Here is a 72,089-nt window from a genome sequence, read left to right on the forward strand (position 1 = left end):
GTTGTAAACACAGCGGCCGTGTGAACTCGAGTGCCGCTGACACGGCCCTCCCGAAAATAGCGCCTGTCCTCAGGCGAATGTGTCGTTCGGTGGCGATGGTTCCGTAACGTTCCGTAACCTCTTTGATCTCTCTCCTTGAACTTGAGATAGTGGTGTACCATTCTTCGTAGGGTCTTCGGCTGGTGCGGTTGGTCGACAACTATCGTCGGAGCGCCGTATTCGCTTTCGCTCGGCCTTATGATGCCTTTGTTGAGGTAATCATTCACCTGCTCTCGTATGAACTTGCGATCAGCTGGTGAGCACTTGATCCTGTCGGCTGCGCCAACATCAGCGGTGACCATCGTGCTGCTATTGAGGGTCGTGAGCAGGCTTTCGACGATGGTCGCTTCCGAGTCTGATGACGATGTACGGCGTGGCGTCGCTCCGTCTCATGGCGTCGTTTCTCCTTCCCCATGCAGTTCGGTCGATTCGCATCCTGTCGGCTGCGCCATGTCAGCGGAGACCAAATGATGGATTTAAGGCAAGGTTCGAGTTAAAGAGGAAAACTGTATTCAACTGAAGTTACAAGCAAATCGGCGGGGTCACATGTGAAAGAAGAAAACGGGATTTGGTGCTGAAGCTCGTTCAGTTGCGTCCGACGCCGCTCGTATCTCGGCTCTCTCCTTCTTCGGCGATGCGTTGCTACGCGTTCCCGGCTCGCAATATTACTTTTGTTCCTTTTGAACGTTCGTCGATAAAAGCCTCATGGCAACAGCGCTGGGCGGACGTGCTAAAGGCTCGAAGTTTGCGTTTACGTAGTGTAGTGTTTCTTGTGTGGGAGGGGGGGGGGGGGCGAGATGCTGCCGGTGAATTCGAGCGGCAGCCAGCACTTCCCTGACCTTAAGCCCATCGTCTTTGTTTGTCCGCCAAGCACGCATGTTGTAAACACAGCGGCCTTGTGAACTCGAGTGCCGCTGACAAAGGCAGTCATGCCTTGCGTACGATCTCATAACTGTGGCGTCGAAGGCATGCCGTTATATAAGATTGTACTTTGCATCTGACTACAACTCTTGGGAAGCCAGTTGTGACAGGAACGCGCGCTTCTGCCATTCGGCTAAACATACTGGCTTGGCCGTACATTTCTTATTTTCGCAGGTCTTATTCGGCCGCTTGTCCAAGCTGTCAAACACCAATTTCATAATTCTACATTTCCGATCTCCAAAATGAGAAGGTATATAGCTAGGCGACGTAATGAAACTTTTTGTAGCATTTACATAAAAGTACGACACTAACACACGAAATTATTTGAAACCATCTGATAGAAGGCGGTGTATAGGGAAGGGAGGACGTGACAGTAGAGGAGTTGGTGGAGGAACTTGCGCTGGCTGTAACGTGGAAAGCTCGCTTGCTCCGAATATTACTGCGGCGAACGACAGATGCACGACATCCGCGAATATTCCAGTTTCTCGCCGCAACTCGTCTCTCCACGCTGACAGCGGTATACGTTTTTCTTTCGCTTCGCCTCTTACATTCGTTTCCGCGTCGCGCGCAGCGGCCGCTGCAAGGTAAAGTCTACGCAGCTCCAGGTCATCTGCAGTCCCTCGGTCACGCCTGGCCGCCGGCGCCCCATCATCCGTTGGCCCACCGACCGAGGCGTTCGGTGACGGCGATCATCATCTTCGTCACCCGTTCGTTCGTTGTGAGCTGACCAACGAACGCGCGCGATGCGAAGATCGGCGCCCGAGAAAACGGGCTCTTTCTACACACGACTGCTCGCGCGCTTCGCTGCAGCTTGCCGAATCCCTAGGCCCGCGCGATAACACGGCGAGCATGGGTGGCGAGGAAAGCGGAAAGAAAACGCACGCGCAGCCAGAACCGTTGCCTGCGTGACCAAGCGGCGACACGAATCGCATTGGCGGTCGTGACCGATCTTGCGGCACGCACGCTGTGCCTTCAACTATACTCGGCGACAACTTATCTTGGCATTGGAGCGAAGGCTACGGAGGCGGGGCATCCGCACATTTGTGTTACTACGCAAGTAGTTCGGCATCTTACAGCCGATTTCAGTTCCAGTTTCGGTTTCGCTTGCTCGCATCGTTAGAGCGTTGAGCACCACGTATACATGCAGAATGGGAACATCAGTGTGCGTAGATGCATTACAGTACTGTACTGTATATTGTCACAGCGTTGTTACGTTGACGAAGGCAGCAGTAGGCGTGTCGAAGATGAAACTCTTTATTTGGCCAAACTTGTGGGCGGGAAACGAGTCAGTCAGAGCGTCGTCCGTCAATAATTCTGACAAGTCGTAAAGCTTGTCGGCTTTTATACATGTTCTATCGAACATTCCAGTGCTATCGCTGGTGATCGACCACCTAATCTCTGACTATTCGCGTACCGCGCGCAATCTTAACAGAAAGATCTAAAACAATCGTGGCGCTTCTGGAACATCGCATCGTGGTCTGCGCGGAGCATTCCAAACAGTCTTTGCGGGTGAAGCCCGAAGACAACAAAATAAGACACATGGGAATATGATGAACGCCACCAAGCGCACACCGCAACCTGAATACGGCGTTTGCTAGATTGTAACGCGATCACGATTGTAACGCGAGGGGCGACTTTAGTAGCAAAAATTTGGAGAAAAAGCTCCCATTGTATTCGAATAAATCGGAATGCAAGTACCATGATGGCGCTGAATTTGGTTTAGATTTAAAGTGAGCTCACGCTTAATTAAAAAGAGACTGACGCAGATTATTTTATCAAGCTTCGCTGGTCACACAGCTTCACAGAGCGTAGTTTCTCGGCCGTAGGTATTTCATTGCGCATGAAGTAGCTGTGCACTTTGCGCCGCAATGCTGCCAACGCGAACGTGTAATAGCGCAGCAGCCGCGTCTTGCCGGTGATGCACTTCTCAGTTTGGCCCGAGAAATTCAATTTCTTGCGCTTCGGGGAGGCAAGTGGGGCCCGCAGAGCTTCAGCCTTGATACGTTCGCTCACTCACTCCGGTGAGCTCGGCGACAGTCCGGCACACTGCATTTGCAGACAAGTCACGCTGACGGCGCCTCACTTCAGCCATGACATTGCAGATAACTTGCGTGGTCTGGTTTGATAGCCACTTTCTGTCACATTTAGAGTACAGCTTCTTCGGAGAACGAAACGGCGAGTTTGCGGCCGCACACGGATCAGGCCAACGGTTCAGGGGGCATCGCGGACGCCATGTTTACTAAGACTCTGAGAGACCAGGCGTGAGGAAATTGTGGTGCAGGCGTGAGGAAAACGTGGTGCTGTCCAAAAAATAAAGACAGAAACAAACTTGAAGTTTACAATAACACTTTTTCACGAATGGCTTCCCATACTCGTTCTCTTTTTATAATGAACAAATCTTTATTTATTCTAGCTAGGTAACTTTTCGAATTAGAAAATAAATATAGGTACTATTCCTTGGCGCGCGCGCATGCAGGCACTTTGGCTCTGTAGCTTCCACAGTGGTGCCAAGAAAAGTTGTCGCGGAGTATATACCCACTGGCCTTCTCCTTCTCCTCTTCACTCTCTCCACACGCACATACGTCGCGAAGTTATTCGGTAGCGGAAATCTCGTTATAACCGGGGCATTATAATCCGTGCATGCATACGCGGCAGGAATCGTCCGAGGCTTATTATACGTGCTGTTTATTCCGTGGGAAACGTCTTGTGGCCCACCCTTACGCTTGCAGGCAATTCTGTATATCCTCCGGCCGTTCAATAAATCATGCGAAAGGCACGCAGGCGCGGATATTGGTGTTTGCCTGCGATTTGGATATCGTAAGAATGAAATCCGTGCTCTATAGAGGACGGTGTTTTCAACTGTCGATCGTTGACCAATACCCCAGATGCAGTGACAGAATTTAGGATGACTAACTCTACTGTGAGTCCTCGTCCCATAGTATATTAAGTATAGTATACTGTCACAACCGATCTACCACCGGATTAAACATAGGGAGCAAACGCACCACATGTCTTATTATTATTATATCTTAGATGAAGTATGTCTCGCGTTTCACCGCATAGCACGTAGCTCCACTGAATAGTTCCAGTTGTTACGGTGTGCCTACAAAATCGCGGAAATCGGCGCAGATTCAAGAACGGGTACGAGTTGTAAGATGTAATCTTGCCTTCGTCCTTGTTCTTCTGTGTGCGCTGTTTTCTTTCTGCAGTGCGCCGCCAACAAGACCAATCGTGTACTATTTGGTTCAGGTACCTGCAAATCTTTCTCGGCGTGTGCGTCACACATCCACAAGGTTGCGCGACGCAGCACGCACAGAGTGGGTGTGTCGGCGAGCGCACATTGAAATTCCAGACCACACTGTCACGAGCCGTTCGTGCTTGAGGAGCTTCTGAACGGTTTCTCGTTATGCGAATTTCATTGGAAGCGCGCTTCTTCGCGTAAAAAATGGCCTTTAGCTATAGACCGTTCACACAGAGGCGCGAACAGCGACGCGAATACAGGGCAAGGCAGAGGCGATTGCATCTCCGGCAAAGTGATATCGTCGCCGCCGCCTTGCATGCATCTGTAGCGCTTCGACCATGCACGCAGGCAGCGGTGCCGGCCGCCTTGTCACCCTCCCCCTGACCGAAGCGAATACGCGGCGGGTACGGAGGGGTGGTTCGCCGCCGCATGTGTATACCCTCATCAATAGCCCCGACAGCGCGGCAGTGCCACCCCACCCACGTACCGCTGCTAATCCCGACGTTCAGTGCGATGCCACAGAGCATCGCCGCGGTGGCTTGGAGGCCCCATTGGACGCGGTCCGCGCGTCTGTGTGTACCGCAGGGTGCGAGCATCGCGGCGAGCTCGTCGGAGAAGATTCCGCGCGGTGGGTGCGACCCACGCTGAGGGCGGAACAAAAAGACAAGCGAATTGGAAAAAAATATACGCGTAAAGTAAGTAGGCGTACGCGGCCAGCCTAGAAGATCTCTCTTTTCCTTCCTCGTCTGGGATCGACGTCGGTTCGCCGTGGAACACGACCAACACCCTGCGGGGCGTAGCTGATTGGCCGGCGCCATCTTTCAAAAACCGGGCTTCCCTTGTCGCCTTGCAGCGAGCGGCTCAACGTGTCAGGGGCATTCTTCCCCTGCCTTTTTTTCTGAGGTGTGGCTTTCCGAAGGGTCTCTCGCAAGAAAGAAGTCTTGTTTCTGTTATTATTATTTCTTTTTCTTTTTTGAAAAGGCACAGTCTGCTGTTGTCTTGGTGTTTATGACTGCGGGACGAGCAGTGCTGTTGCATGCGCGGAGAGCAGCCGTTGTACGCACCCAAGTATTGAGTTTCTCATTTAACTCGCGGAGTCGGCTTTGGAGCATAACGACACCTCTGCAAATGACACCGATGTGCAATGCAAGACGCCGCATAGCTTAGCGTAGCCAGGACTATGTGACGCACGATGCTTACACGGTTTTATCAGGAATGCGCAAGCTGGTGACAGCCACTGCTACGCCCGGATTTGTACAGTGCATTGGAAAATGGGAAGGAGGACATAAACACGAGAATAGAAAAACAACAGTGCCCATATCCATAGAGGTTATCTACAAAACGTTTCTTCTCGTATAGGCTATATCCGTTATGAAACTCGTTGCAAGCCTCTCTCAAATAACTTAGTGCGAATGTCACTGACCTCACTGCGTATCGACCGCTATAAACGCCCAGTTTTCCTGACTTTCTTCTCGCGGGGATATTGAAATATAGCTAGTTATAATAGAAACACATAACTGTGCGAGGGGCATGTAAATTTCATTTATTCATTTTTTTTTCGGACAATATAAGGCATTCCCCGCGGTCAGGACAAGAGGAGGTGGTTAGCCTCCTGACGTCGTCCTGCTCGCTCTGGGCGTAACAGCGGCATTGCATAGTTAGCTATACATGATCGAAATACGAAATGCACGAAATATACAAAATTACCAAAGCAGTAGCTAGCTTGACCACAAAACAATCCTACATTATACCATGTCGTGATAAATAAAAACAGGTATTGGCATTTGACATAGTTGCCGCATTTGGGTTTCATGTAGGCACAATAAGTGCGGAATAAAGATTATTATAATGCGCATGTATATGCATACATATGTACATGTAATGACAACCATCTACACACACGTTGTATGGGAGACTGCAGTTCACTCACTGTTGACCAAAAGTATACAATGTATCTTAAATTTTGAAGAAGGACCAAATTTTCATTTGATTATGATGAATTGATTATTCTCCTTTGATTATGTTGCCTAAAAGTAAACTATCTCACTGACTAAGCCACCATTAGAAGCGATAGCGATGCCACGGGCAAGTCAATCACGAACGTCGAAACGAATGGAAAAACAAAGGACCTTAATAAAATCTGAGACTAGGTGGGCTATTCACCAGAGGTTCCGTTACTCTAGTCTATTGAAAGGTAATTCAGTTATTGATTGATTGATCCACACCCTGTGTAGTTCAAATGCTTGAGCACAGTATAGAGTAGACAACGTAATAGTGGTATTTATTTATTTATTTATTTATTTATTTATTTATTTATTTATTTATTTATTTATTTATTTTCAATACTGCCAGTCTCACTTTGAGACCAAGGCAGGTGGGCATACTGATAACAACGTGAGCATGAACATAATACACACATTGCAGAGTACAATTGCGTTTCATACATAAAAATGTTGTTATCTCTAATGCAACATTAGTATTCACAACTCAACAGTGAAACTTAATACAATCTAATGCAACATAAAAAAGTCATGCAGACAACAAAAGAACACATTGCGTAAACATAAAACTTTTTTTTTCATAGTTGGGGCTTATTTTCTATTGCGTAACAAAATGTTGACAGGGATTCAATGCATGCTATTGTTGGGTCAAGGCGGTTCCACTCCCTAACTGCAGTAGGAAAAAATGAGTATTTAAATGCGTTGGAGTTGCCGAAGTATTCATCTAACGTTTTATCGTGTTTATTACGTGATATTTGGGACCTAGAGAAGTTGATGTAATTTGAAGAATTTATGTTGAAGCGGTTGTGCAGAAGGTTATGCATAAATTTTAAACGAGCTTGTTTTGCTCTAACTGTCAGTGTGTCTAGACCGGATGATGCCAGATGTTCAGTGGGCGAGTCCGTTTGTATTTGTTACGAATAAACCGTATTGCTTTTCTTTGAACTTTTAGGGGCGAAGCTCCTTAAGGCGGCACCCGTTCGTCCCTCGTAGTTGTCGTAGTAGTGCGTAACCAGTCGTAACGTTAGTACCAGATCTTGACCTCCAAGGTGGTGCCGGTGGGAGATTTTTCCTGTGCGTTGTTGAACAATAAAAAATTCGCAGCGTGCGCGTTAACTAAAAGCCGAATTCTTCTGTCTCTCATTCCCCATTAGCAGCCATTGGCATGTTCCAGTAGGAAACGTTAGTAGAAGTAGAAGTGTAAGTGTTAGCTAAAAGCCGACTTCTTCTGTCTCTCATTCCCATTAGCAGCCATTGTTTACCTCCAAGGTAGTGCCTGGTGAGATTTCTCCTGTGCGTGATTAAACAATAAAAATTTTGTTCAAAACGCCGTTGATTGATGAAATAAACCAACGAAAGAAGCCAGATGTTTTGTAAAAGCAAAACCAAAGAACGCCAGATGTTTCTAAAGCAAAACGAAAAGACGCCAGCTGCTTAACGAAAGACGCCAGATGTTTTCTAAAGCAATGGTTTTCTAAACAATGAAAATTCACAGCGTACATGTAAAATTAAAGTGAGCTGCAAGTCGTCATAACTCATCGAACCTTTAGTATAAACGCGCCCGATCTCACGTCGGTGATGATGTACTGGGCAGAATTCACGGAAGATTCACGGTTTACCGATGAACCTCCGCAGCTTCGCCCACTCATCATCATTCACTCCGTCGATATGCTGTGACTTTTTTCTAGTTGATTTATGTTAGTAATATTGTGAGGGAATCAAACAGTATTAGCGTATTCTAGTACTGGCTGCACAAAGGTTGTATAGCTGAGGAGTTTGATATGGGTGGGAGCAGACTTCAGGGACCTTTTAGGAAAGAACAACTTACGGGTGGCTTTTGAGGAGATGTTGGCAATGTGAATGTTCCACCTGAGGTCGGATGTAAGAGCCAGTCCGAGGTATTTACGTTGATGAACTTTAGCTAGTTTAGTGTCACTAAGTGAGTAAGTAAATTCTGATGGGTTCTTCTTTCTTGTCACCGTCACTGACACAGATTTGCTAGTGTTGATAGACATTTGCCATTGTTCACACTAGGTATTTATCACGTTAAGTTGTCTGTTTAGGGTGAGGTGATCTTCGTAACACATTATTTCTTTATAGATAATGCAGTCATCCGCGAAAAGTTTTATGTTGCATTCAGTGTTAGTGACGATGTCATTATTATAAATTAAAAAACAGTAAGGGCCCTAAGACCGAGCCCTGTGGTACACCAGATGATATGAGAACAATATCGGATGACGTATCGAATAGTATTAGTTGTAGTGTATCTCACTGTTTACTACACGAAAACGACGGCAGTTCGCTCACGCTAACTGCTTGGTCCTGACGGATAGGCAGTTCTATTATTTTTTTCTTCTGAACACCACCGATGTGATACCGAAGAAAAATTAACAGTGATGCACAATTATTGACGATGTAAGATATGGTAGGAAATATAAAGTGTTGACGCGGTCACTTATATGTAAATAAGGGTGTGGTATCAAGTTTTCTGTGATTGTCATTATTGAATGCTTCGGTTGTTACTACAATTGTGGAGGCATCGTTTGTCGAGCTGTCAAACGTCAGAGTCACAGTAGTTTCTGTGTTAACCTTCTCTTGGGATAATTCGCTCTGACTTTTATATTTTCATCTTTTTAAATTATGACCGTGTTAAGAAAAAATAAATTAACATCGCTGCGTAGATTAGCAGTTGCTTGTCGTTGTGAGCATGTTACTGACGACGTTCGGACTCGTGCTGCTTGAACACACTGATGAAGGCAAATGCTTGCTCCCTCAGCCGATCAGAATCGCTCTGTATGGAGCATACATCACTTCCAAAGACGCAGGCTTCCACGGGATGCCTGCGTCCCTAAGCAGCAACTAACAGACTCAACGTTGCTTAACAAATAAAATAACTGCAGACGCTAAAGAAAAGCTCTGCTTAAAGGGACACTAAAGGCAAATAACAATTTATGTCAGAGTGAAAGCCCAATGTATGACAACTTCTAAAACGGCATTATTATCAACAGCAGTGCCCTACTTACCGAGAAATTAAGCTAAATGTATCACATGATGAGCGCCACGAGTGGGACATTTTTCGAAGTGATCCCGATGACGTATGGAAGTCGGCCTACAATAAATCACTAGTAATCAAACTAGCAGCAGTAAAAAAAGAACATTCCGAGCATCAAAAGACGTAATAAAATGCTGTTTGTTCGTTTCCGCTTGATTCATGGAAAACAAAACCTCCGTGGCGTTGCCATGGGGAACGGCGCGCATGGTTCAAAGGTTCCGTTTTCGCCGAACTGCGCCTCGCCTGTCTCAGTGGTAGTTTCGAAAACCGGTGTGTCTTTTCACTGGGTGCCGCGGAATGAACCCTTACGCTCAAAGTGGCTTAGTGTCATGCCATTGCGCCAGTGTGCTAAACAGTCAAAACCTCTGCGTGTGTGCTCGCTGCGCTTTCGTACTGAGGATTACAAGACCAACCGCAACTTGGTGAAGGCTTTGAATGTGCCCATCCGAGCAAGTCTTTGCCGCAGCGCCATTGTTGCTACTGTGGGTCCCGCTACTTCCGCTCGGCTGCTACTAGTGTCGGCAGTAAAAACGGGAAACGTTGGGCACGGCAGCAGTGACGTAGGAAAGTCGTATTTTCAGGCGGGAGAATTGAAGCGCGCTAACGCGATGCGGACCACTAAAAACGTGATTTTATTTCAAAATAAGCACTTCCTTGGCACAAAAGCAGCACTGCGAGGTTTCTGGACCGCTATTTCAACAATCAACGTCGACTTAATATTTGCCTTTAGTGTCCCTTTAAGCATCCTGGTAGTTTAAGATATGTCGGGCCATGAAGAATATGAGAAGTAGGTTATATATCGATGATATATCATTGATATATCATCGACACTCCTTCTGGCTGTGAGTACCGCGCTGCGGAGGATTTACGCACTCGGCAAGCAAACTGTACTCGGCAGCAAACTGCACCCCTTTTTGCTGACATATTTAACGAATGCAGCTTGAGAGAGCTATTACGCTGGCTTAAAAGATTAAACTTTGGTATCTGTACAATTTGCTTAGCCCGTCATTTACATGCGGACCAGTTATTGACATGGCTATTTTTCTTCCTATTTTTGCAGGCCTATGGCTATAGGGACCATCGGCGAGGCTGGAGCTTACCAGAATAACCAAGACGTTGGGACGTTCCGGTGAGTGCTCGGAAAATGAGTCTGCTCTTGCTATCAGAGCTTGTTATCACGGCCGTATCGTATGAGCGGTTTCTCAGTGACGCACAGTGCCCCTCATAAGAAGGCGGTAACATCTTTTTTTTATTGAATTATTGGAGCGTGTAGTGCCCCAGGACAATTATCGCTAATCAGCAGATATACCGTGCATGGTGGTTGTTGAGACATGCGCATTCCATGTGTAAGAATGCGCACCTGTCGGGTATGCGCTGTGATGCATGCGCGTGTGAAGTTCATTAATTGTATTTTTCATCAAGCCCAACATTCCGGTTGCGTGTATCTGGCGCATCGTCAGTACTACTGCACAATCAATCGAGTAGCAGAATTACATATTTCGATGGCTGGAGTGTGTGCATAAAGGTACGACATGGGCGGCAGTTCTGATGATGTTTTGCAACCCTGAAGTCCCATGCGTTATACTGGAATATACAGTGTTGGATCATAATGAAATGTCTTCATTCTTTTTTTACAGTTCACGGCGCTTTGTTTTTCATTGATAACTATGAGCGCCTGATCAACGACGACACCCCGGCATCCTACACCTTTAGCAACAATGAGGGCTTGATTCGCGTAAGGTGTCGTGAGTACGCCGCTCATAACGTATACACATAAGAAGGGAAAGTTAAGAAATTCCGAGCACGAAACTTGGCCTTGCGATACAAAATCACGACCGTTTCACAAATCACGACAGCAGGACGATTCACCACGCAATACACAGTTCGTTATTTCTATTGGGAGTAGCTAATCGAATCCCGATCGCCTCGTATACCGGAGGAAACGGGTGTTCCGGTATACATGCAGGGTATACATATATAACGCGTGCAGGCGTCCCGTTTCCGCGGCCGTCAAAGCTCTTCCAATCTGGCTCGCTCGCTCGGCAGGCATGGCAAGGTTTCCACGGGTGCGCGCACGGTGGGGTCACCCTTATACAGCTCGTGCGCATACGGCAAGCGTTCCAATTAACTCGCGCTCGCGCGCGTGTGTGTACGCGCGTATTCGGAGTGCCCCGCGCGTCTACACGCCAAACTCTCCCAACGCTCCCTTCCTGCGAGAGGCTCACTCCGTATAAGCACGCCCAGATACGAATCGCTGCTGCGCGGCAAACACACACACACACGCAGAGACGAACGCTCCCTTCCTACATAACAGCGCAGTTTCCCCCGTTCGTGAGCCGCAACTGCTGCCGACGCCCGAACGCAAGAGGTATATAAGCGGCCGGGGGTATAGAGTAGGGGAGAGGTAAAGATAGCGGGGCGGGTGGAAGTTTTAGCCTTATGAAGTAAGTCCGTAAGCCCGTGGATTGCGGAGCCTTTAGCGGCGGTTAAGGCCCTGACAGGCCGCAAATCCGCGCCCTTCGGGGAGCTCCGCTTCGCTTCCTCTCGGTCGTTGGCAGGAAAGAGAGAGATTGCGGGACCGGGCGTGGCTTCGACCTCGGGCTTCGGCGTAGCGCCGCGCCGGCGGTCTATATAGCTGCGTCGGGGAGAGGCGAGCTTTCGGTGCTTCTCTCTCACTCCCTCTCCCTCTCAGCCTTTAGCTTCCCCCGCGCCAACTACACGCGCCCCGGGCGCGTTTGTCGCCCGGCGCTCTTCCCCGACTATGGTGTATAGTAGTACACCGTCGTGTATAGTGCGGCAGCAAGGTCTTTCCTCGCTGAATCGGGCGTCGCGTGGCGGGGACACATACACACCGCCCTGGGTTCAGGAACTGGCTGCCGAGTGTGGGAGGGAGGCCAGGAGCGAAAGTCTGGTCCGCGCTTGATTACGAGTTCCAGGACGACTCCGTCCGCGAGCGCAGTGCTGCGCCCGAGCTCTTCGGAGCGTGAAGCCGGTTCCTTCCTTGGATGCCCCTCTCCCAGCGAGCGCTGGACTTCCGAAGAGCCGCGCATCGGCCCGCTGCGCTGGACAGCTGCGAGGCATGCGCTATATACTACACAGCGTGGGCTCTCTCTCTTGGAGCAAGCCGCCAAGCCTTCCACGATGACCTGCCTTTTACTGTTACGTTATTGTTGATATATGGCTGGGTCGTGAGAGGATGCGCGCCGTTTTGAGCACGCTCATTTCACATAGCACCCCTCCTCTTTTTTTTCTTCTTTTTTTTTTTCCATGGGTCGTCTAAAGGCTTTTATAGCAAAATTTTGTAGTGCTGCAATTAGGCCAACCTCTTAGCGGTTGCACATTAAGTTAGCCTTACCTGTACACGAGTAATAGCGAAATGTATAGGAGGAGCTCTGTACCACATTTTCACAAAGAGGTAGAGGCGTGCTATTTAGTTTTGGCTTAGTCTGTTGTAAACGGAAAACTGCTACAAAAAGATAGTATTTTGTAACTTTTTTTTCTTCGCGTGATACCCATACATATGTGATGTTCATACATGTACATATCTAAAGCGAAAGCTGCTTGATTATTACGTCTATTTCGACAAACAAGTAGCAACGCACACTCGTACGTGTTTTTTGTGGCAAGCTGTTACGTTTCTCATGCCGTGAGCGCCTAAAACCCTATAGCACACCAAATCTTTTCGCAGGTTGAACACTTACACGTTCATTCGATTTCTGGAAGGTTTTGCCAGAATGAGGTGACAGATAAAGCGTTGCATTGCGTAAAAGGAATCTTTTTCATTCATGATTCATGTCCCGATCCCTCGTGATTCCTTTTTTTTTTTTTTCCTCGGAGCTATACACAACCGCGTGATGTGGCAAGAACACTGTATGCCCAAATCAAACGTAAGCTAATGTATAATCCTTCTCTACGTATCTCTAAAACGAGTCCTTACACTTCGCCAACGGTTAATGTCATAAATTCGAGAAAGTAAAGCACTGCGTCTCGTTACCGTGTACACGTCAAGTCTTTCTCTCGTCCCCATTCTGGCACGTCGCTATTTGCGCTTGTATACATGCTACACCCACGATCGCATGCACAAGCCGTGCAGCGTATGTATATTTCGCATAGCACTCGCTTCACGACTGCGCCGGCGAGTCGGTCGGGGATCCCGGTGCTGACGTAATGCAGAGTCGCGCGAAACGGAATGAAGATGAATGCATAGCTTCCCCTAACTGACACGACTCACACACACCTTCCAGCCGCCTCCTCCTCTTCTCGTTCTAACTCGGGCGACGGTGACAATGAAAAACGTGCACCGCGAGTGCTCCGAGGGCGCCTCCGGCTTCGACGGAGCCAAGTGGCGGCGTCGACGACGCGAGAGCGAAAACAAGACAACAGGGACCGCGCTCTGTTTTCGGTCGGCACCGCGCGCGCGCGCTCGCGAGACAAAGCATCAGCTAGCGTTGGGGAGAGCCGCGCGCTGCAGACTGCGGAGTGTTGGATGAAGAGGGCGTCACAGCTAGGCGGTGGCAGCGGGGCCTTCTTCGCTGCTACAAACCCTGGAAGTAGCGGGCCGGGGAGGAGGAGATGCGAAGAAAAAACGAAGATAAAGAAGCCGCGCACAACAACAGCCTCCGGGAGTCGGAATAAAATATGACGCCTGCCGCGGCGTTGTTCAGGAAGAAAAATGGAAGAACGCGGCAGCGCGCTTCTTCGCGCCCGAAGCTATAGTTTGTTTCGGATGGCGCTTCGTCGCTTGCCGCCTGCCCTTTTGTTTCGTTTTCGATTTGCTTTAGACAGGGTAACACTGAAGTTAGGGGAGCGTTGGGCCCATTGGAAATAGGCCGCTGTTTTCAGAGCGCCGCACTCTCGGAGGAGAAACGCCTGTGTGGGGGTGTGTGTATAGACTATATAACGTGCATACGCTAGCGCCTCTTCGCGCGCTCCTCGAGTTTCTCCCGCCGTTCGATGGTCCGAGAAGACGCTCGTTCACTCGTCGCTGTTCGACTATCTTCCAGGAAATTCGCGGGTTTCGCGCGGTGTTTACTTAAAGCGCGCGCGCTTTCGTGGTGAAGGTTGTAAATAGACTGTTCCTCGCGAAGCACTTTTTTTTGGGCTGTGCGTTTTTCTTACCAATCGCATTGCGATATCTGAATAACTAGGGCACTCGTATTGGTAGAGTGAGGTGAACAGTTTACAATACTAGCCTGTAAATGAATTATGCGCGTTTAGAATCCCTCTGGATTGAGATAGACGAAAGGGTCGGAAAGAGTCTTTGCGCATAGCGCTCCAATTGCCTTTCCTTGGGCTGCTTGTGATATGAACAGTAGCGACTGTGTGCATCTGATCCGTCTCTCCGTTGTCCTTCTGGTCAACTCCCTTACCTTTAATGAAGGACAACAAACAGGACATTTTTTCTCGTTAATCTCCGGTCCTTTTCTTAGATCTCCCTCTCTCATTCGGCCTTCCACTGAATACCGCCTGTTACACCATATGGTGCGAACGCCGTCCGCCTTCGCACTTTACCGCTTCACTAGGCGGGCTTGCTTGAAATCTCAATTTTGCGCGGTTCGCACTCCAAAAAGTGGCCTCCCGGTGGCGAGCCAACCACAAATTATTCCTCGAATTTTCTAACCGAGCTCGCTTTCGCCATGGTTCACGAATGCGTAAACGTATTTACTTTTCGCTCACCTTTGGCCAATAAGAAACGCATATTCGCTTCTCTGCGCACTCTGAGCAAACTCGAGGATGAGGAGGAGGAACCTAGTGTATAGACAATAACAAAAAAAGAAACGGAAAATGAAAGAAAGAAAGGAAATCGCGGCCACGGTGGAAGGTAGGACGGTAAAGTGGAAAGGGGGGGGGAGGTTCTGTAGAGGTGGAGGTTGTAGACGTGAGAGCAGCACCTTCACGTGTAACCTCGCTCATGGCTGCCGTGGCGAAGTCAGCGGCGGTCGTGCCAACCTCCGTGCACCTGAGCGTCGTCCCCTTGAGCCAACCTGGCCCGCCGCTGACTCCCCGGCCTGCATGCTTTTGTTTCTTGGCTTTGGTTCTCAAGCCGCGCGCGGCCGTGCGCACCAAGGACGTCAGTGGGAGGAGCGGCGGCTGTTGCTGCTCGCGAGCCAGACACACACATGCTTTGGAAAATGCCGCGCAACGGCGGGCGGCAGCGGCGCAGCTCACGCCGTCCGCTCGCCCGTTCACCCGCTGCGTTTCGCGAAGGACAGCGGCACGACGTGATGTCGGCGCCGTTTCAACATAGTATACATCTATACTGTATCGGATGATGGAGGACAGATGTAAAATTCGTTATTCTCACCGGCAAGCTTCGAGATATAGACCAAACGGCGGGACACAACGAAGCATGTACGTTAGAATAACAGAGAGCTGAGCTAAATGGTATAGTATTCATTCTAAAAAGAAAGAAAGACACTTCTTTCTTGTGTCCGTGTTTGCACGTCCTGTCTTTTTAGAATGCATGTACGTTATTATTAAGATTAGGTTAGTTTGCATGCATAACGTTAAGTGGCGTTGAACCAATAGAAGGAAGCACACTAATCTCTGTGGCCCATATTGTTCTTCGACGTGACGTCAAAGCCCGCTCTTCAATTCAAATTCAAGATTATTTCAAATCAGCATGACATACGTTTTTACAGTACACAGGATGAAGGGGGATAGATTGGAAACTCTAACGTCACCAGCAAACTTTGATGTATAGCCAAACCGGCGCGACACGACAAACAGGTGTACCACAGATAGTGTACTCTCCGTGGTACACCTAATTTTAGCGATATGTGTCCTTACAGTTGGGTTAGTTTGCGTGCATAATTTTTAGGGGTGATAAACAAATAGAACCGAAGGACCCGCGCTTAGTAACTTAGTAAAGCCAAGCTTTGGGCTTGTTGGTTCAGCATAGTGAAAAGGAAACAACGCGATTGTTTCAGATGTCGACAATAGAAGCGCTTGTCCGTGTCGTTCCCTTTACTGTCTCCGTCGGAAAAATTCGCGCTTTTTCCTCCTGTGTGTTTTACACAGTTTCACAATTATGTTCACTAGCGCACTCCATGTAGATCGCTTCATTCGCCTGTAAGCCCGTCTATAAGCACTCGTGCAGTTATATCTTGAATAAAACCATAAATAAAGGAAATAACGGTCACGCATTCTGCGCGCACGACTATTCGTTCGTCGTTCACTGGGAGTGCATTTACAAGCTATACGGAACTTTAAGTATGCGCTAGCCTGAAATCAGGGCACTGAACCTAACGTACTATAGCATTATATCATAGCCTGTCGTGGACTTGGCCTCTTCCCTCTTTCATCAGCGTCATCCACCAATCTCATCATTTTCGAAGTACAGCTGCTATTTACCTGAGGCCGTCCATCTCTGCCTGCGTTTTCCGGGCAGTGTAACGTTTACCTACTTTTCTGAAGTTTTGTCCGTTGTGTAGTGCGTAACCTATAGAATCGCTAACACGCGTTGCTCGTGTCCAAAAATTAGAGATTAATCAACTCGAAGCTTCAACTCCGGAATGGCCTTGTAGTGCCCTGTAAGTAGTCACTTTAAATATTCGGCGTGCGACAGCTGACGTTGGATCTGGTTTTTCTCTTACTTTTTTTTATTTCCTTATTTCCCATATTTTGAGTGTACCAGTATTGCTGTATACATCATGTTGTTGCTATACAACACATGTTTACCGCATACAGCACCAGCAAGAAATAGGCGGAAAAGAAAGCGCTTTTCTCAGCATTTCCCAAAACACATGCAACATCGAGCCAGCATAAAGACGAAGATTATAGACGGCGACTACACAGTGTGCTTCACAAATAATGCGCGCGTAGTATGTTTCACAATGAGTGCAGGCAAGCGTCGCTGCATCGAAAGGCTACTTGTTACTTGTATGTACATTGGTAGGGACTTTTTTTTTTTCCTTTGGTAGTTTACACGGATTATATCGCTCACGCAAACGAAGATGTCTGATGCACCGTAACGTCATCCGTAAGTCACAATTCTCGCCAGCAGATGGCCACGAGGGCTAACCGTATAAGACAGAATATCGACCTCCATTATCATGTCCACCCTTTCGCAGCCCTGGCTCGCGCCTTTAGCAACGTATCGCCACAGGTGACTCACTCACTGCGTGCAAGCTTTTCCTCTGGCCTATGCAACAGAGCTGAGTATAGGCAAAGTACGCGTTAAAGTAGGCGGAGCAGAGCCATTTGAAAACGTACGTAGAGAATCTCCGTCCGGCCGAGTGAAAAACGGGCTTTGCCGGCGACCAAGGTGCGGTGAGGAAAAGCGTCTCCTCTTCGAAAAGCGGCAGGCAGGAAGCCGCTGCAACCGGCCTTGCTGCTTCGATGCGCTTCAGGGTTGAGCGCCAGCGCGCCCCCATGCACCAGCCGTCGCCGAGCCACAGAGGAAGTTGGCAATTCGCGCCTTGTGTTTCGCGCGCAGCGGTGCCCCTTTGTTCGCGCTTGTGTGGTCCCCCCCTCTCTCTCTCTACTGGTCTGGACGTTGCCCGGTTAGCTCGTGGATGCGCAGATGTTCTTTTTGAGACGCCTTTAAAGAGAATTGATTGTTTTCTGCTTGCTTTTCTTTTTTACGTTAGAAACATCCGCATGTAAGCACTGAAATTCGCTTTGGCATCTTCTCTACCTGCCTCTGACGCCTGCTTCACTACATGACAGACTTTCCTCTCCGATGGTTTCCTCTGAGAAAGGCGTAACAAGAGGTCAATATGTTGCTATGAATATTCCAGCGTGTTGAGGGGCCGTTCGTGTTTTTTACAAGCCACGCGATGGTTTCAGTTTGGGTATGATATGTATCATATTTGTGAAATTTGTGTCATGCCCTTGGTATATGCGAAGCGCTTGCTTCCTTGAACAGTTCTGATACGTTCCATTTTTTTCTTTCTCGTTTATTTCAGTGTTACGATTTTCTTGTTTAGTGCTTAATGCTTTAGGCGATGTATTTATTGCTACGCTTTTGTCGTAGCTGCCTCCTTTAGGAGCCGAATTTCCTACGTTGTTGCAGATAAGAAGTAACAACAAAGTCTGTCTGACAACGATTACCTTGAGACCATGGGCGCTTCACAGCACCAGAAAGCTAGGGCCCCGTATTCAGAAACAAATGTGGCACTACAGCTGTTCATACGGAGCAAGATCAGTTGTAATAACGAAGGCGGCTGACTTCGGCAAGATGGCACACCTGAACTCGTTAACCTGCTACTGTTAATTTTCATATTATACTTATTTTCTGCAACGGTTGTTCTACGTGTGTTAAAAGTGTAGATTCATAAACAGTTTGCCGAAACAATAAAATATTGGTCCATGGCTCCCCTCGTCACCGGCTTCCGCAGCTACGCGTCTACTCATAGAAAATTTATAAAATGAACTCAACCCAGCCACGGCCGCTGGACCCAAACACGTATCCCAGTAACTGCTTCTGGGCTTCACAGTCAGACCCACGTGTCCCGACACGCTAATCCTTCCATCACTCTTCATTGATTATTTTCCTTCCTTTTTCGCTTTGCCATGCATCGGTTAGCAATAACACGTTTGATTGGTTGACTTCCCTCCTCCTTTCCACATATTTTATCTTTTTACGTCTCTCTCTCTTTTTCCTTCACATCAGGATTGTCACGCTCACGTTCATTTTTACGGGTCTTGACTTTTCGTATAAATACTGCTTGCTTTTCCGGGGCGACAAGGCCTTTTCTCCGCGGCTACACGTCGACAGGGTCCTCTTTCAAAACAACCGTCATCCTGTCGCCCCTTTCTTTTTTTAAGCGCTCACACCTTGCGCAAGACTCGGTGGGCGAGCGCCAGGTGGATGTGCGTGTGCGGAACAAGGCGCTCTCTGTATACACTATATAGAGTGCAGAAGCGACTTTGATGCAAGCCTTATGACGCATATTATTGTGCTCCTTCTTGCCTGCCTGGTCATAAAACTCAGATTTCATTGCTTATGGGCACGCTGATACCGAGTTTTACGACCCGGATATAAACACATTGGGGAGGGTTATTGCGTGAGAATCCGCAATCTCGCCGGTTATTGAGCGGTTGGCATAGCGAACACGTTACCACTACGGAATAAAGCAATAGCGCGTGATGTACACGCGTTACATGCAACAGCAAATACTAAGAGGGAAAATGTATTTGATTTCTATTGTGCTGCCCTGACCCTGCGGTTTTCAAACTTTCGCGTCGGTTTCTAGTATATGTGGAAACCGGGGCTTCACACGAAGCCCCCTCGTGCCTCTTTCGCGGGATTAGATTTGCCGCATTGCATCAATGCAGTGCAGTAAAGCAGATTTTCGGGCTTATTGGATAAGAACGTTCGCGTATCCATGAGCCAGGTCTCGCGTTTGCGTGATCTATCGCCACATCATCCACATCTCGTTTTTTTCTTTTCTTTCTTTTTCTGTAGTTGTGCAGCTTGCTGTTTTGCTCTCGCTTACTTCTCGGGTGGCAAGTTCTCTTCTGCGTACTGCATGGGAAATTTATAGGGGTGTGCGAATATCAAAGTTTTCGAATACGAATCGAATACGAATATCCACCTTCGAATATCGAATCGAATATCGAATATCAAAGGAAAAATGCCTCCACAGTAACGATATTTTATTTAACATGTAGCTATTTGAAAAAAAAAAACATTAACAGCCTGACTGGCAACACAACATACACTGCTATCTCCAGAACACAATGCCCAGGCTAGCACAATGCACATCACAACACAAGCAAATATCACGGCCCAATGAAAGTAATGACTACATGTTATCATGAAGAAATATGAGTTGCTCCACATGATCAGGCAGCAGGCGCTTCCTTGTAACAGAGACAACCCCCCCCCCCTGCCATTGAAAAGGCACGCTGGCTTGGAACAGAAGTGGCTGGTATAGGAAGAGACATGGGGCAAAGCTTTGCCAGACTGGGGTATCTGAAGGTGCCTACAGTCCGCCACCAGTCACGTGGGTCACTGTCTTTCTTCAGAAGTGGTCCCGCATAGTGAACGAGTGGTAGTGCGGCACGTTACGGCCGCATAATATTGAAAATGTATGGTTACATGATCGCCAACAGCGCTGCACGTCGGAGATGCACCAGCAATAAATCATACGTATTGGGGCGCTCGTCGCAGGCAGATATCGTGCCTCTGTGTACTTACGATGTTCATCGCTCCTCTCGGCAACGTTTTTAGCGATACGAACACAGCAGAAATGTGGAAGACGTGTTATTTTATGCATGATAATCGAATCGCATATTCGAATTTTTTCGAATATTCGAAGTAATCGAATATTCGAAACTTTTCGAATACACGATTTTCGAATCGAATACGAATATTTCGAATGTAATATTCGACGAATATTCGAAACTTTCGAATATTCGCACACCCCTAGAAATTTACGTTGGGCTATATTGCGTTGTACTGCAAGACACGTGGCGTGCGGATCGCTCTAGGCTTCTTACAGTATGCAGGAATCCTTCAAAGGTGCTAGTTGCTTATATCTGCAGGTGACTTGCAGAGCCAACGTCCATAACGCCAACAATTCGCAACGCTTGATGCATAATATGACACAGAAACAACACCGTAATAAACAAACCTCACGACAAACAGATTTAGCTATTATATTACGTGTAACCGAATAAGCCTGGTTTTCTCATGAATAAACGAAAGCTGAAGCAAATCAGAAACAAGAATATACCGTCCGCTCAAATCGTCTCGAACTCATGGCTCAGGAAGCCCCGCCCGTATTGTCCTGTTCGTGTTTTTGTTGGGCTCTAATTTGCGTGTGTACTTTTTAGAGACAGTTCTACTTCCCAGCATGTACACTAACTGTGCCAGGAAAAACATCCTCAAATTGTTGAGGCGATTAGATAGAGAAGCGTACAGATCACGTATCGTGAGTTCTCTGTCATGTGAACTTGGCAGGGTGCAATCGTTGTGATAGCGCCTCATCGCATTTCGTGTTTCCGAATTAGAGCCGCGCATGTTCTAATCTCGCTTCCTTCTCTTCGCTGTTCTCTGCCTTCTTCATTATTGTCTTCTTACTCTTTCTCTCTCGCCTTCTTACCCAGTACCGTTCGAGAGTGAGACCGATACACGCCCACGATCAATAAATTTATGGCCCCGCGGTCTGGCAGTCGTGTCCCTTAACGTTCGGTTTCGTCGGACGTCGTCTCCGCGAAGCCATTCATTATTCATTCAGCGACAAAGAGCGGTGGAGAGCGAAATTGAGAGAGGAGGGAGGGTGCGTGTGCGCGGAATGGAGAGACGATGCCGAGAAAAAGAAAACTGCGCACAGCATTCTCTCTCCCATCGAAGCGAGCCGCGCGGAGCACCTACACACGTGGCCTTATGGAATAGAATATTAACCGCGGATAGCAGCAACTCTCTTGACTGTGAAGGGCGCCTCCGCTGTCGACAGCTCGCGATTGTTTCAGCGGCGCGTAACTAAGCGGCGGAAAAGAAGTGAAGCTGGTCGCCAACCTTATGGGGTGTATAATCGCCTCCGAGATGGGTGGAGAGCGAAAGTGGACGGTGCTGAGCTTATACGGAGCGTACCTGAGCGTATATACAGAGCGTGCGTGAACGAAAACAGCCTCACGCGAAAAGCGGTGTAGGAAATGCTGGCGTTTTGAGAACATTTCGTGCACGTGTTCTACATGGGTGATATCCAAGTAAGAGATGCGGTTTTGCCTCGTTTACGTGTTCTCGGATATAGTGAGATAGTTCCATGATCTACGGCCCCTTGTTATCGATATTCTTCTTTGATCTCAACTTTTCTACTCCTTCTACATTTTTGCATGGTTCAAAGTAGCTGCAGGTGGCGTCTGGTTTATCTCATAGCCTGACGTTTTTTTTTTTTTTTTTTTTCTCTCGACCTCCATCTTTCTGTCGAGCTTTATTATGTTCATGCTCGACTATTTCCTAAACTACACCTCCTTTTTTTTCAATCACAAGGTATAGAACTCTCCACTCTGCTATATTGCAGATAGCAACAGGTCGTCGACCGTTGCCCGAGTTTGCTTTTTGCCATAATTTTCTCACGTGATAAATCACGTGATCATCGGTAATAGCGGAAAATGCACACGCGCGTTGGCGGTGAATGTGCGTGTCATACAGGAAGGAAGCGCAGCTTAACTTCCGAGGAAGGGGAAAACAGAAACAGACACGTAAACATTGTATACCACAAACCACGATAATATATCCTTGTGCGCTAACGGATTAACGCATTGAACTCGAATGTTCCGTATGCGAAATTTGCAAAGAAAACTCGTCTGTTCATTTCATGAAACTCACTCCGCGCCACTTTTCGAAGCGAATAATATATTAACAATGCAGCACATACTGAAAAAGAAGATATATACATTGCAATATTTCTTGAAGTAAACTTATGCCAGGATAATTTTAATCGACAATTTCTGTCGAAGGGACAGACTTACGAAACTAGAAAAACAATGTGTGACAAAGGTTTTGCAGGGACTAACTATATAGGCATGCAAAAACAATCTTTCGTAATAGTAGAATTTTCAAATCATAATCCTACCGTCATAAATATGGTACAAGAAACGATGCACATGAAATGCTTAAAAAAATGTTACCTTCATACCTTCTATGAATACAGGAATAATTCTGTTATTTTTTTTACTTTTCCTGCTGCAGTGTGTACTGTGTTAAGGCTTTTCGTTACATTTCTGTTGTGCTCTTATATGTCTGTACTACGCTTGTATAATTGTATTAATCATGTATATGTATTACCAAATATGTGTTGTATATGTAATCGTGTGTGTGTGTATTATTCTTGCTCCATGTAACGGCCTCTGTTGTTTATGTGGGTCTAGAAAGAGGTGCGACACTCAGTCAGGCATTCGTGCGTTTTTGTCACCCTCCTAGATAGAACAAATGTACATAGTGGTATTTGTCATTGTCTGAAATAAATATGAATATGAGCATGTGCACTAACCTATATGCATTAACGTTAATAAAATAAAGGGACCTCATCTAGCAATTATACGGTACAAGTAGATTTCCTTGGCCGTTGGATCTCCTTTATTTTGATTTTTTCGCATAAGGGCTGCATGTTTTTGCCATTGGCTAACCGCCTTCATTAATGATATCCAACCACTCGATTACGCGTTGTCGGCTCTTACGAACAATGCAGCAATTTTGAAGATCTAATTTTTTAAATTAATTGGAAACCTTCGTTTCGTAAATTGCCAGGGTTTCTGATAAATACTTTTAAATATTTTTTTCTCTACAAATGTACCTTGCATTCTACTTAGTCGCCGGCACCAACCAGCCGGTCAGTAGGTATAGATGAACCTATACAAAAGCGTCCTAATGCGACCACTGTTATCGGTTACCGTTTGGCAAACTTCGGTTATCGAAATAACTTTCAATACGCCAACTCCGCTGTCACTCGCTCCACCGCGACTTTTTGCATTGTCCGCAAGTCCTGTAAGCCATATCACTTGTTTATTTATGCTCGCATAGATGCATATACTGCCATGCCTCGCGAACCACCTATTTGTAGATCTTATTTTTTTTCCGTGCGCAGAGTAATGCGACTGAAGCTCCATCGATGTGCCGGTGAACGGTGCGGCTTGTATGCTCGATTCATTTGCAAACAAGGAGCCGTGCAATGCGTCAACGCTGCCGTCCCAACGCCCTTTCCATTCCATTCTCTTTCTTTCTTTCTTTCTTATTCTTTTCCATAGGGCGCTCGATCGCTACCAATCATCACGGCTGATGCAAAGCTCACGAGGAAACGGCGCTCCAAATTATGCGACGCCAGATTTATTTCGCTTCATTGCAAGCTCCAGAGCACCGGATATATCGCTTGATTAGCTTATCAGGCTCCCTCGTGAGTGTGTCTCGTTCAAAACACCCACACACAAAAAATCAAAGAAACAAATAATAAAAAGGAAACGGGAGGTGAGCTGTGCGCAACAAACCGGGCAGGCCAGCCCTTCGAACACAAACTCCACACCCCCTTTACCCCTTCTCTCTCTCTCCCTTCGGTTAACGGATTCGTAAAAATGGGTGGCTTATATCGACTGGACCCGGACTCTATACCTACAGCAGCATGCAGGTACAGATATGAAGAGACGACGACTCACACAAACAAACACACGTATACGTACAAACGCATGCGCGATGACCGCGCAAGGACAGGCGGTTGGTCATTTTCCACGATGAGGAGAAGGAGGTAACTCCGCTTTAGACAAACTTATCGGGCCCCCACGATCTGCTTCGAGCCACATCGATCCGCGGCTAACGGGACGCACACCGCGAGTTGCTTCTGCTGCATGGAGCGGCTCGTTTCGGCTACCGCAACAGGCCCGGACCGCCTGCTCACTACGTACACGACCCTATGTGTGCTCTCTCGGGGCTGTATGTATACGACAAGCGCACGTGTACTTGCGTGCGTCTGTGTGCATCCGTAGCCAAGGAGAGCCAACGCTCGATCTCAGCCACCGCGGTCGCCCACTCATCACCCCCCCTCCCCCTTTCCTCTTTCGTTCTTATTTTGTTTATGGGGTCTAGAGGCTTCGACGAGACGCGCTCGCCCTTGTTTTGCGCAAAGAATAGCCGCGGTTTTTGGATGGGGGGAGGAGGGTCGGAAAGCCGGACACCGCCGAGAGGGATGGGCGAACCTAGTGTTCGAACCCCGTCGTGGAGTGCGTCTCTAAGAGAGACAGCGGACGGGCACACGACGACCGACTAGGTACTGCGGTGAGAGCTGACCATGCACGGGACCCGCGGTTTGGGCGGTCGCGGTGAGTTTGACCTCGCAGCGGAGCCGCTGGAGTCGCCGCTCAGCGCCTGTGTGCGTACTACATGCATAACTAAGTGCCACGTGTCGCCGTCGTCTCAGCACAGTTCTTTCTTTGCACCCCGCCTTGTGTCGCCTTGGATGTGCGCTTTGTCGTCGTTCTTGCGTTTTTTTTTTCGTTTGTTTTGCTCAATGTCCTTGCGAACGCACCCCTTTTTTGTTTGTCCCCTCCGCGAACGAGACACCGCCTTTTCTATTTTGGTCCTGTAAGGTTTCTTATTTAACAGCATCAGTTTAGAACTTCAATAAGCCAGTGAGTTGGAGGGCAACAGCAGAAAACGTGTTGCCACACTTTACGAAGATATGGTAGAAATTAAACGATAGCTTTAATTTAAGTTACGAGGAACGTGGCACTTGATTAAAACAGGCCTTTTTTATATATTTTGTTCAATTATCAGGTTTTTTCTTCATTGCTCGCATTCACCAAAGACCTTCCACACCAGGATGATTTGTAAGGGAAAGCTTGGCTATTGGGTGCAGGTTAGCGAAGGTAGCCGGCCATGTGGAAAGCGCACTCACAAATTAAAAGCTCTGCGATATATCTGAAGAAGTAGCCCTCATCCATATAAACATATTTGAATGTGTCGTGCGTTCTGTGCCGCCAATCCTCCCCAGCTCTATTTGGCAACTCCTAAACCGTTGTGTTGTTAAAAATTGTTGAAAGTAGGACTGGGACGATTTTATTGCATGTGTAAACCACTAACACGGCTCATTTTTTTCTTTATGACGGACAGGTGCACTGCTTTAGCGTCTACACTGCAAGAGTTTTGCAGCGTCACTTACGTCTTTCATTGTGCAGCAATGATGTCTTTTAAAGGAAGCTTATTACCGACTCCAGTGAACATAAAATCTTGATTTTCATCTCTCTATTTCGTAACAATTGTCTCACTGGGGGGGGGGGGGGTATTCTCATCGCGCTGAGCCATTGTTAATCTCCCTGTCCTATACTCATATTTTCTTTATCGTCAAATTATCTTTCTACGATTGCCTTTCTACGAAACCGTGTTTGCGGCGAACCGAACCTTACAGGATTGTCTCCATTTTATGCCCGGCAGTGCTCATCCCCAAACCACACATCGGAGCCATGCGCGCCGTGCTCTATAGGTGTGAGATTCGTATAAAGTCGCCTTATCATTCATACAGCAATTAATGTGGTCTATGCTAGTAAAGACGGACCAAAGAACTTCTAGTCTGAATGACAACGTCTTGTATCACTCTGACATGTAGAGAATAACACAAGGTTCACGAATCAGGAAAGAAACCTTTCCTATCTTCAGCCTTTTCTTCTTTTTTTTTTCTTCTATACTTGTATTTCACAGTATATTGATGCTCTCGCTCCTTTACTCAATACTTTCTAGAGAAAAGGGATGGCAAAGCTAGAAGCACGGGGCACGTAGAGAGAGAGAAAAGCCAGAGGAAACGCAAAGTTTATTTCGCAAGATACGTGCCACGGCATGCGTATGCGGTTCCCTCGTATTGTCCTGTTGTCTGGCGTATAAGCGGCCTCCTCTGGGACGGTACCCGTCTGTGTTTGACTTCCCACTGGCGACGTCGTTATGACGACCCACTCATATAGAAACGAGTCGATGCGGAAAAAATCGATCTTCAAATGTGTACTTATAGAAACAGTGCGGGCAGGCCGCCGTCTCCACGATGTGGCCGCGCCTCCTTCGATTATTTGCTGCGCCGCAGAGCGCAGGAAAAGCCACGGTTGACTTCCTGTCCTCCCCACCCCCCCCTCCCCCACCTCCGTTCGGTCTGTGCGTTTTAAACGATCCTTGACCACTGACCCCCCTTTCCCTTTTAACCACTACACACCCTCTCCTTGCCTCTCATGCTGTGCGCTTTCTCCTTCTGTCGCAGTTTGAACGTCGCGGATATCTCGCGTGCCGTTCCTGCAGCTGAAGATACCTTTGGTGAGAATGCTTTTCTTTTTATCCTTTAATCCTTCAAACGGCCAGTTCGCTCGCGCTTTCTTCCTTCTTAAGTGCGGAGCACTTTAGGGGCCCGGGCTGTCGTATGCTGTCGTATGCTGTCATCGCTTGGCGTAACGCAAGCAAAACCACGTATAAAAATAGAAAAAAAAAAAGAGGAAGCAAGCGAGAAATAGAAAGAAAGAGAAAGAAAGGGAGAAAATAGGAACAAATATAGAAATAAATATAAATAAAGAGAGAGAGAAAAAAAAACACACAAAACTGGAACAGAGAAAAAGAAAGAAAGAGAGGAGGAAGGAAAGAGAAAACCGAAGAGAAACAATGAAGGCTGCCCAGCTCCGCACTTCCTTCAGGCTTGGCACCACTTATACGAAACTGCCTTAATTTTTTTTATTGCGATATAAATTATATGGCATTCTCAGCGGGTTCTTGCCGTCGGCGTCGCCTCGCCGTTCTATATATGTTTATGTATATATATTTTAAGCGTGATCGAATGGTAATCTATGCGTGTGAACAGACGTATGCATATGTGGTCATTTACTTTAATTATTTCGAAGAAGCCAGAAACTTAAGTAAGGTCAACTACATATTCACTCGTATGCGGATATAATACGCCACTCATACTTTCGGCGTGTTAACGTTTCCCGGCAGCATACTGCGCATTGGTGGGGAACGGGCGACATAGTGAGTGAGTCGCCGTGAAGCTGATTGGCACGCTATTTGCGCATGGGCTTCACTGCGATAGAGAGTCAAACAGATCAAATAGAACTCGTGACTTCTATGAAGAATAATGGTGTAGGATGGTGTGTAGACGTGGGATAATCGTGGTGTTAGTCTTGTGTGTACGAGAGAATGAGTTGTGCTTGTTCACGAGCCTATACAACGCTAAACCCAACTTTTACAGAGAGCAAATGGAAATGTTGATCCGCTGTCCTCCAGATTCACTTGCTGTTAATACTAGATCGTATAACGAGCCGTGGCTCTTTGAAGCAGCGAGGCAAGTTGCGAATTCAAGGCATTACAACGTGAGCCTCAGTACAACAGGTTCACAACTCCTCTATTGCATGAAGGGTTATACATTGGTTATTATATAAAGGTGGGCCCCCGTAAGTCTCGCATGAGTTGTATAAGGGGCCCCTATGGTATATGGTGTTGCATAAACATAAGAATGCGTAAGAAATTTAAAAAAAATGCGACAGTACAAATATACTTCACGTTTAATTATTGAGTGATGCAAGCATGAATGAGTGAAGGTTAGTTTTATAAGAGACAAATTAGTGCAGTGTAGCAAGATTTGTCGGTAGTTCATTCCAAAGCTGTCATGCAGCGCGCGATAAAGAACGTAGCCCATAATTAGTTCGAGCTTGCGGCACGTAGCGTTCTTGGGTGATTGATCGTAGAGCGTGCGTAATATTCTGATATTACTTAACGGCAGTCACATACCGCTCACGTCGACGTATGCATGTAGTTCCAATTAAAAGTCGGCGCGTACATAAGGAACGGTTAACCGATTAGTGCTAACTATAACAAATGACTAAAAGCTAGCGAACTCGACTCTTAGTTTTCTTTCCACTTCTTTCGTCACCTCTCTCTTTTTTAATGTAAATATATCCTATATGGAATCTTCACGCAGTGTAGATTTAAGAAAGAAAGGAAGAAAGGAGGGAAAAAAATAGGTAGGAAGGTCTCGCAGAGCTCGGCGCTCGGTTCATGGACAGCTGTATACTAGCAAGCATGCTCCGAGAAGAAATGCGTCCTCGACGAGCGTCCCCCAGAATACGCACACACGTATACTCACGCACGTACGCACTCAGCGTCAACCAAGTTCGTATACACATACAAGTACTTGCGTAGCCGAGACGTCGAGGCCGCTTCGGGACGCGCTACAGGCTGCATTCTTGCCTCCAGGGCAGCCAGCCCGCTTCATTATGCAATCTCGTGCGAGGAGCGCACGGACGTGAGGCGTAATGGAATCGATTAATCACGGCGTGTTGCGGCGTTTCGCCCAAAGCGCGTCCGCCTCTATGTCGGGCGTCGCGCGCGCTCGCTGCACCGTTGAGCTTGCCGCTTGTGACGCAAGGTTGGTTTTAAAGCGTACTGCCTGCCCTCAGGGGCCCAGTTCGTGCGTGGGTCGCGAGTGTTTCGGCGGAGCCCCCTCCCCGTCTATAGATGCGTTCGGAGACGGCGCGTATCATCGGCCATCGTGTACTGTGACCTTCCTTCGTATACCCCCCTGCGGGTCTTGCTTCCCCGCACGACCCGTTAGCGTGAGTCGGGCGTCCGCTGGCGCAGAATTTGGGACGCGGAAGTCGCGTCCTCGACTCCGACCGGCGCCTGGAAACCTTCACACGCGACATCGATGCTCGACCGTGAGAAATCGTGCGTGCGCGCGATGTTCCTGCAGGGGAGTTGGTTCAACGCACGAACGGCTGCAGGCCGCACCTTTGAAATAGCCGAGAACCTGTCACTCTGCCACCGTCAATCTGAACGCTCTGGTTCACTCTTTAGGTGTTCTGAACTAACCCACTCATTAGTATAGGTCAATTCTGAAGAGGAAAACCACTGGGAGAGGGCATAGAGAATATACGACGATATGTCAGATTCGCACTAGTTGTAAAACATCGTGACTATAGGAATTAGCCACAACGGCAATGCCCTATAGTAATAATTGTTGGGGTTTCACGTCCCAAAAAAACAACATGATTATGACAGACGCCGTAGTGGGGGGCTCCGGAAATTTCGAACGCCCGGGGTTCTTTAACGTGCATCTAAATCTAAATGCACGGGTGTTCTTTGCATGTCACCCCACCTAAACGCGTCCGCCGTGGCCGGCAATCGAACCCACGCCCCACAGTTTAGCAGCGCGACACCCTATACGAGCTACCTCGGAGGGTAACCGCAATGCCCTGTTCAATTGCTACGGTCCTCGTCATTTTATCAGGTTGTTCGTAAACAGCCTTTTATCGTGGATGGCTATACCGACTCTTTCAACAAAGTATCTTTCTTATAAAGTCACGATGTCTTAAACATTACATGCTTACATGTTTGCACGAGCGTACGACAATCGCCCTCCTACGGTCACATTAACGTGGTTCGCGGTGAGCTATTCGACGAGCATTTAATCTATATAAGATTGAATCAGACTTAACATATACTTTCTTTTTTGCTCCGCGATAGTTCCGGCTTTCTTACGTGGACAACGTGATCACATTGGCGCGAGCGACGGAGCACCTGACCCGTTTCTCACAATGAACAATGACTTGCTGCAGCACTGCGAGGATACTGAAGCCTTTCGGGCGATCAATTCAAGTTGCCCAATGACAGCCGTTGTACCGCTGTGAGTTGCTTAGACGAGTCATGCTGGAGGTGTCGCACGGCCGCAGCGTTTTTGTTTCTCAAAGATCCCCGCTCACGCCTTCTTTTCACGAACTGGACCAGCTACAGTGAAGAAACATTTCACAGTATGCTGAGAGTGACGGTGACTCTTAGATGCACGCAAGCTTTTCCGTAAAGAGCAGGTGCCGTATTCGCAAAGCTTTTCAATTTCGTACAGGTGCACTTTGCCTAACCTTGGCCAGCTAACTTCGGTAATGACATACGCAACATCGATTTTGCGCATACCACCTATAAGCGCATCGGGACACTAAGCGTATCCTGATCCTAAAACCGAAGTGTATCCTCGTCAGGATACGGTTAAGTTTTCTCTTACGAACCGTCCCATGCGTAAGAAGCTTCTGTGAATACGGGTGAAAATTTATAATGATTTGCAAGTAAAATATTCCTAATTTAGGCGGCCAACACCAGCAGGCAGTGAAATATTTTGTGTCAATCTCTTACGTTTTCTGTCGCACGCTAAATAAAATTTCTCTCCGCACCTACTTTTTTTTTTCTTTTACCAATTATTAATGGAGCCTACAGAAGAAAAAAGACCACGTAAGTTCGGTAATAGACATGATACCATTCAGGCACATGTCATAGATTAAGACACACACCTTCTAACGGCACACGGTCACTGAAATAGAAAGTACAAATGTGATTGATATCGAACGCATCTCAGTTGAGTATATAGTGCCACAGCGTAAAATTTAGGCAATATTTGCCTTCTTCCCCCCTCTTTCAGGACTACCGCTGAGGTATATCTTTTGTGACCTATTGACCCTTCGCAATGTCTTAATTGTGGTATCATAATAACTACAGTATTCTTATTAAAACTTCGTTAAGCTGTTATTTAATATATTCGAATTATCTCAAGGCCGCACGGGTCGTGTTTGCGACTGTCTGTAGCAGGAGCTGTACTCACAAAGCACACTTGCGCTAATATTGTTGATAAGAGCCAACCTTGCAGCCACTCCAGATGCTAGATATAGAGACACGCTATTAGGGAAGGCAGCTAGCCAAGTGATAGAGAACAGCCAGTGCAGCCGGCAAAATGCAAATAGCGCATATGTACGAAAGACTTGGTGAATTCGGCCCCAAGTCGGCGCATGCGCAGCCGTAATAGCGCTGTACTTGTATGCGCTAGCTAAACACAAAAGATGAGTTACTGCCCAAACATAATTACAGAAAGAAACGCAAATACAAAAACTGCGGAAAAGATGATAGGCGAATTGTTTGTGAGAGCGAAGCACCTTCCGCGTTTGTATAGCGCGACTGTGATGTCATTCTACAAGTGACTGACTGGATGCGCCACCTTTCGGAGCTGCTCGCTTTCACTATCCGGAAAGAGGGATCGTATTGTTTTCGTATGTTGTATATCTTGATGCGCAGTGGTGCAGTGTTTTCGGACCACACGATCATGCAGTATAATTTTCGTATACCAAACCGCGGCCACACACTTCACTCAGGCACGCTGCGCAAATTCGGACTCTCCGCGGGTTGTTTATCATAAACAATCTATAGCCGTTAATATTTTATGATAAGTATTCTTTTATTATTGCTGTTGTTATCTTGTTTTAAGCATTCAAAATAACGTGTTTTTTGCTTAGGTTTATTGTTTATCTCCGTAACTCGCGCAAATTAAAAGTTTATAACCACTTATTCGCGGCGTACAAGAGCAACTTATAGAGCAAGTGCGTCGTCGTCGAGCTTATTCCCGTGGCACCACTACATCGCGGAGCACCATACGGTTGGACGGCCCCTAAGGATATCTGTACGGTAATTGGCCGCGATAACGTCCTATACATGTCCTGTACATCTAAGGGCGCAAGGCCGTGGGTTGGCTGTGTGTGTGTTGGGGATTAATTAGATGCAGCTTACGCGTATGTAATTGCTAATTATAGGTAATTTATCAGGTGTATCGAATGTCGCTTGCGCTGTTCGCCTATGGCATAGTGGCCGGGAGCCAAGAATGTCTCGGGGCGACGCTTCGCTGGCCCGAAAGCGAAAGTGGAGATGACGTTGTGGAGAAGGAAGCGACGCAGTTTCTCGTGTCGTGCAAACGCGTAAATTCTTTCCTTCCGCCAAAGCTTCGTTCGGTCTTTAACGCGATGTGTATTGTGCGCGATGTGTATATGGTGTGTAATGTGTATTGTGCCGAATCACGAGGTGAGGCTTAAAGGTTTGCCCGGAACGACGTAGAGGAAGCGCTGCCCCGAATATGACCATCAAAAGCCATAAAAAGTGTGACGGCGACGCCAGCTTCATTCGCGCAGCATATATAAGTAACCGTCAGAGAAAATGCCGCGTAGTTCCAACGAGATCACTTCGCGAACTTGTATCGCGCCGAATAAAGCGAGAATTGAAGCCATAGATTTTGACAATTGGTCAGCGCATTTCAATGCCCTTAACCTCCGCTCGCATTTAGCGACATTCGCTGACCTCATTAACAGCGCGCGAATAAATCTGCGCTGCGAATTTATGCAGATGTTATCAGATTGCGCCTGAACAATTAAAGCGCATCTACAGCGGCTGAATTAGCAAATGCATGGCGCAAGTTGCAAACATAAAATGCCTTGGAAAGATGGCGTCACGTTCAACGCACATCAATCAACCACGAAGTGTGTATAGCAACCACCGCAGGAGAAGCAAAACGGCGTTGAAGGCATGCGTTAAGTGTGGCCGAGATAGGCTTCACTTCCGTTTAACTTGGGCTTTAGTTTTCTGGTTACGTCAGGCTCAGCGCTAAACTTGCCGCATATATAGAAGATGCGTCAGCGACGTTTTACCGTCTAGTGTGAGGTCGCGGGTTCGATGTCAATCCCAACTACAGCATTCGTGTATATTTCTGTGGAGGCAATCGTAACACTGAGTAAAACTTTGCTTAAGAAGTACGGGTGACCAAATTGATCTTCGAAAGCCCTTTATGGTGCCTCTCGTGCCCGCTTTAGGCGTAAAACATATTTCTTTTTAAGGTTCCGAGCTTAATATATAAGCGCCAGAGTATACTAATTAAAATAGAACAGATAGCTCCCTAGGCCATTCACTCGAGGAAACAAACAATAACGGCATCTTCTCATACACATTTTCCGCGCAATCGTCGCTCCAGAAGCAATCGTTGACAGCTCATTCATCAAAGCGGCGCGGCGTGATTTCGAACTTCAAAAACACACCGCCCAGTGGCAGCGCGGGTCGTCCTATCTTCGTTATCGTACGGATGTGTCAGACTCGACGGTTCGCCGATCGCCTGTTTATCTTCCTCCAGCGCCAGTTCATCCACCGCCACGATAATAACGCGCTCCGACAGACAGTCGTGCGTGCGACCTATAGAGCTCTCCGCTACCTTTATTCATTCATTCAATCATTTATTTCATTTTAATCACGTTCGCGTCATCGTCTTTGATTCTTACTGCCTTTCGTTAAGCAACGTCCGCCTTCAGCGCCACTGCCCCAATCGCCCTTGCTACTTGTTTTATATTTGTATCTCTTACACTTACACACTCTCCGATGTGCCTAGCGCGGAGCTACCGCTCGAAGCCTTGTTTTCAACTTTTTTGGCGCCAGTCGTCCTCTGCTCCTCTTCATCTTCACTGGGCCTTCCGCACTCCGCGCAACATCCAAGATAGCAACGAGGAAGGACGCGAAGAAGAAGACACTCGCGCCGGCCGCGGAAGGCGGCTCGGACGCACGCATACCTCTAACGCGTGCGTGCTCATTTCCGAAGCACCTATACCTTGGCGGCGAAGCCGCACTCGCTGGTGCACACAGGCACAGCGACGATGCGCCTCGCAGATAAGCTCGTCTACCCATATTTCTTCTTTCTCCCTTTTGTTCATGCGATTCATTTCGTACACGCCTCGGCTGTCGCGGTTGTCTCTTTTTTTTGTTCTTTGTTCTCAGAACACCACGCGAGTGTGTGTGTGTAGAGAACCGACGCTCGAGTCGGGGATAGCCGTATTATGCCCTCGAGCTACTCGTGGATACAGCCGCGCAAGCGAGCTGCATGCAGGGCCTGGCACATCCCCGCCCCCTTGATTCACGCCGCGCGCGCAGCCCTGCAGCATGCATGCGGCAAGTCTATGCGCGGAAAAAACGCGAGCAAACGCGTCCGTTCTCGCGTGCACACGTGCATAGTGTTGTTTGGTTGGGGTGATAAATCGTCGGCGATGCAAAGGGGAGCAACCATTACGTCCTAATACTATCCCCCCCCTACCCCCCTCGCCGCCTTCTTTCCAAGATACTCGAAGAAGCTTAGAGCTATAGATGCTATGCTCGCCTTCTGTATGCCGCCTCTCGCAGTCCTCCTTTTGTTTTTTGGGCCCGGTCTTACTAAGACGCATTTATACTTCGTGAGAAGAGATGCGCTGCTGATTAGTTGGGTCGCTAATTTTATTACTGCGTGCCGGAAAACAAGAGAGTTAGCCCGGAGCTTGCTTGCTGTATATGGCCTCCAGCGGCGTCCTACATTGCGAGTGTGCTTAATAAGCGTGTTTTCTTTATATACTCCTATGGCGCTAGCGTGACTAGTAGTTCTCAGGGTGTTCTTCAGTGTGAGAGCGCGCTGCATGCGTGGAACACGAACGTTAACCAAGTTAGGTACGCTTCAAGCTGTCATGATGAATTATAACGCGTTAAGGCCAGGTCGATCGCAACCGGCGATTGGCGATTGCACTTGATATATGCCTCGCTCCAGAGAGTCATCTTTTTTGACGGCAAAAAAGAATAAGCATATTGAAGCTAACATACTTTCACATTATAGCTCTACAGCGTCAGTATCGCATATGAATAGTGGTTGAAATCTGTTGATCGTGTACACGCGATTAGCTCATGTGTACTTTATAGGATACACACTTGTACGACCATGCTCTAGCTCCATATAGCTCAAATTTTCAGGCTTTCAGTAATGTGCTGCATACTTATGCGATATAGACATGCCCTCGTTTATTCTCTGAACGGATCTTTGGAGGGATTCATTGCTTCACGCTAGAAAGAGAGTGAAAGTAGAGGATTGAAATTTGTTGCGGCAAAGGGGGCGGGCGATGTCTGGTGGTGCGTCTACACGCAGAGTATCCATTTCCATTAATACCTTACCACAGTTCGGTGTTCTTAGCGCAGATTGCCGAACCTTGAGCTCAATTAAGACAATTTTTAAGAGTAACTTGAAAGGCACGGCCTCATTTAATTATGCAACTTTTGTGTGCTACAACCATATGTAAATCAAACTAGGCAGAAGTTCAGGGTAAGATGGATACTTGAGGGGATCAGAAATCGTTGAACATGGAGTGACGTCGCTGGAGCAGACGTTTCGGCTGCCTTGACGAAGACAAGTCCACTTGCTGAAACGTTGGCACCAGGGGCACTCCACGTTCAACGATTTCTCATAACCACAAGTGAATTTCACGTAATATAACGATACATCCTAACCCAGATATTGTTACGTAAGTGATCTAGGCCATTCGCCAGCTGGCTTCGCTACTGACACGAGCACAAGGCATGCATTCGCAAAATCTCTTACACTAAAATTATTCGTAAGAAATAAGCCAATCTCGATGCTGGACATATTATAAGCGAAGCGCACATATCATAAGCGAAGCGGGGTGACCAATGGCAGATAGCACTTACTGTACGCAATGCTTTGCGAACGCGGCTCCTGCAGAGGCCATGCTCATAAACACTGACGCACTAATTATTTGTATAAGAAAAAAATATATATATACAATTTTGGTTGCGGTATATTATTAACAGTGACTGTTCCCAGTGGCATAGGTCACTTGCGAACGATGTGGTTCGCGAATTCGGCCCCAGGTTTGGGAGCTAACAACTCACTTTGGGATCAGCGCTGTAGAGCCGCAGAGATGTAACAACCTGGTAACGAAGACATGCGAAAGTACTGTTTGACAGTACGTGCAATAAGCATAGCTCCACAGTGGTGTTAGGTGTTATTCGAAAGCAACGTGTTTCACAAGTCATGATGCTTCATTTTGCCTTGAGGATAACGTAAGCACAGCTGCGTTAAGATGACATCGTAGCCGCATAACGACATTGTCACTGAGCTATCGCGTATATGATCCAGAGGAAAATTTTGTGAACTTTCGTTGTACATGGCGCCTCGAGATGTCGCCATCAGTGTTGCTGTTGACGCTGTTGCTATCTTCATGTCTGCTGTAGTGGATAGAAAACAATGTCCTATTTTACGCCAGTCATCATGGTCACCAGATATCAGGTTATATACTATGTGAAACCAGTGTACCATAGCTCTTCTGTCGCCTTACGGGCATAAGCAGCCTCTCTCTTTTTTTCGTGTCATTGAATGGACAAGGTTCTGATATTGAAATTAAAATAAATGGGACAATTTATTTCGCCAGTTTGCTGTGCTGCCTGTCGCGTCGTATGGCGTCTTGTCGTATACTCTCGTGCATCACAGTAATATGCGCCGCGGTTAAAATGGATCCTTCCTGGTAACATTCCCTCATGTAACCAGATCGTGCTTTACTATAGGCGCAATGAAACGGACTTCGAACTCTACTGCGAAGCAATTACTCACAACATTTACAAGTGTTTAGTAGGTCTGCATGTAGCAACAACATGCCTTCTCATCTTCCCGTGTGGTCTATTGTCTCGTCTTTTTCGATGTCACGCGTTAAGTACTGACTCCACACTGAAAGAATGCTGGTTGATTGGTTGGTTTATGGGGGCTTAACTTCTCAAAACGACCCAGGCTGAGAGACGCAGTACGGGAATGCTCCGGGTGATTTAGTCCACCTGGGATACCTTAACGTGACTGAAATAGCGCAATACACGGGCCTCTAGCATTAACCTAATCAAAATACGACAGCCACGGCCGGGATCGAACCCACATCTTTCGGGTGAGCAGCCGAGCACTGAAACCATCAGGCCACCGTTGAGGCTGATGAAAGAATGCGCACAATAAGTCAAAAGCACCAAGGTTTGGTATTTCACATTTCTTAAAGGGGTGCTGACACGAATTTTCGAAAGTGAGTTTACCATATAAATCTCTTGTACACATAGACGATTCTAAGCAAGTGTGAAGCTCAGTGAATGCTTATAAGATATCTTATTTTTACATTAATGCCACCTACTGACATCGACACTATCGTGACGTCAGGCTACAGTGTCAGCTCTGGTGACTTCATGCACCAGTATGGCTAGTTGTGATGGCGTCAGGTACCAAAACATTCAAAATGGCCGCTTGTGCGTCACCAAAAACATTCAATATGGTCGCTTGTGCGTCACCAACGGAGTCACGGAATGGAGGGGCCGTGGAAACGTCAAGATATCTTGCGCGAGCAAGTCACGAGAAGCTAATAACGTGTTGTTACGTCAGGGTAGAGTGGAAACCGAAACTAGCTTTTAAAAGACATACTGTAATTACTTTCTCAGGGTGCACTCACGCTTATCAGTACATTTTCGAGGCTCTTGAAAGCTTAATTTTCATTTGACGCACCAGCCACGGTAGTCTAGTGGTTATGGTGCTCGAATGCCGAACTGCAGGTCGCGGGATCGAATCGCGGCCGCAGCGGCCGCATCTTCGATGGAGGCGAAAAAGCTTGAGGGCCGTGATACTTAGATTTAGGTGCACGTTAAAAAACCCCAGGTGTTCGAAATTTCCGGAGCCCTCCACTACGGCGTCCCTCATAATCATATCGTGGTTTTTAGATGTAAAATCCCCACAATTATTATTACTTCATTTGACGAAAAAAAAAAAAAATGAAAATCTTCGTGTCAGTATCCCTTTAAAGAGAGATGTGGACGCCAAGCTTTCCAGGGAGTGTGTGCGTCGCTAGACAAACCCTGCGAACTTCGCGCCGGCAAGGGCTCTCAGCGAAGCAGTGTGCTTTGGGTTGCGCGCTCGTCAGGTCGGGCTGGGCGACGACCTCTCGAGACCGCAAAGGCAGGCAGGTAGCGAGAGACATCAGAAGCGCGCGTGTTCGAACGCTCGAGCATGGCCGGCTTTCGCACAAAGTATACAGGCGGTGAAGAGAGCACTGGCGCGGCAGCAGCCGCCAAAGACCGTTGCGCGCAAAGACGAATTGCCGATGGGAGACAAATGGGGAACTGCGGTCGGCGCCATTAATTAACGTCCTCGCGGGGAGGACCGCTCCCATTGCCGAGAAGCGGGGAGGGCTTGCTGGGACTGCAAGGCCCGCGCGCGGTGCGCTCCTACGAACTCAGCAGAAGCGAAGCGCCGGCCGACCTGCGCACAGCGGGTGTCCTCATAGCCAAGCCGCCTTGCTGCCCGGCTAGACAGACATTCGTTCGCGTTTCATCATATATATATGCACAGGTATCGAGGCGGGCCTGGAGTGGCACACGTGCTGTAGACCGCGTTTCCTCTATCCTATTTTGTATTTGCAGCAGACAAAGAAAAAAAAAAAAAAAATCTCTCGCATGGCACACGTAAAAATGATCGAAACGACCTTTGCCGATTGGCTGTCATCAGTTGGAAGAAAACTGAGGGCAAATTTCCTCTTAACAACCGCGCTGGCAGCTGCATTCGACTATTAGGTTTATCAACAAGAGCAATCGTCTTACCGTGGCGCTCAACGATTCTAAGCTTTAAGGAAACCTACGAGATCGGTGTGATATACGCGACCTATAACTTGATGGAGGCCTATTGCCTCCTACCTCACTTAGTTCAAAGGAATTTTACGCCTGTGCTTCCCAAATAAGGTATACATCTTATTTAACGCTACATTTGCATTTTCATTTCAGCGACTGTCGCTTTTTTTGATATATGTAAGCTGCACTCACGGGCCAGTGTACTCTCTACTATCGATCAGCACTGCGAACAGGCTGCTCGTCTCGGTCATGCGGGTGTTGTTTCAAGTTTTCCGTTAGTTATCGCAAGCTGTGAGTTGAATATCTGTATAGGTGCTAAAGCATTCTTGAGATTGTCTGCGTGATAATAAGTACACAGACAGGTTGGTTCGCCTGTGCGTCTAAATCGTTGTGCTTTGTAATGGCTCAAGTGCGAAGTGCTGAATCAATGAAAGAAGAAATCACGATCGCGTAATACTGCAGGAAAGTGACAAAAAAGAAAGCAGAAAAAAGGCAGGAGACTCGCTGATATATAGAATTATTCAGCTTCGCTTCTACGCTACACTTTGAAAATCTACACCCGGTAAACAGAAGGAGATGAAGTTTTGGAGATAAAATAAAAGTGACGCTGGTACGTGTCAAATTCGCGATTCTGGCACAACATTGTAGCAGCGGCCAACGGACTAACAGTCGGCATGAAATAACACGCGGTCGTAATAAACGAACTCAATAGACAGCAGAGGAGCAAGAAAACGCATTGCGGTGTAATTGCCACGCAAACGCGGCGCTGCTTAAGCACGCGCAAGCGATCAAGGTCAACTTACGCGGTGTACACCGAGATCGTCTGTATACTGATCGTAATTGTGCAGGGCGAAGACACAAATCAAAGGACATGGAGGCATACAACACAGGCGCTTTGTGTCTTTGTATTTTTGTCGTCGCGCTACAATAATATGATCAGCAAGCAAGCCCAACAAGTTCTCCTCCATAGGCTGTGCATGTTTGACTGTGTGTGCAACATATGAACGATACGTACACCCATCGTAATCCTTCGCGGCGGCACTGCGCGTCGCCAAGTGCATCATTTCTCAAGTTTCAATGACAAACAGATAGAGGTGGCGTTACACGGCAAAGCCGACGCTCGACACTCCTCCGCCGACCGGACAATTAGGTCCGCACCGTACAAGAAGACACGCACCGCGCTACACACGGCATCACGCTGCTTCTTCGGGCTACGGGGCCAAACGACACCCCTGCCGCCTTCAGAGTGCGTAGCATCTACGAGAAGGGGGAGGGCCGTAAGGCCCCGCGCTAGGCGCGAAGCAATGATTAATACCCCCAATTAGCGCGCTTTGCCGCGTTGCACAGCGCTACACACGGGAGCCCACCGCGCGGCCGAGAAAGACAAATGCTCCGGCGCTGAGGGGCCGCGCGCCGGTCGCTTCTCTTCTCTGTTGGGTGCGCGCTTTAATAATAGCATCGCGACGGCTGCTAGCTCCCAATTCTGTCTGCCGCCGCGCGGCCTCAACAGTCGACGCGTGCCTGATGTCGCGTACGGCGACACCCATTCGGTCTTTCTCCCACGGCAAGCGAAGAAAACGTGCGCACGCAACAACGGTGCAGCGCTGCCAAGAGATTCCGCTGTACGATACCACGCTTGCGCGCTGCGTATCCTGTGTACTTGAAGGCGGCCCGCACGTGGAAACTTATAGTAACACGGATAAACCACGTTGCCCGCTTGCAAACAAAGGTGTACGCTGTCATGCTCAAGGTAAAGCATACAAGGAATAGAATCACAACTTAACTTATCCACACATGTATCTGCATTGTACATCTCAATTCGCAAACTTTTATTTCGTAAGTACGTTTTCCCATTGGTCAGCTGCTTCGCTAATGGCATGTCCCGCATCGTGATTGGCTGAAATATTCTCTTACGGAATTTTTTATCGTAAGATGTTTTTTGTGAGTACAGGCCCTGATAATTTATTTTGCTATAAAATAGACGAATTTCAGCCAGAGCTAACGCACTTGGAGTTATAGCGTGCCCTCCTTCCTAAAACGTGAGAACTCAAAATCACTAGTTTAACTGCTACAATAGAGTTTATAAGTCGGCAGTATACCGGTGTCCAGTTGAACTCGACGGAGAAGCTGACGTTCATCTGTTGGTCTGATATAGCTAAAATATTAATGATTGAACTACAAGTCACGTGGTCTTTTGGCGGTATCGAGATACGTTTGGGAAAAGTAATCACCATTTACTGCGATACGAAGAGCGGGAAAGAAAAGAAAACACAACGGCCCCCTTTAATGAACTTCTTCGGGCCTTCAACGCCTAACTCACACATCGATGACCAGGTTACGCTAGCTGTCCATTCCTCGTTACGTATAGTATAATACCGTCGGCAACAAACCGCATTCACTTAAGTCAGTATACACTGTAAACAAAAATTAGCCGAGATGGGAGCTTTTCCAGCACATGAGCCCCCAAAACCCCCATGCCCCAATCATTTACTCCGTGGTAGCGGAGTGAAGTCGGCACATGTCGTCGAAAAACGCCCCTTGCTAAATGAGGGAGTTTATGAACGACATGACCTTGTTAAACTCCCCACGGAGTTTTAGGTCACGTGGTTAGAAACTCCCTATGGGAGGTTTAAAAAGTATTTTTGGTCGTGACGTGCGTGCCGTGGTTAAAAACTCCCTATGGGAGTTTTAAAAACCATTTTTGGTCGTGACGTGCGTGCGTGTGTGAATGTGCGTGTAGCACGCCGGTGTGAAGCTCCAGTGCCTTGTGTGGGTCGCCGTGTGAGCATTTGTCGACAGACAACGAAGTTATCAGTGCAGCGAGGACTTGCAACGGCCGGTTGGTTTGTGTAGACGTGTAGGACTATTTTCTCCACTGAACCGTTCTGGTCAGAGACAAGTTCAACTCGCGCCAGCGTCCGACTGCGAACACATCGAGCTGGCTGTCCCGTGTTTATTCCCCCGTCAAGCGGCAATGCCCATGCACACGAGTGCAAGCCTCCTACACGCCACGGATACCTCGCTTCAACGTGCCGAGTTACGAAGTGCGAAGAATAATTTCATCGGTAACAAAAGTAAGCTGTTGCGATCGTCAGCGGGTTGTTTCTGGAGTTTCACCGGCTAAAACTTCGAAGCAGTAAGAAGTAGGCTTCGCTACGTCGTCGGCATCAAGCCGGCCGGCGTGAGAGCTGCGCCGGCGACGCGCTCGCTCCGACCACCGGCACGCTTGCTTCCCGGAGTGTCACCGAACCGATGTTTCACCGGCTGCAACTTCTAAGCGGTAAGAAGGCTTCGCTACGTCGTCGGTACCAAGCCGGAGACGTAGCGAACTCGCACCGCCACACCGGTCGCCGTGGTGAGTTCTACGAGCTCGCACCGGCCACCGGTGAAGCAAAGAACATGTTTCACAGAAAACAAAAGCTGCTGGAATGAATAAGCTTAAATTGTCTCTTTTGCGCCATGCAACCACCGCTGTCAAACGTCTAGCGAGAAGGCGAGCGCCGATACGAGACAGATTGAACCAACGTGCGACCGCCGATGTACTGCGAGCAACAGGAACCGCGACTACGAGCCGTCTCGTTCTTTGTAAGTGCATCGCTCCGTAGCTTAACGCGGACAGCGGACTCGGATAGCGGCAGTGTGTGTGTAAAAAAAACGGCGACGAAAACTGTACAGCAGCAAGTATTTTGTGATCGCGAGCTGTCGTTCATCGTATAGCTGTGCCGTACTCCTGCGAGAGGCCTAGCGACGCCGTCGGCCACAACGCGGTATACCGGCGGGGCGACGCATTTCTTCGCCGGTGTTGCTCGTGAATGTGTGCCGCTGAAGCGTTCGTGCACGGCCGCTCGTGGTTCGTGTACGATTATGTGCATTTTACAGACTCACGCGCAGTACTGCTAAGGCGGATACATCCCATGCGACAGAGTACCAGCTGATAATCAAAATTCGCTAATTAAGAAGGCGTTGAATGTTAGGCGGGTTTATAGTAAAAGATAGGTGTGCCTCAGTGGTGTCTATAAGCTCATCACAAATTTACACGTACGCCATGAATGTTTGTTGCTTAATTTCGGGGAAAAGAAGTGTCCCGTCTGAGCCACATTGGAGGTCAAGATGTGGTGCCTATATATACTCGGTGACCAAAGTATGGTTGTGAAGCGCTGGTGGTGAGTTGTTGTCAGTGTGAGTGTTGTATTACTTTGCGAACGTTGTGTGCATGTTTGTGTACGTGTGATCGGTTTGCGTGTTTCGATGCTAATTTAATTAAAGAGCGAAAAGCATTTTTTTCTTTTTGATGGTTATAAAAATTTACTCCCATATTTACCTGGAAAAGCTCCCCTATGGATGTAAACAAAAACTCCCCTCTGTCCATCCAAAAACCCCGTCCTGTTGGGGAGTAAATTTTTTACTCCGTCCGGACGGTGTTTTTAAAACCCCCATCAGGGCGTGCGCTAGAGGACAAGCCATTTACTCCCATCTCGGCTTATTTTTGCTAACAGTGTACCAGCAGAGTATATATAGCGGCAATGTCGCGGGGAGAAAAAAAAAAGACTCCACCGACGTCGTTCCGCCTACGCCAGACACGCTTCGTCTGCGGTTGAGCGGAGTACTTCGCCTCTCCCGCGCCGGGTTAACTGCACTCGAATGGAAATGTAATGGCGCTATTATCAGTACCGCCGCGGGCCGGCCGAGCGAAAGTGCGAATGGGCCCGCTAGAATTGCAGGGCAAGGTCGCCTCGGCTCGCGCGTCTGTGTATATGTAAGCCGCCGTACGACCGGGGAAGCCCCCCCCGCCCCCCCCCCCCCCATCCACTCCCAGAGTCATTGCGCGGATATTACGTCGTCTATCCCCTCCATATATATATAAACACGCACGCTTTCTACACGTAGCCGCGGAGGCGATGCCTTCACGCGCAGGGGTCCGCTAGTCTTACGTCGACGACGGAGCGTACGATGTATGTTATAGCGTACCCTAAAACGTGTGTAAACATTCGCACCACCAAGGAAGACGAAAGAAGGTCTAGCTCCCTCCTTCTCTCGCACAAACGCATAAGCAAGGTCTCTCAATAGAGACCGAGCGTTAATAGTCGCGCGTGTATCCATATAGTGGGAGGGGGTGAAGAAGTGTTATGGGCGCGTTAGTGAGGCACGGAGGGGGAGCACGCACACACGCACAACGCTCGCGTAATAAACCGAACCACGCGCGGTCTGCTTAAACGGCCGCTATTTATAACTCTCAAGAGCCTCGGAGTCGCTCTCTCTTCCGCGGCGTTAACAGTTCCGCGGCAACCGCGGAGACCCCGAGCGACGACCGCTGCTTTCCCAAGCCGTGCGTGTGTGTCTGTAGAGAGAGAGAGAGAAAGAGAGAAAGTAAGCGTGGAGCCGTTTCTCCCTTTCGTGCTCGTGGAGGAGCGGTGGCCGGGGCCATTTGTATGAAAAATCGCCGTCGTTTTGTCGCTTCCCTCCTCGCCTCATTCTTTTCTCCTCGCTGGGTGTACGATTTATTTCTCTCGCCTCTGAGAATCAACCCCCCCCCCCCCCCCCCCGCCTCCTTCCCCGCATCTCTCCATCCAACGTTGGCCGCCACGCTGCTATCGCACGCTGTGTTATGCGAGTGCCCCCCCCCCCTTCCCCTCCAGTACCACACCCCTCTAAGATACCCCCTTCTCGATGGTGGAATCATTCTTCTGAAGGGAAAAAGAAAGAGAGTGCAACTAATTTCTTTTACTACGTTACTCCTGACCGCGATAAGGACCCCGCCGCTGCAGCGAGCGGAACGCAGTTTGCGGCCGCACTCGGTGTGTACTTTTGTCGGGGGAACGCAACGGGTGCAGAGAGAATGACTTCGATAAAGTGAAAAAAAGAAATCACAGCGTGGGGGGTTTTCTCGCTTCTTCTGTAGCTTTCATTTGCTCTTTTTATTTATTTATTTTATTTTAAACGATTCCTGCTTCTTTTTTTTTTATTCGCCGCCATACTTTCGCTCTAATCTTTAAAGTCTATCGTGGCCTTGGACAGCGCAGACGTGCGACTAGCGCGTTTTTAGTTACGCTTTCTTTTGATTATATAGGAGTGAAAGGGTAATGCAATAATAATTGTTGAGGTTTTACGTCCAAAAACCACAATATGATTATGAGAGACACCGTAGTGGAGGGCTCCGAAAATTTCTACCAGCTGGGGTTCTTTAACGAGCGCCTTAATCTAAGTACACGGGCCTCTAGCATAGTCGCCTCGATCGCAACGCGGCCGCTGCCGGGATTCGGTCCCGCGACCTTCGGATCAGCAGTCGAGTACCATGACCACTAGGCCACGTGGCGGGTTTAGATTGAAAGGGGGAGAGGTGCGCTTAGATTAACTCTCACATACGAGAACATTAACGGTGACATCGCTGCAGCAATGGTGGTCCTCACTTGCGGTTTAAAGGGACACTGAAGAGAAACACGATTTCTCGCGTATTAGTTAATTACAAGTTCACAATACCGAAAACAGCACTCTTACCGCGAGAAGACACTTAGTAAGCGCGAAAACACACGGAAAGATTGGGGTCGCAGCGCCACCTTGAAATTGCCGCACCAAACAACGCGACGTCATAGATTTTGACGTCGTCTACTTGGTCATACCTAGTTCCTAATCGGTAAAAATGAAGCATATGCTCCTCTGAGGGGGCATATACTTAATGTACGACTTAACGTACGAAGTTTCGTTGAGCGAATGTCGCCAAAATACGAAAAATATACTTTGAAATCCGTGACGTACGCGGGGAGTTTTAGGCGCGAAATGTAAAAATGAAACTTTGACCTTGATTTTGTCGTGTATTAATAAACACATATGATGAAATTGACGCAATTAGGGCGCTGAGAGTACAATTTATCAATCTAAACCGATTTATTGTTTCACTTTAGTGTCTCTTTGATACCAACCACGGCGTTTCTCATGCGAGACGTCTTCAGAGAAGCGTTTCTTCTCAAGTACGCGCGCGTGCCGACGTTTGTCGTCAGCGGCGAGTAATATGTACACACGAGTGTGTGGGTAGCGCGGCGGCCGCGCTGTTTCGTACAGCTCGGCGTCGTCAGCGGCCGCGCTCTGTCTCGCGTGGCGGCGGCGCGCGGGGGTCGCGCGCGGCTGCGACCATAAATTAGAGCCAACGAGCTTTCGCGTTTAACGACGGGACGCGCGTGCGTGAAACGTCCTCACGGGCGGCCGCAGACGATTTATGGGCTCGTAATTGTTACTCTGCGCCATAAAAATGCCGGAATAAGATTCCGCCCGACAGCCCGAGGTGGGAACAAAAAAAAGAACGCCAACAAGCGGTGGCGCTTTCGCCACTGTGCTTCGCCGTTGCCACTGTGAACGACGCGGTGCTTCGGTGGAGTTGGAACAGAAGCATATGTTTTTTTCTTTTTTTTTTTGGAGAGCGCGAAGTGAGAGAGGGATAGGAGAGACGATCTCGAGCGTCGCCACCATGTCGCATTTGTTGAGAGGCCGTTTCCGCCTCTCGACATGCTTTCATGAAGATGATGCATGTTTTAAAGTGTTAGTGCCACATGTACTCTATTCACCTGCGGGGAAGTTCTGCAGTGGGGTTGTTGGTTAATTAAACATACTTGTTACGTTATTATAAACAACGAAGAGCTGGACTGCATGGATGGAGCGAACAGGAAGCAATCTGTGCGTGCCTTGCTTGTGTTCGGTGTCCGGTGTGTGTTTGCGCTCTCGCACAAGTATCGTGCTTGCATAACTTCGCACAATAACTATAAAGCAGGCGTTCATAAGCTTGAACGGACATTCATACCGCGCTGTCGGCTTATAACACCGTAATGAACGGCGCGTCGGTTCGAACAACTAGTTTACCAAGGTATGCACTTATTATATATATCACTCAAAAGTAAGCATCGTGTAAACAGGTGCTTAGCAGCATTTGCGAAGTTGTTCATTCGTAAATGTGTTCGTCATTTGCTATGTATCTTTATGTATCTTTAGCCAAAACCCGTGATTAACTTACTCTCCTCTCACGCGAACATATTTATAGCTTGAGAACATTTCGTTTGGTTTGTCATGCATTCGAGAACTCTACATGGTACATGGTATCACATGCAGCGTGAAATTCTGTCCATTTCTATTCACAGTATACTCTAAGGGAAACAAAGAGTCGTTTGACTCCTTTCTGATCGAGAGTCCTTACTGGCCACGTATATGACTCGCTATAAAGAGGCACGTCGACTCTATCTGAGATCCCTGTATTCTATTCGGGGAGTCTTGTGACCCACAAGAGAGTCAACGTTCCTCTTTAAAGAGAGTCTTATACGCGGCAAGTCAGGTCTCTCCTGAAAGGAGTCACGCATTCTCTCTCTCTCTTCGAGCGCTAGCTATACCGTCTGTAGAACAAAAGCCACAATGGATCCACAAAGAAAAAAAGAACAGATTGGACGCCACTCTAATCCTTGGCTTAGGTGTCTCAAATATAGTGGCACTCGCACGTCGGAGTTCGCATGCCCTGGTGTATTCCTTGGGTTTTAGCACTCTGCTTCGTTGCGCTGCCGAAGCCGATCAAAGAGGCCACGTAGACAGAAGCGCGTGGTTGAGACCTTCCCCGTCAGGTGACGCAACGGTCCCAGCTGCTCACTAGAAAACCGCCTGCTCTTTCAATACTCATAATTAATTTTCATTAATTATAATTAATTACCTTGACAATTAATTGGCCCTTATCCAAGGTAAACCTTTGCTCCGATATTATATGTATCCAATATAACTCTTAACTTCAGGGAGAAGCATCAGTTTTTTACCAGTTTTATTTTTTACGAGACTTCTTCCGAATGTTCTTAAAACCGGAAGTAAGTGCCCGAACGGAAGTACTTTGAAGAGAAACAAGAGTGTCACACGGCGCTCGGGCCGCTAAAGAACGTGAAAGTACTCCACACTCAAGCCTCGGCTAGCGCACCACTACCCCCAGAGGTCCTCTAAAAAAAAGAAATAAAAGCCCCGGTTCCGCAACGGGACCATGAACCGGGAAAGGTCGCACGTGCTCTTGGGAAAAGGCTTTCCACGGGTCTATAGGGCATCCGCCTGCCATGTCGGGTCGCAAGGGGTTGTAACCCGTATTCCCTCACCCTATTTCCCAGTTCAGTGCTTCGCACTCCAAGTGCATATAACGCACCCTGGTATGCTCATCCTGTATATTCTCTCTTTGGATAGCACCATCGCATCGCTTGCGTATATATATTTACAGCATCTACGCCTGCCTTCAAATTCGAGCGCCAACGGGCCGACTGTGCGGAGAGCATAGTGCTACAAGACTTGTGGATTGGTTCGGCACTGTAGATCGAGCATTCCCAGCGACCGGTCCTGCAAGAGAGCGCCAGCGGGGAAAGGGGTTTTCCCCGAGTCTCGACTCGCCGCGCGCGTATATGGCGGCGATAAATCAGGCAATTCATGAAGACAAACGAGCACCGACTCCCGCTTTACAAATGTAGCCAGAAAGGAGAACGCATTGTTGAGCAAGGCGGGGTTGCTACGAGCACCCCGTACGGGATTCCTTTTTTTTTTTTTTGTTCTTGTTCCGTTTTAACTCGTGTATGTGTAGTTCCTTACTTTCTTACCTTTATAGCTTTAACGTTCCATGTTAGGCTGTACAACACGCACCATCCGTCGGTGCATTTCTGTGTGCTCTGTTGCAACTCGTTCCAGACAGAGAGATAGAAAAAGAAAAAAGAAAGTGGGGGTATGTTGGAAAGCGAAACCCAGGGACCATTTAATTTCCACTGGTGTCGCGAACGAGGCAATCGGATTGCCCCGAACCCTTTATTTCTCGCTCTCGACTTCAACCCTCTACTCCCCCCCCCCCCCTTCTACACATTTACACAGGATCTTTTCCGCGGATTCTCCGACTCGAGTAGCGAGACGCTCTGTGACTGAAGGATTGCCCTGCGTTATTCAGAACGGGGCGCTGCTGCATGGTGCAGCGCTGATGGGAGAATGAAGGAGGCTTGTGGTGTTTATGTTAAGACCAGCCACTTTGCGCGGTAATGTGTACGCGACGCGCCTCGAGCTTTGAACTTTGAAAAAAAAAATGGCTATTTCTGTTCTCTATTTCAATATTTCAGTACTGAAAGAATGGTTAGAGGAAAAGTCGACGCTGAAAACGAAAAGCCCTGTTGTGAGGATGCCCGTAGCACTGGCGGTCAGTATAAAGCATGTAGTTTGGGCAACATCTATATATATATGTATACGCTTGCCATAAGCGAGTCTAAGTTACAGTGAAGAAACGTAGTTTTGTTTACAGGAACTTCTGCGAGGACCAGCTGACTCCTCGCTTTAGCACAGGTCGATTCATACACATGCAGTTTATTGTCGCGGCTTTTGATATTAGATAGCACTCGTTTCTCACATTATTTGCACCCATGTGCGATCATTAAGACACGGCCAATCAGAAAGAGCGGCGCGAGCCCTAGAATGCCTTTGCGTCAGGCAAAATGGTGTGATTGCATGTTCTCGCTGAGTATACACAAGCTCACAATTCGGGCCAGGGCAGTGAAGAAGACATCTCTGCTCTGCAAGTACGGACCAACCAGATCAGTAACACTTCTATGATGCATGTTGTCGGTCGCTTTGTTTTGTGTTTTAATTGGGACACTTGCGATCTGTTTTTTCCTTATTATTGTTCTACATCGCTTTATTCCGCGTTCTGACTGAGTATATGCAGCGTTGATGTGATTTTAGCATTTGTACCAGTTTACGATGCAGTTCTTTCGCCACCTTGGTATTTCGCAACATATATATTCTTATACTTGACGAAAAACTAGTCCTGGTCAGGGATTTCTTTATCGGTTGTCAGATTACTCGTCAACTATAGGTGCTCTCTTTCTCAGAAGTCATTACAGATTTTCTTTGCAGTTTTGCATATGATGTGTTTCTGGACAAAGGATGTCAGCAGCACGCTAGTTTCTGCAACTTTTGCGGGACCACTGCTCAGCTCGAGATGCATATGCACAAACAAGCGTGTGGATGATAAACATTTCCCTTTCACGAACCTCGATTCTTCCACTCTGAGGGACCTTCGCTGATCTGAGGCGAGATTCAGCGAGGCTTTCTCGTTCGTAAGTGTTTCCATTACCATTGGTCATCCGGTTTCGCTGATGACATGCCCTGCGTCATGAATGGCTGATATTTTCACTACGAACAATTCTATATCGTAAGACGTTTACGCGAATACCGACCCCGACTTGCTACGCATCGCTGAAAGAATGAACCAGTAAGAAGGACGAAGGAAAAAAAGGAAAAGAAGTGGCACACACAACGACATTGTCAGTCGTCCTTTTGATTGGTTCATTCTTTTAGCGTTATGTACCAACTGACCTAGACTTCAGCCTTACCGCATTGCAACATAAGTTTCCGTTTATGGCGCGTCACGTAGGAGCAGCCAGAAACCACCTCGTAGTGCTAACGTCTCCTTATATAGTTATACGTTGAAAACACAAGAAAGCGCGCAGATAGAAATAGTGATCACGCAACCGGAATCTCCAGCGGCAACGCCGTTTGCACACGCGTGCGCCCCTCACACCCTGCGGCTGCGTTTCGGGCAGAAACGGGGCGGGCTCCAAACACAGGCACTCCGCTGTTTCAGCGCCGAGCGTGATGCCCAGTCAGAAAAACGCGCCGCTGCTCGGTCTAGTCAGCCGCCCACCAGTCAGTCCTCTGCCGCGTGGAAACCAGTTCCTCTTCTTGTGCGCGTGTGTTCGCGCGCGAAACCGGGGCCACCTTTTTTGCTCCTTTTTAAATTTTTTTAATCCTTCATGCGCCTCGTATCCTCCCCTTTTTTGACCCCTCCTTCAAGTGCCCCACCCCCCCCCCACGCATTGTACTCTCGCTTTTCTTCTGCGGCGTACGATCCTAATTCTGGAAAAACGGGGAGACCTCAAAACAAGAAAGAATAATAAGAATGTGAAGAAATGAACTAGAAGTTTAGCGAATATGAAAGCGCCGAGAGAAAAGTTCGAAGGGGGTAATGCGGTCTAGTTGGTTGGAGAGGGGGAGAGGGGGCTGAGGTGTAGTGGAGAAGAACCTAAAACGTAAAGAAGTGGCGTAGCGGCGAATTCAAAAGCGAACACTAGCGGCGAAGAGACAAAAAATAGTGAAGCAAAAAAGAAAGAGATGGGCTTGGTGCGACCCACAAAAAGCAAGCAAGAACTCGAGAGATCGCCGAGCACGAACGAAACGCGGAAAGAAGACAAAAAAAAAAAAAAGTGATGCGGCGAATTCGCGAGCGGCGGCATATACCGAAGGCGGACTGGTTTTGTCTGTCTCCCCCCCCCCCCCTATCCTTCTCGCTATCTCTCTCTTCCTTCGCTACACCCCAACTCGGTTCTTTTGTATTTTTTGCTCTGCATTTTTGGCGCTCTTTGGCGGCGACGGCGTCAGCTCAGGCGCACCCGTATGTTCCATGAACTCGGCTGCGCGAGTTTCGTTTCGCGATCACGAAAGGGGAGGGCTCCGACGGAGGGTCCCCCCCTCCACCGCCCTCCTACAGCTCGCCCGCTCGGTGGCTCACGCACGCAGGCTCGCGGCGAGCCCGATTCGAGCTCACAAAAAGAAGCGCCGCGTCGGAGCGACTCGTCTTCCTCCTTCGTACGCCTCCCCCCCCCCCCTTCCCCGTCGTAGTATACGTCTCTCCTCTTTTTTTGCCTCCACCCATGTCCCTACTATTTCCGCCCACTTTTCGCTTCGGCATTTTCTTTCTTTTCTTTCGTACAGTTGTGTTTCTTTTCCCACTCTGCCGCTTCGCTTTATTTTCTCGTTTCTTTCCACTTCGATCGCGTTTCATTTTTTTTTTTCTTTTTCCACGCTTCTCTGGTGTTGCTGCCGCTTCATGCTGGCGCTGTTTCCGTCCATACTCTTTTTGTCTGTTTGCCTCTCTCCTTCTTCTGCCTCGGGCGTTTTCCTCCTTTCCCATCCCCTCAGCCGTCGCTCGGCTGGTTTCCAAGATGGCGGCCCCATGTCAGCGAAATGATTCATGGCGGCTCCGGCTTTCCCGATAGTCGCCCGTCGACGGCAGACATCGCCTTTTCTTCGTGCGTCGCCCGTCCGGCGCAGGCGCGCGGTTCAGAACATTTTTTTTTTTCTAAGCTCCCGTTCTTCCACAAAAAGAGGCAAAGTTTGCGCTTGTGTTTCTGCAGGCTGGCTGCCTTCCATAATCATTCGTAAAGTCCCTTTTCTTCTCTCCCTCCTTTGTTCAGGAAAATCGAAGAACCTGTTCGTTGGCAACGCGCGATTGAAAAGCGAGCACGTGATGGACACAATCACGGGATGACATAACGTATGCACTTTCTGTTGTGCGCTCAGTATGCACTTTCTGTTGTGCGCTCTTCCTGAGCAAATGCCCGTTTGCGTTCTCGATCCAATGCATATTTCCTTTGGAGCTCATGTTTCGCGCATGTTTACACGGTCAGGTTTGCCGTACTTCGCATATATTGCGTGCTGCACTGTCGTCGCGTTTCCGAAGGAGCCACAGCTTACGAGTCAATGCGCAAAATTCGCGCATGTCATCCTTGAGGTACGAGCAACAACGGCTCATATTTCATGAAAATACTTTGTTCTACGCCCCAAATTACCACTGACAACACCAGGCCCCGTTGCACACCGGCTCAACGGGCTTGATGTATCGTGCTGCCGAATTCCCGGCACGCGAGCCTCCGGACAACCTTGTGTTTTGTTAATGAAAGCTCGATGGCTAGCATTTACCATTCATTCGTCTTAAGTTTTTTTTTTCTTTGTCTCTTCCTCCGTATTTCTCTGGGGCACCGTCGTTATCAGTGGGACTAGCCACTCGACGCGAGTGTTGATACGAATACTGGAAAGAGAAATGTTTTTTGTGCGAAATAAGCCACTTTATACAAGCTCACTACAATGTGTTAAGTTTCCTTATTGATGCTTCAAGTAGAATTACTTAAAGAACTCATCTTCAGCATTACGCGCGTGTGCCGGCTGTTCCCAACAAAGCACAAATGAAATTTTCCTTATTGCTTATCATTCTGCAACATTGATCATGCAAAGTTTGCAGCAAATGCGTAATAAATTTGCGAAACCGCGTCATATTCCAATTTCACAAAGAACACGCGTTTCATTCGGCGATCCCCCTCGCCCCATTATATGCCGCATCGCGAAATTAGAGATGACGCACTAACCACCGACTGTGTACTTATATACGCAGATACATTTTACTGCGCACTGTTGTGATTGGTCGTGCATGGATTGTCGTGCGGAGGTCGCCATGCAGCCGGGATACGCGACCTCTCTAAAGAAAACAGATAGTGTCTTTGGCCCGCCGTGTCCCGGGCAATCAAGAGCTGTCGACAAGTCGTTCAGTGTCGCGCTGTCGCAGTGTGGATGCGAGTCACGTTTCCTTGAGGGCTGCGGGCCGGCGCTCCTGAGAATCCCCGCCGCTGTGCAATCTTGCTTGACATTTCCTGGAGGATGTGGGGGGCAGTTCCCTCCCTGACTTCTTTGTTTTTTCTTTATTCTTTGGAGCTTTCTGTCGCCATGTGCGTTGTAATGAGATATCGTTCCATGCTTCTGTGTGGTAACTTATCTCTTCATTTTTTTCGCTGTTCATATTTTTCTTCGTTAACTCGGACCCGTACGGAAGTTGTACAGGAGGTAAACGCATTCAGCGCCGGTGGTCTGGTTATCAGATAAGCGCGGCTGATTAGGAAGCGCCTGTCACGCTCTGCCGCCCGGAGAGGAAACCGCGCAAGGCAAGGCCTTACGCGTGACATCCCTGATACCTGCGGTCACGTCAGCCAGCTCATTTATTATAAACGGGCGATGAGGTGTTCTCTTTAGTTGTTTCTTGCAGCCTCTACTATATGCGCGTAGAGAAAGGATGCTGTTTACAGGAGTGCTTTGTTCGCGTGGGCTATAAATAAAAGGTATGTCGTCCTGTACGCGTCACAAATGAGTCCCCCCTTTAAAGAACCTCTGTTCCTGTCAGAGATAGCGCGCTAAGTTATTGCAGGTAAGCTTCGTCTTCGCTGCATGGAAAGAATGTAAGTTGCCCGACAGCAGCGACAGTCGTATACAGTGTTGTCGCTTCACCGCCAGCACGATTTATTATTAGTCTATGCAAAATATGACAGTCTCCTTTCGTAACAACCAGGTCTTATTATGTTTTTTTCTTATCAAAATTGATTGCGCCCTGAAGACGCTTCGTTCAATTGTGAAATTTTTCCGTGAAGTCAAAGTGGTGATGATTGTTACGAAAATATAAAGTAAGAGATGGTGTGTGCTCAAACACTGCTTTCAACAGCTGAACATGTAATTCAGTCTGTATTCCCGCAAGAATATTTCATAACATCCATTGTAAAAAGACAGGGCGTGCAAACACGGACACAAGAAGGAAGTCAGGACACCACAAACGCCGCTAAAGAGGAAAAAACGGCGTTTGTGGTGTCCTGACTTCCTTCTTGTGTCCGTGTTTGCACGCCCTGTCTTTTTACAATGAATACTTACCAACTAGCTCAGCTCTCTGTTATTCTAAGCTTCATAGCATCGACGTTGCTACTCTGCGGCAATTTCTCTGAGAAACATGCGATGTCATTGCTTGGATATTAATTAAGTCCATTTGAAGTTTTGTGGTATAGCGGATGGCCCGGCCTGCTGCGCATAAAGTTCTGATTGTTGGTTGTGCCTATTCGACGACATGGCATACGTAGATTGCATACTTCAGCGTTGGCATTATCACAGAATTAGTAGTCAGAAGCTTACGTTAGTCAACATGGACTGCCAGACTGCTGGTTGAGATGCTCGTGTTCTGAACTTTATACTGTCCCAGCTGTTTAAAACGCCATTATAAGTTGGGCATGTCCAACAGCAGAATATTGAGCACTACGAATACAGCAGTAAGAAAAGAACAGCAAGAAACAGCGCTTCTTCTCGTGGGTATCTTTTTTTTAATTGTGTTCGCGCAATTCAATATTCTGGCGCTTCGCAAGTTGTACCAACCCACATAAACACACGGACAAGTTCTTAAGTTGGATGAGCTAAATAAATTATGTCTTTCGGACATGCACTGGGCACCCGAAAGCATTACAAGAAAAAAAAATAATGATCCAGTTAACAGAAAACGAGAGAGGTGTAAAAAGAAGGACATACCCGCAAAGCGTCATCCTCGAAATGATCAAAGCGAGCACGCCAACTCGACAAAAAGATTAAAGTGAGCCTTAAGAGAGAGAAAGAGAGAATCGGTGGTTCATTCATGGAAAGTGAACTTTCGCACGTCTTTGTGTCATCCCCCTTTCCTCTTATTCCTCTTCTCGAAAGTACGCAACAATGGGTTGACAGGATCTTTTGGCGCGTTCAATCTTTGCAGGCCGTGTACGACGTGGTGGAAGCAGCAAGAAGAGGAGGCTACCGAGAGAGGATCCGGGCTCGAGCTCGCACACCAGCTAGCTACGCGGAGCGGTGGACGGCCGTCGCTGGCCTGGCTGATCAAGTGGACAGAGAACACGTCGGGGAGGACAAAAAAAAAAAAAAATAGCGCCTGGGTGGGGGAGGGCTCCGCGGGCCCAATTAGAGAAGACAAACTGCCGCGGCGGACTCGGACAAGAAAGCAGCCTGAGGGACTCTTGTGCTCGCCTCCGCTCATCCGCCCTGAGTGACAAAGGGCGTTGACTGTGCCCGGCTAGGCGCGGAGGCGCGCTGCTACTGATTGGACTGCTTCGCAGGCAGACACCGTGCTCTCTTTCCCTCTTTCTCCCTACGACACCCCTCGTATCCAGCGCTATTCAATACGCTTCTTCTGCACCCTTAATCAAATCGAATCAAAGTCACGAAACCGGGAGCCAGGGGGTGGTATAGCACAGGAGGATGAGTGAGGTTGGGACGGATCGAGAAATTAGGGGGGTGGGAGTGGGGAGGCCGAAGGGCGGAGGGTATGTTCCTTGGTGCAGGACAGCAGCTACAAGCGACTCCAAGGAGACGGCCTCTCATCAGGCAGCGGGGGAACAGCGCAAGTTGAGCTCTAGTGTTCTACATCTACCCTGTAGATCCGAATTTGTTTGCCACTAGACTACAAATTCGGTTCTAGAGAGGTTTGTGTGGTACATACGAAACGTCACACTGCGTAGAAGAACCCTCCCGACGATGCATCGACCATGGGCGCTTGTGTTGTGCACGTGTGCTTTGAAGAGTGTGGATGGATGTCATGCGGATGTATACGATAGGAGTTTTATAACCGTACGGGTTGCCCGCCATGTCCCCGTCTCCTGGGGAAGACTGTTTAATGAATGTGAGAGTTACGGCGGTGATGGTCTTCAAAAAAAAAAAACATTTTAATACATGCATGTTCTTTACCTTGCTTACTTGCTTTCATCGTTCACCTTGTGGGACGAGCGTTAAAAAATAAAGGACACTCTGTTTGCCCGTTGTCGAAGTAGACGTGAAGGTGTTCAACAATAAATAAGTTGTTTTTTTTTTCCTTCACTCTTCATTATATCTCAGCAAGCCGATGTGATGAACATATTTACAATAATGCCATGTTTAGAGGACCAGACTGCTATTCCTGAATTGCGCTTATGCCATAGCAAAGCGAGCCAAGAAGATTATGCGGGTAGAACATACCACCGAATAAGCATTAACGCAAGGAAGAACAGAGCAGGACAACGTCTTTGTGCACATGTTTCTTGGCTGGTACATCGCACCTCCACATGATGAACCAATTCGCCCAGCAAACAACGTCGCTAGGCCATTGAGAAGCTGCGAAACCGCAGGACTCGTGCCGGCGCTACAATATAGAGTTTCGCGATGATTTCGTCATCACGGCATGATATGACATTGTCTACTCGAGTCTCGGCTGTTGTAAAGTACCGCGTTTCCTCCCATTCAGTTCTATGCCAGTATGTTGTCGTCCAGCGTTCCCGGTTGACTGATCCCATCGGTAACGCAGATGCAGCGCTGCTCTGACCAATGGCGAAGCGCAAACGGGAATGACATCAGAAAGGACATCGCTACAAATCAACAGCCGTGGGTAGAGATAATGAGAACCAGAGTTAAATACCAGCGTGTAACTCGGTCTTAAGACTGTTGTTAGCGCATAAACAGCTCAGGTACCATCATTCGTGGCGTCGTACTGACGTGGCAAAAGCGAAATATTAGTATTCAAGGCTCTTGTCGCTAAGTATTAGCAGTGATTCCACAAACGCTTTTCAATATTTTCAGTTCAACACTACAAGCACGTAATGCTATAGAGTGGTGGCGGTGTGAACACTTAACACTTCTACAGACAAAGGTATAACGAAGCTCAGTCTCTGCTAACTCTGTAATCAGCATTCTAATAATAATGTCTGGGGTTTAACGTCCCAAAACCACGATATGATTATGAGAGACACCGTAGTGGAGGGCTCCGAAAATTTCGTCCACCCGGGGTTCTTTAACGTGCACCTAAATCTAAGTACACGGGCTTCAAACATTTTCGCCATCATCAAAAATGCAGCCGCCGTGGCCGGAATCCGATCCCGCGACCTTCGGTGTAATCAGCATTCTCATTTTTTTTGTTTCACAGTAGGAAAGTAATAACGTAGATAGGCTGCCTTGAATGCCTAAGTCGTTTAGCAGTGCAAAGCTGGATCAGCTTCGTCGCAACCGAAACGACTATAGAAGCCATTTTCGAGCTGCCCGCATCTCTAGAAGATGCACGTCATAGCAGGTGATTTAGCCACACATCGGCTTTCAAGAATAAGCAGTAAGCTCAATGTGCACGTATGACCGAGAAATAGCCAATAAGAAGCAATTTGTGCGAGAGGATGCTGTCAGGCCCCAAGAAACCTGCAGCATTAGCGGAATCATATTAGCATAATCGGTATCTTCTATCTGAAAATGCGAGGAGGCGTTCGGAGCTTTTTTTACTGGATGATTTTGTGGTAGATGCTTTATTAGTAATAGTTTCGAACACTTGGCTTACGAAATAAAAAGTTTTACGCCGCGAAGAACAGGAAAGGGAGCCGCGGCCACAACTGTAATACATACGTGAAACGGCGGAGCGGCATGTGATTATCATAATATATGCTGTATGTGCAGCCGCAGCTCATAATTTATGGTGCGAGATATACTTGCTAGTATTTGGTCCATGAGGCCCGGCTGTTCACTCCTAAGACTAACTTCCACTTACTGTCACTTGATACCTATAAGTCGCACAGGTGTTCCTTTAAATAACCAGAAAAGGCAAATTGACATTACACCGGTAGCGTTCACCGTGCACGCTATCGGTGTGCTTATCGGAGGCAGGCTCAGGAATTACATGGTTGGTTTCAAAGAAGCCCTTGATTATAGCTTTTACGTGATTGGAGGTCGGGCGGCTTAATTTCTTCACACTTGAGTACCTGCATGCATCACGCACACTTGTAGACTAACGGCGTTTGTAAGCATCTCTAGTCGCGAAGTGGCTCTATGAGCATCGCTGATGCAGATGCCTAAGACAACTCGAAGCAATCTCTGTGCAGTCGAGGAGCGGGTTTATCAAGGAAAAACGCTTATTTTGTAACAGTGATCAGCGCTAGAATGCTTGCAATTGTTTAGAGACTACAGAATTATGGTAGCTGAACAAAGGCGGCGTTGGCACGTCTATGGTTTATGCTGGCCCGATGCTGGCCCGAAAGTTGTTAAATTTTAGAAGTATATGTTGTGATTATTACTATTGTAAATATTTCTTTAAATCTTAGCTTAGTCGCAAAAGAGAGCTCCATGGGAACAGCAAATGTGATACAAAGCGGAATTAAGGTACATTGGGTGAGAAACCTTAATGTTTTTTTTTTTTTTTTTTTTTGCGGTAATACGTATTTCGCTGTGTTCTAATATAGTAAGTGGTGGAAAATGTAAGCTCAGTGGTAGCTGTAGAAACAGTCATATTCCTGAAGTAACGTAGGGTACTGGGCGAGTTTGTATATAGATTCATGTCGAAGCGAACCGCGAGGAAACACAGTAAAGAACACACAGGACTGCGCCTGTCCTGTGTGTTCTTTACTGTATCCTGTTTTCCTCGCGCTTCGCTTCGACGTGACATCAGTCATATTCCATCATCGGGAGTGGCGCATATGTGATCGAAGTTCCTTTGCGACGAGGTAAGTACCAAAGCTCTATAGGCTAGGCCGTGGCGGCTGAGTTATGCGATGGCATCGCAGCTCGGTGTAGCGCGTGGTCCCTTGGCGACTGCACAGGCACCACGATCCGAGAGTTCCTTGCGTCCTGAGCATTGTACTTGGCGAAATAAAATATGTGGTCTATTGGAAAGAAATTGGCCTCCGTGTGTCTTCGTTGATTATAGTCCTTGGGGCTATACACGAGGGGAAACAGCACACAACCGAGGTAACATAAAATAAAAAATAATAATGGCAGGCTTTATGCGAGTGCTCATATGAAAGTAAAAATACAATGTGAAGAAGAAAGAGTGGGACTGAGTGAAAAAAAAGGTAGGTAGGTTTGCTACCTCACCCAAAGGCAGAGGAGTACAAAGATGATCAGAATCATTAGCAGCTAAACAGAATAACTGTTAATTACCACTGTGCAACTTATAAAGTCATTCTGTACAAAACTGTTGACCTTAAAACTTGAAGAGGACTTGCGCAGTCCTCTAGCTGCTACGATGACGTATGAGAGTGATATCCAGGGCCGTACCCAGGAGTTTTCTTCGGGGGGTGTTTGTGTGTAGAACAGCTCAGGATGCTGTGCATCATTTCGCTCATGTGCGGTGGTGGCTTTTTCGCATCTCCACTTGCCTGCGTATTCACGTAAGTTTCTCACATTTAATGCAGATTTCCTGAGAACATTCTGTGCATCACATACCACATGTCAAGTACCATAACGTAGTTCTTACATAATTGGCTCGGCAGCGAGGCACTGGAGGCTCTGCACGCGTCCAGGAATTGACAAAGTGAACAATCATCAATTATCTGAACTGTAAGTTCAAGGCAAGTGCCCGGAAGAGTACTCTATACGCTGAGAGCAGTGTCAAAGCCAGGGTGGTTTGAGGAGTTCCAAACTCCCTACCCACCAACCCCAATAATTTCACATTTTGTATGTGATATATATAAACGCACACATACGAACACACACGAGCATACATAAAAGAGGACCTTCGAGCTTGTAACAATAGGCACCGAGGTAGTATGCGATAATTTTGAAAGCAATATTCGGTATCAGTTTTATTCGACGTGTACCTGCTTCTCCTTTAGGTTATAAAATGATTTCCTGCAGCCAATACACAGCTGTCAGAAGTGTAGGCCACTTCAGGCTGCAACACTGGTATATCGCCGGTACGCGAGCTGTGTTTCTATAAATACTGCAATGCTGGTGCTTGAGGTTGTGTTCTCTGAACACTTGTAACAGTTCGAAGAAATTAAAGTTATAGTATCGTGAATATGTCAGATGTTTCAAGTAAAGGAAACAAGAATTCGCAATACCATAACTGTCAGGGGTGCGGCCATGATATTATTTAGGGAGTGTGAGGTGAAGGGGTCTGGCCTCTCTGTATGATGAATGAAACAGCGCACGTAAACGACCAGGAATTGTAACACACGACAGCGCTGTCTTAAAACCTCTCTGTATGTTTGTGTTTGTGTCTGTATATTTGTGTTTGTAAGTCTGTGTAGGTTTGTGTGTCTACACACATGCAAACTGATAATTATCGAAGGGCGGGGGTTGAACCCGCATCCCCCTCTGGCTATGCTAGCGCTAGCTGTTATTTAAGTAAGCACGAAAGACTACTTCAGCATGAATGTAAAAACCAGAGACAACATTCCACACAGCTTTTCTTTCCTGTCGAGTGCTTTCTGGCCGTTAGCCCGTGGTCTCCGTTAACATGCTTATTACCCGGCGTTTTTCTTGCGAACCGCACCTTTTATGAATTGCTTCGCTGAAGCGGCCGCAGGCCCTGTACTTGCAAAGCAGCTCGTTAGGTGGAGCTGCTCACGCAAGAATCAGGCGCTTGCTAATCGAAAGAGCGGGCATAAATTTGACAACGACAGGCCAATAGTAAACGAAAACGCTTCGTGAATTTGACGTTTGGGCCCGTATTCTCAGATCCTTAATTCTCATGGGGCATAGCTATTAATCATCAGTGTGTACACCTTAATTATCATCCCAACGAGCACGTGGATCACCAAGCCAAGTGAACAGTCAGGCTAAGAGAGAGAGAGATAATAAAACGAGAGAAAGGCAGGGAGGTTAACCAGAATTGTAGCATCCGGTTTGCTACCCTACACTAAGGGAAGGGGGAAAGGGAAAGAAAGGTGGAAAGGACAGCGGCGAGAAGAGCAGGCGCGCGATAAGAAAAAAAAAGATATAAACAAAAGGAAGCTGTAGAGCGGCAGTACTAAAGCCTATTCAATAGGCCACTGGCACGCAAAAAGTTCAGTAAGGCCTTCAATGATTTTCGCTGTGCAGACAGTTCGGGTCGGCATTCCAGCACTGACTGTTCCGACACAGTCAGGCTAAATTTTCTGTCCTGTCATTATAGCTTGAATCTGTCTTTTTCGTGGGAGCATCGGCTGGCCAATGGTGATAACAGGCATTTAGTAGCTGTCGCTACCACCTAATGGCAGCACAGTCTCGTGAATGTATACCCGTATGAACTTCGGCTTATAAGCCTGTCTTTGTTAAGAACTAGGACATTTCCGCTGACTATAGACCATTGCATAACATATCATATTAAAATATCACCAGGGCCGTAACTAAGTGTGGGGGAGGGGGGGGTCTGACAACCCCCGGAATTTTTTCATACTTTAACTTTTCGGGTGGCACTAAAATACTTGCACCACCTCACAGCGATCACCAGTTGCCAAAGTTAGCACGTTTCAGTCGATCCATAGGCCCTATAGTTTATGGGGTGTGCGAATATTGAGATTCGAATTCCAATCGACTAATACCTATAGTCGGAAAATTTGGTTCGACTTTCGAATAGCTAGTATTCGAAGTCCCGAAGAATTCGACAGGACGAATATCTAAAACGCGAAAAAGGCCAATGGTGCAACTTGGTTATGGTTGGCTGGCAACAACTAAAGCTAACGTCGTTACAGAAGGCCTTTCGTTAAGACACCAATATCCTGGTTCAAAAGCGAGCGCATGCTTATTTTACAGGAGATTATGTCATTTCCGCACGTAAAGAAAGAAAGACACATGAGAAAACTTTCAAGCCCTTGAAAACTTCGCTTCGGAAACGAAGGCACGGACTTCTTCGTAGTTGGGTCGCGAATGCCGCAAGAGCGGTAAAACGTCCCTAGTTTGGCCCACGAAACTATCGGTGATCCGTTGGCTTCACATGTTAAAATTTGTTCACGTGGTGCAGTCGCCACTCCCGCATCGCACCACTTGTTCAGAAACTGCCACCGTTCCGGCACGCAGTTAAAACGCTGCTGTGAACGGGCGCCCGAAGATTTTTAGGCCCGGAGCACTCATGACGATGAAGCACAACATTACCGTCTTCAGATGAGCCATAAACACCGTAACATCACGGCGAGAGAACCTGAAGCCAGGTCATGCGGAACAGCTTGTGTTTCTGCATGACAATTTGTAGTCTTTCTAGGACAGACGCTGCTCGGAAGCTCCGCATGCTCGCTCGCCAATGCACCATGTCAAATTGGAATGAGCCACATTTCATGCATGCACGACTACACTCCTTTGATCCACGTTAAGCCTTCGACTGCCATCAAGACTTCGCCGAGGTGACGCTACCGTTCTGTGTAGATTATGGCTGGGCGTCGCGTTTACCCATGCGTATGCATTCCGCATAGAGATGGCCGACACCACCGCCTGTGAACACTGCGGCGACGAAGAAAAAATTCGACATGTTCTGTGCGACTGTCCGGAGTATAGTACACAGAGACAATCTCTTTGCCATGCTTTCAACAAGTTAGACGACCAGCCTCTATCAGAAGAAAGACTATACTACGCCATTGTCCGGACATAACGTCGCAGAAGAAGGCTTTACAAGCACTACTAGCTTTCCTGCGATCCACTGGCCTGTCAGAGCGCCTCTGAGCGGAACGCTCTCGTGTGTGTGTGTGGTTGTGATTGTTTTTTTTTTCCTTATTTATTTTCTCTCTCTCGCTTTCATCCCCCTATTCCCCATCCCCAGTGCAGGGTAGCATACCGGATACAAACTTCTGGTTAACCTCCCTGCCTTCCTCTGCACTTTCTCTCTCTCGGTAGCAGTCACTCACCGCGTTATGTGCTCAGGGACATGAGCAGATTTCATTTCTTTATTCTTTCTGTCAGTTTTCAATAAAACCTTTTCTATTCGATACTGGATATTTTTGGTCACTATTCGGCACTATTCGATTGGACTTCGATTCGAGACGAAATTTCGCTATTAGCACACCCCTAATATAATTTACGGTCATCATCACAATCGCGGTTAGCGAAAAGGATTTCGTATTCATCGGCTTCAACTCTTTATACTTGAAGTTTCGTGTCGTTTGGAAATTCCAGGCTGTCCCTTTCTCTTTTTTTTTTTTATGACAGTAATACAATGTATACGCGTACACAAGCAAGTTAAGCAAAGGAAAACTTCTGCACGCTGCGGAAAGGATCAAACAGTACTAAACTTAGATAGGCATGAAAAAGATGCTTGCATTCCATTATTTTTCTTGCGACCCAGTAATTACTGATTAAAACAGCATGTGTTGCTTAACGTCTACACACACGCAAAAATAAATAAATAAATAAATAAATAAATAAATAAATAACACGCCAATATTTCTTTTGAATTAAAAGTACGCCATGCCATATAAAATGCGATATTTGGCGCACAGTCCAAGCGCAAAGCATAAGTCGCTTGACCTTTCGTTCAATTTCATTGTTCTTCCGTGATTAAAGATAGTCCGTTTTTGGATATGTTGTGCTACTACAATCCGAAGCTGTACCACGGGCGTTGTCAGGAATTGAGCCTGCACAATTGAGATCATTTTTTAAAATTATTGTGGCAACATTAACCGCCGACAAGGACCAAAATCTGGCTTTGGATAATTGCAAGAAAATGTGGATGAAATTTCCTCAGAGAGGACATTTCAAAGACGAGCTGCAGGCGTTTAGGCAGTGATAATTTTTAATCCGCAATTTATAGCAGACGATGAGTGTCACATATAGGAGGTGACAAATAAAATGTGATAGAAGAAGAGGAAGACGTCAAGCGTAGCCTGACGTATAACCGCACGACGAGAAGAAGAGAAAAACGAAGTCGAACATATAAAAGAGGAAGATGACGTGGGCAGTGGGGCCCTGGGTGTTCGATCGTGAGCGCGGGAGGCGGGCACGAGCGTCGCCGGCCTGTGTTCCGGGCGCTCCGGCTCCCTTTGTTCTACGGCATCGCACCGTAGTCTCGTGCTCCATCGCTCTACGGCATCGCACCGTAGTCACCGGACATCGCAGGACACGTCCTAGGAAATGGATGGCAGGCGCGAACACCCGCAGCGGCCAGGGAGCGTCATCGGCCTGTGTCCCGAACGCTTCGTCCTACGGCACCGCTCCGTAGGCCTTGCCTGAGCCAGTCCTGTTCCCGGGAAATGCTGACCAGCGCAAGTCGACGCTGAGGTCATTGACTCCGAGCCTCCAAGCCTCAACGACAACGCCAGCTCGCGTTCCGTACAGAGAAAGACAGCGTCACCGACTTGTACGCCGACGTTGGCTCCAGGGACCAACGCAACGCATCGACTCATCTCGCATGGAACGCTGTGAGTTCATTAAGCGACGAACGCTTCATACGGTTTAGCGACTTGTATCACTTGTTTGTTGACTGTATGATAGCTTTGTTTAGTACCGGTATTTTTTTTTTTTGTTTGCAGTGGTTTGAGCTAACAATGTGTGTTTTTCTTGTGTGTAATTAAAATAGGTTTGTGTAACGCTCTCGCCTCGTCCGTTCATTCTAGCCGACTGTTGTCCGGAGATCCGTGACAATGAGTCCTGTGCTCCTGGCTACTCCTCCTCGGCATAAAATGATTTCAAGTGGCTCAGTCAAATGTCAACCCATGATTATCAGGAATGCGCAAGAAAGTCACACAAACATATGCGAGCAAAGTCAGTGTACAACAGGACTGTGTTAGTGCCTTTGACTGCGTGTTGTTGCACATATATACGTGTATGCACTCATTCATAGATTCCCTCTCTGTGCTTTCTACACTCTCTGTATTCTACGAGTTTGTTGTCTATTTGCTGATCCGTTGTTTCCAAGACAAATCAGCCGTGTTAGCGCTCGCCCTGGGCTTTGTCTGCTTCCCTCTTTCTTACGTGTTATTTTTTTACCTTCTTCGCGATAAAATTACCTCTTAAGCATCGCGCTGGTCGTTAGCCGCATTACCCTTTCTCATTTTAGAGTCATTCCCCTTCGCCAAACACGCACGCTCAGACGTTCCTCCACATGCAGTCAGCCTCTGTTATTACTTCCAGTCTTTCGGTCTGGACGAAATTACCGTAAGCCTCGAGGTTGTTTAAAGAAAGCTTACATATACTGACACGTAACGATTACCTCAGCATGGCTAGACAGGCATAATTTATTCAGAGCGCATTGCATGATGAGTAAATAGCGTACACACATCCAGAAGGGACCGCGGAATCAGTGGCACCCGTGTTACCTCAAGTGCGAAGAATTATGCAACGGCAACTTGCCTGAACATGGTTACGGCTAGTTTGCCCGCGACGCCCACACGGTAATTCCAGAACTACCCAGCTGTCATGCACGCGCGCGGGCGATATCGCTCGAGCGGCGTACACACCAATCCTTCGTTTGTCCTCTGGCATTTTTTTTTACCTTTTCGAGTTTGCTTCGTTCTTGCTCGGTTTGTGTTTGTTATTCGCATGGCTTTCCGGGAAATTGTATGGGGAAGTTTGCACCGGCGATGTCCGTTGGGGCTTTCGCGGTGGCATTCTACGAACGCATGGCCTTCACGGTGCGTGCTTGTGTTCATGGCGAGACGCGGATTCCTCAAAGACAGCTGTCCGAATCCTGGGAGCCTCCTCTTTTTCTATGTACATTTTTTATTTGTTTTTGGATACGAGGGTTTGCCCATGCGTATAGCACCCGCTCAAGGCATGCGTTCGCTGTAACTTGCTGATAACCGTCTTTAGAATTCTCGAAATCTGTGTTTTTTTTTTTTTTTCATGCATAGATCAGGCTCACAAACGACGACGTTGAAGTTCAGAGGCAGGTAGGGGTCTGACGTTATGCCACCGGAATGTCGCGATCACTCAGCTCAACGTACAGGGACACGGACGCTTATGTCCGTGTCTTCTTTTTTTGTCTTTGTGTAGCTATTTCTCAGACTAATCATGAACGTGTTCCAGCTCACCAAATTTCTCTCTACATTCACAGCGGATGTGACGTTGAATGCGGCGAATTTCCTTGCTCGACCACTGTTGCAAGGCAGTCGGAAAAAATAGCTGCAGCGACAGATACCGAGCGAGCACCGCACACGTCATGTGATGATTGGGGGGTTCAACTCCTGCGAGCGCCTTGTCTTTTCATCATCTGGCGTGCTCCTATAATGTTGTTTACTACGAGCTTAAAAATACATTATCGTCTCTAAGATGTCTTTTTAAAACGAAACTCCATACTCTACAAGTTCTTTTCTTTTCGATTTGCAAACTCAGCTCTAGGAAAGATTACTTTAACAGAATTCCACGACAATTTCATGTCCCAATTTGATGCATAGTGAAAACTCTAAGGCAGGGATAACTTGAGTCACACGAATGTTATTGAGTAGAATATTAGCCAGCAATGACTGCGGTCAGTCCACTGAGCATTAAGGCGTGTAAAGTGTACTGCAGCGCATATCAAAAACCAAATGACAAAACAAAATTAGCAAGGGTGGCAACACTAAGAAAGGGCAGTTAGCGGGCGAGTACCGGCATCTCGTCATCGTTTTTGTTAGTATTCCGTTCTGCCGCGACTCGGTATGGCGCTGTAGTAAACCACCAACGTACATAATTGCATGAGCGTGTGAAGTTGGGCTTGTTGGTGATGCATGACATTAGGCTTACCGCAAAGACGCAGGACAAGTGGAGAGACGAAGATGAGCGCTATAACTTTCAAGGCTTATTTCGGAGAGACTACATTTACAATATACCCCCGAACTGCAAAACGACGACAAAAAAAAAAAAATTCTAGAAGCACACTCTTGCGATGCACGTACATTTTATAGCCTCAGGAATATTAACCCTTTATCGACAAGTCCGAGGGAGAGAGTGCTCACACAAACCGGCTCTCATCTATAAATATTCTACGCCTCGATGATTTCTCGCGGTAGCTTTTTTTTTTTTGCTATCATGAATCACTGTTGAGATAGAGAGTCAGTCAGTTATCTTCACCTAACTGCACTACGAATTTATATGTCAGTCTTTCATGTTCTTAAAATTACGCAATAATTGACGCAACGTACAGAAAAAAAAAGAAAGGTAGGATGCGCATTTACACAAGCGACTATGAGGAGACTTAAAAAAAACAAAAAGTACACTCCGCAAGTGACAACCATAGATGCAATTACATCAGCAATTTTATAAAGGCATTTTTAAGCTAAATGCGCAATTACATTTGAATGCGCACACTGCCACGTGGGCTACACCTTTTCAACAAAAAGCCCAGGCCAACGCCTCCTTTCCCAGGCAAGCAGAAAATATGCTGCATGTGCTGCCTTCAAACTTTCACTTCCGAGCGCAGCTACAGACTTCAATTTGAAGCATAGATGCGTGGGTCAATATTCGAAAAGCCACCCCATATTTGCGCAGAAGTGAAGAGCAAAAAAAAAAAAAAAAGCGAATTCACTTCGTTTCACGTCGTGCCATGAGCGACAGCTAGCAGACGAGATTTTCATGCGGAATTTCTTCGCTGATGCCTCGCTATCTCTCTGCAGTGAAGTACAAAAAAAAAGAAGCAAAGAAAACAGAAGGAAAAGATGAAAGCTGCCGGTAATGCTGCATGCAATATTATCAGTAAATCATTATAGTTGTTTCTTAACCTTCATTTCTTTAAAGGGGTCATGAACCACTTTTCCAATAATGATCTAATGGCCTCAGTATCGGAGTGTACTGCCTCCCGAATCGATTGCCACAAAAATTTCTCGAATCCGTCAAGAATCAGCGGAGTTACGGGGGTTTGGCGCACGCTCCCAGCGCTTTCTCTCTTTTCTCGTGCCGACGAGCGCACTGGAAGCTAGACAGGGAGGGATGGCATGGGGGAAAGAAGTTACGCCAGCGCGCGTCATGAAACGCGATCGCTCTCCCGCTGTGATTCGCTTGCGCGAGTGCGGCTACCGTGTACTGAGTGCGGCGCCGGCAAGTGGCGGCACCCCGCGGCAAGAAGCGCATCTGATCCGAACGCCGCTCTCGATTTACGTCGGCTATCGGCCAATAAGCATGCTATGTCTCTTGCGACGTACAGCGGACAGACGCCCCGCCCACCGACGAGAGTGAGAACCGGCCTCTGTTTGAAAAGAGGGTGCCTGGGGAAACGGCAACTTCGCGCTCCGCTTGTGGCCATTACGCGGCGCGCACGACTGTAATATTTGGCAGAGCAGTTCATAGCCGTGTCAGCTTTCCGCAGGATGTGTTTTTTCAATCAGCCCAAGGGGTGCTTCATGACCCCTTTAATAAGCATCACGCGAGCTGAATGATCGAAACATAACATGCTCGATTTTTTTTTAACAGACGCCTACCTATGCACTTTTGCTTAGAATGAGTATAAGTTGCTTGTGGCACGTAATCATATTGTACTGAAACAGATGCACCAACGGGTATGCGCCTGCGGAAGAAGATGACAAGATGCCGGCGCTATAGCACTCTTAATCAGGTCCCGCTTAAAGTGCTAGATATAGCCAGGAAACCGGACAACTTTCGTCTGGTTTCCTGGATATAGCCAGAATTTAACCAGGACCTGATTCCGAGCATACGATTGTGCGAGAGCCTGTGCTGTTTGCGGGACTTGCAGTGCTTTACCGTGTAGTCATTCTTCATCAATACAGGACCTCATGGCGTCAGTAAACCTCGTCACATTTGGTGGAGGTGCGGGGTATTTGGTGCATCTGCTCCACTACAATATATCTAGTTCATCTTTCTGCCTCTTTAGCGCATTCATGTATTGCGCATAGCTTAACGCCGATCTACTTCAGCAAGAGAGCTGAAAAACGTTTTCCATTTCCCATCGAAAAGAGAGATATATACGTAAGAAACCAAAGGCGTGTCCCGAGAGCAGAACATGCGGTTTGCGATCCAACACTGGCAGACGATACAGGGTGCGGCAGAAAGATAAAAAATAAAATAGAAACAAATAGCCATGTCACTATCACATCGGGTCACAATCATTGCGTATGATTTGACCATACAATCATGTATGGTCAAATCATACATAAAAGTATGATTCGGAGAATAGAATCATGTGTACCACAATGAGCAGGCGTCCTGGTTAACAGAACCACCTGCTGATTTGTTACCATAATGCTTCGGAGAGCGAGTGGCTTCAGATCAATCTCAAGAAAAAACGGTGACAACGTTTCTAAAGATATATGGGAACCGTGCTTTAAAGGTATTATCGTCACGCAAGCTTTATATGTGACAAAAAGCTCTGTATTTGTAATCTGTGAGTGACATTGAACCAAGGTATAATATGGAGTAAGGCAATGACAGTCGAGAAACGCTGCTCATTAATATTACGCGACGCGGTGTCCTCTAATGAGGTTCAAGCATACATGTTATCGAAAAAAGCATTGTTTCCCTTATCTATATTAGCAAAAATCCAGCGTTCTCTTATACACACAGGGTGGCTACGGTATGATGTTTAACAACATGGTCATAAACATTACACAGACATTACTCATGAGCTTCGTGTTCTCTAGAACAGGCATATTTATCGATAAATAACGGTGTTTAGACAGTTCAGTTTCGTAGTTGGTGATATACTGTTACTCCCTTTCACGCACGTACAAAGGGTTTGCCTAAACATTGCAAAAGTGACATATGTCTCACCCGAAAAGATGTGACATGCGCAAATGCATGAATGTGGACGTGCCTCTCACCGTTGCTGTCATGTAAAACTTGTCACAAGTCACACCCACCTTAAAAGTTAAGCGATAGCGTTAGTTACAGCCGGCGAACGGATGAACTTGATTTCGAAAGACTGAGAAAAACTGAGCGATTGAGGCATCAACATAACAAATTATCACGGCGCTCTAAATATCAAAATTATGGCTCCTCACAACTACACTTTTCGCCACACAGTTTACCAAATACAACAACCAAACAGAGTGCGCGTTTACATTGACGCACGTTACGCCGGAGGTTCACTGCATATCGCAATGGGCTTCATAACAGAAAGGACGATACCGATCCGCATGCCGCGGCATTTTGACAGGTTCTTCGGGAAAATGGCAATACGCACCTTTCGCAGGAGGTCCGGGCCTTTTGATGTCTATATCCAGTTGGTGATCGCTCACGCCTGACTAAAGCAGCAGCAGTAGCTGAAGCAGAGGCAAAAGCAAACGCAACAAGTGCCGGGAAAAACTGGACTGCTGCAGGATGAACGAGAATGGGAGGAGCGCGGGTGCGCGCTATCGGTGACGCTGCTGCATCCACGGCCCGCGCTAAACAAGACATCCCGCCCCCTCCAGCGCAGTGGGTTCCTCCGGGAATTCGCGGTAAGAAGCGCCGCTCGCCTGATAAGACCGTTGCTCGCCCAGCAACACGGGCGCATCCAAGACAAAGGGGGTCTCGCCCGGGATGACGGAGTAGCAGGGGCCGCTTGGAAAGAAAGCCCCGGCGAAAGAAAGAAGAAATCGGCTTGCTCATTTACGGAAGTGTCTGCCTGCTTGTGCCTGTAAAAAGAAGATGGCGTCGACGATGAGCAAGTCGCACGACAACGCTTGACAATGGTCAGCGACGTCTTGAAAGCTTCCCGGCGATGGGTGAACACCGACGAGGAAATACACGATGGCTTTGAACACCGCGACTGTGGCTGGTGACGCTGATGGCGGTGGTGGCGGTTAGGACGCGACGAGTGGGCCGATTTCACGGAACGGGACGCGCGCGTGCACATTCTGCGAGCGGCGCCTGCCGGAGTCCGCACGTGGTCTGGAGAGCAGCAGGGGCGGCTGCTGGGCGCACGCTCGTTCGGCGGCGTTCGAACGCGATTGTCAAAGGGACCATAAAACGTCCAAAGGAGAGGGGACGGGACGTCCCGTCGAAAAATAAATGATCCTCGCGTAAAGAAGAGCCCTTAGCTTTAGGGCTCACCTCCCCCCATTCGGAACACTCTTCTCCTCCCTCTAGCACGTACTCCCCGCAGCCATATCAGTTTCTGAGGGCGCCCCGCTGCTGAAATGGTCGAAGCAACAACAGCACCGAAAGCGCTGCTTACCAGGGGCTCAACAGAAAAGGAAGATAAAGAAAAAGCCACGTGCTGCAGCCATCACCGTGGCCACTTACAAACACATTCCTTTTTTTGCCTTCTCCTCGCTCTCTTTCTCATTCTCAGCAACACGAGGTGCTTCGTTAGCGGGTTGCTGCCGGCCATGTACTTGAATGTCAAACCCGCTTGAGTTAGCTGGCGTCGAGCAGCACTTCAAGCGAGTACAGGCGCGTGTAAGTGAACGAGGACCTCTGGTAAAGATGTCTAACCCCCGGAGTGGCCGTACTTTCCCTAAGGAGTAATAACAGAAGAACAGCGGGAGAGATCCAGAAAAAGAAAGGGTTGTGTCCGTTTCCCCGGCTATCGATAGGGTTACCCGCGGACTTTGTCTCTTTCTACGACCGAGCCGGATCGCTGACAAAGCCCGACGCGCGACACCACACTTTGAAGAATGGTCCTCTCTTGGTCTTCCCCAGGTCTTCCCCCGTTGTCATCGTCTTCTTCGGGGCGACAGTAGAGGCCGTTTTCTGCTATGCGCTCCGCTTGTTTGCCTTTATTTTCGGGATGGAGCGAGACCCCCGCAGAGAGCGGAGAAAAGGAGATGGAAAAACGCGGCGGGGCTTGATGGTTTTCAGACGGCTCCGGCAATTTCACAGTGCTTCGCCTCGCTGTTTTGTGCCGGCCGTGCATGCTCGGACGTGGCGGACGCGCGCGTGGCGATGCGGGGAAAATGACAAGCGGGCTCCCAAGCGCACGCCGCTTCCTGA

The 72,089-nt window shown here is 47.7% G+C and overlaps 1 long non-coding RNA gene across 1 annotated transcript; it reads left to right on the forward strand.

Annotated features, from left to right (window-relative positions):
• Positions 1 to 10,326: 10,326 nt before the first annotated feature.
• LOC125758461 (uncharacterized) lies at positions 10,327 to 57,379 on the forward strand. Its single transcript, XR_007416096.1, has 3 exons — positions 10,327 to 10,382; positions 26,935 to 26,987; positions 55,318 to 57,379. It is a non-coding gene; the product is annotated as an uncharacterized LOC125758461 (long non-coding RNA).
• The last annotated feature ends 14,710 nt before the right edge of the window (positions 57,380 to 72,089 follow it).

The sequence above is a fragment of the Rhipicephalus sanguineus genome, chromosome 5, assembly GCF_013339695.2.
Source record: "Rhipicephalus sanguineus isolate Rsan-2018 chromosome 5, BIME_Rsan_1.4, whole genome shotgun sequence".
Lineage (NCBI taxonomy): Eukaryota > Metazoa > Arthropoda > Arachnida > Ixodida > Ixodidae > Rhipicephalus > Rhipicephalus sanguineus.